General features: G+C 41.2%; 3 protein-coding genes and 1 long non-coding RNA gene across 5 annotated transcripts in view; 1 reads left to right on the top strand and 3 right to left on the bottom strand.

Moving 5' to 3' along the window:
• The window catches only part of TRIO (trio Rho guanine nucleotide exchange factor), a 270,904-nt gene extending 266,677 nt beyond the window's left edge, over window positions 1–4,227 (top strand). The window contains exon 53 of one of the 2 annotated variants that reach the window (XR_014474954.1): window positions 3,495–4,227. Coding sequence is in view for 1 of the 2 variants with exons in the window: in XM_083188252.1 (XP_083044378.1) it covers window positions 3,495–3,499 (5 nt within the window). In the remaining variant the exon portion in view is untranslated. The remainder of the gene's footprint in view (window positions 1–3,494) is intronic. The other variant, XM_083188252.1, reaches the window with a different exon arrangement.
• A 25,271-nt stretch (window positions 4,228–29,498) lies between these two features.
• PDIA4 (protein disulfide isomerase family A member 4) lies at window positions 29,499–71,066 on the bottom strand. The gene is made up of 10 exons (XM_083188248.1): window positions 70,860–71,066; window positions 57,314–57,434; window positions 50,481–50,686; window positions 41,079–41,217; window positions 39,702–39,907; window positions 38,262–38,420; window positions 35,993–36,144; window positions 32,599–32,755; window positions 31,705–31,938; window positions 29,499–30,269 (listed from the first exon to the last, which is right to left on the bottom strand). Exons 1-10 carry the CDS (start codon window positions 70,948–70,950, stop codon window positions 29,857–29,859), a joined length of 1,878 nt encoding a protein of 625 aa, XP_083044374.1. The 5' UTR covers window positions 70,951–71,066; the 3' UTR covers window positions 29,499–29,856.
• Window positions 43,923–44,807, bottom strand: LOC146079594 (uncharacterized). Its single transcript, XR_014474629.1, has 3 exons — window positions 44,686–44,807; window positions 44,432–44,472; window positions 43,923–44,088 (listed from the first exon to the last, which is right to left on the bottom strand). It is a non-coding gene; the product is annotated as an uncharacterized LOC146079594 (long non-coding RNA).
• Window positions 63,215–68,622, bottom strand: LOC146080699 (uncharacterized). The gene is made up of 3 exons (XM_083188249.1): window positions 68,473–68,622; window positions 66,989–68,365; window positions 63,215–66,278 (listed from the first exon to the last, which is right to left on the bottom strand). Exons 2-3 carry the CDS (start codon window positions 67,478–67,480, stop codon window positions 65,628–65,630), a joined length of 1,143 nt encoding a protein of 380 aa, XP_083044375.1. The 5' UTR covers window positions 67,481–68,365; window positions 68,473–68,622; the 3' UTR covers window positions 63,215–65,627.
• Window positions 71,067–72,089: the final 1,023 nt, after the last annotated feature.

Here is a 72,089-nt window from a genome sequence, read left to right as displayed (position 1 = left end):
CTTTGCCATATGTTGTTTCCCTGACCCACTTTGTGTAGTGACCGGACCCCTTTTTGTGCCCCCGGCAGGGTTGGGATTGGGGTTCTAACTAGCAGTGAACCTAATCTGTGCCCAATGTCAGATTATCCTCTCTATTTTATGCACTTATGCCTTTGTATAGTGGGTTGACCACTTTTTGGGGCCCTGGGGCCCCCACTGGGCTGCTAGGGGTGTCCTACCCCACTGTATTTTTTTCAATACAGTGGGGTTGGACACCCCTAGCAGCCCAGTAAATCATGTGTGTACCAGGTTTGGTGTAAATTGCTCCAGGCATTCCAGACTTAAGTTTAAATATACCATTTAATTGTGTGTAAATACCCCCCCCGGAAAACCCGCCACCACAGTTCATATCCGTGAGCCTGATGCACTGGCAGCCACCTGCATAACTGGTGGTGCCAGGGGGAGATGCTTCCTCCCTCTGGGACTGCCAGACCGAGCTGTGATAAGCAGAGTGTTGCCTTCTATAGTCTGAAGCTGATGCAGTCCATAGCGGTCACTTCACTGGCCACACATGTGGTGGCTAGTCTATTTGACAGGGAGATAGAGGGTGATGGGGGGAAAGGAAAAGGTAGGCAGTGGGTGTTTACTTGATGAGTTTTAACCTGTCCCACCCTCCATAGACACATTAGGATGATGGTCAGCAATATGGAGTAGTGACCCCATGCTGAGATGGGGGGGACTCACAGTTTGAGAACCACTGCTCTAACTTATTTAAGGGTAGGGATGCGCATCAATACTCATTCATTCTAAAGATCCATTTTCATGGACAATATACTGTATGGTGATTGTTGATCCTGGAGATGTGATGTATCAGCAGGATCAATTCTAAATTTATAATGCTAATGGATATCTTTCTCGCCTGCTCCCTAGCGTCTCTTCATCCACTGCTCATGCCTGACATTTTTACATTTGTTTGACTGCGCAGTTATAACAAGCTCTGACTTTCCAGCTGCATGCACACAAAAATAATCCTGCAGAAGATTGATATTATTAGTATTAAATGGCAATTCTATATAGGTACTCCGTGTGGCCATCCCTATTTAGAGGTCAATTTATAAACTAGTAATAACTGCTGTCGATGACGTTTTAGCCGGATAAAGGGGTTATCACTGCTTCTTTCTATGTCTATGTATTTGGAGACTAAACAAATCTTCATGAGTAAACTCTGTACATTTTCATGACTCAAAATTGCACCATATCGCATTTTTCAGCCGCTAATTTGCATCTCATTAGGGGCGAGATGTACTAAGCCTTGAAAAGTGATAAAATGGAGACTAACCAATCAGCTCCTATCTGTCATTTTCCAAACCCACCCTGTAACATGGCAGTAAGGAGCTGATTGACTGGCACATTATCACTCTCCATTTTATCACTTTTCAAGCTTAGTACATCTGGCCCTGAAGCATTGATTTTTTTTTTTAATTTGCAATTTGAAAAAGTGCGACTGCAGAACCTTACTAAAAATGGCATCCTATTAATTGACACCCTTGGCGTTTAGATAAGTGTGTAAATAGTACTGCATTTCCACCTTACACAGCAATTAAAAATTGTATACTCTGGGCCTGAATCTACACAAAGATTTTAAGTGCTGTAAATCAAGGACACAATGGGTGAGATTTAATAGGATGAGAGATTCAGAAAGTGAGAGATTTGGTAAGAAATCTCCAGATTTTTTACAGCGGCAATCATTTACACTTTAAAATCAAACCGGTTTCGCAGTGTAAATGATTGCTACTTTAAAAAAACTGGAGATTTCTTACCAAATCTCTCACTTTCTGAATCCATCATCCTATTACATTTCCTCCATAATATCATTACCACAGAGTAGTAGCCAGTGCCTGATTAACCAATATGCTGATTAGGCTGCAGTCTAGGGCACAGGACTGGGAAGGTGCTTTGTAGATGACATCCAAAGAATAAAATGAAGCCCTTATTCAGTCCATGCTTCTTAGCTATCAACCACCCTAATGCACTGTGCGGAGTAAATTTCTTAAAGTGACTGCCAGATGGCTGTGCCAATGCAACTTACTGATGGAACTATTACTGTGCATTGTGCTATAGTGTTAGCCAGGCAGCCTAAAGTCAGTCTTCTTCCCATGCCACAAGCATTAGATCTATACATTTGTATAACCTTCATTACATGCAATGGGCAGTGTGAGTTGTGAGTACCTGAGCGCCCATACACATGTGTTTAGCAGCATTACAAGGGGAGCTACAGAGCATGTGTATTAGCTGGAACCTTTAATCAGGTCCTGGTAGTATTAGTTCCCCTCTCTCCTTCCTTGGTATATGTAGCATTCACCCAATTACTGGTGTAACTTAACTAAAGCTTCTGAAATGAATAGAGATGATGTTGCCAATAGCAACCTGATATAATTTTCTAGGAAGCAATAGAGACTGAATCTTATTGGTTGCTATTTAAATTTTTAGAAGCTTTAGTAAATTTACTTCAGTGTCTACATTGCTCACTGGCTGCACCATCCTATTTCCATATTATTGAATCTGTGGTCTCAGGAAACCATCCTATACTTCAAGTGTGTAGCACACTAAAACACTGTCATCATATATTACACTACTTTAAGCATCTGGCATTTTAATGAGGCTACTAGGCAAGAATCTGTGCTATATAATATCATTCTTGATGATTTTCTGCAGGGATATACAATCATATGTCTATTAAGCAAAAACTATTCCAGCCACTTATCATCAGCCCATCTGCCATTAGAAAATTTGATAAAAAAATGTATATTGCATTTGCCACATACAGTAAGCTAAATGTAAGCAATAGCCAAATAATGGGCTTAATTCAGAGTTGGTTTTGCAAAACTCCCGGCTGCATGGGGCTGCCCAGCAGAGGACAAGGCTGCCCCATAGGCCAGGTCATGCCCTGCGGTGCGTCTGCAAAATTTTGCAGCACAACGCTCAAGTGCGAGTGCATCACTACATAGGGAAGTGCTCACACACTACTGGCTGTCCCCTGGCTGCACAGCCTAGATGCAAAGTCAGCCACAGGCCGTATTTTGGGTCAAAGTGGTTTTGGTCCAGACACACCTGCTTTGTCCGGACCGCTCCCACAAAACGCTCACTCCTGCAACAGTCAGACAACCCATCACTGTCCCTCCTTGCAACGTTGCTACCCCAACTCACTACTTAAACTGTGGTCCTGTGCACGCATGTGTAGATTGCCAAAAATTTTGATCTGCGATTTTTGGCAATTTGCAGCCCATACTGAATCCGAGCCAATATTCTCTGGAATGTAAGTTTCTTCTATTATTCTATTCCTTTTCAAGTTTTTTGAAGAAAATACCTAATGGGCATGAAATATCAAATAATATCACATAAATATCAAATAAAATATTAAGAATAAAAGGTATAACAGTACTAGACTACACATTTATTTTGAAGTGTAGTATTAATACACTGTATGACTTGTTTTGTTGTTTTTCCTCTTGCAGCCTGAACTTATTCTTGTGGATTAGAGCACATCCAAGCCAACAGCAAAGCACTGATATTAATGATGCCCTTCAGCTCTTACTAGAATTTGCTACTCCAAAGACTATACTCTGAGACCCTGCCTCCCTCACTTCTGACACACGGAATACAGACATCTATGACCTGAAAAGTTGTGTCTTGCCTTTCCAGGAGGACAGCATGGAGGGGACGTGTCTGTTTATATGCAGATTGGACTTTATTTTTCCAGGCTTTATTTATTACTGCACAGTGATCAAACAAAGCGTCATTCTCTGTGCTTCCAGGACGAGTGGCTGCAGGCACAACATCATGGGTGTGTTGGTAGATCAGATCTACAAAGTCTAGGTCAATTTAATCAACACTGTAAACACCTGAAAGACACTCTAAAATTGGTAGCATTAAAAACTTTGTACAGAACTGTTCTTTGCCAAATATTTGATACCTTATTGGGGAGTTCTCATTCTTTTTCACCCTTGCGTTATGGAGATAAACTAAACATACTATTCAAGTTCTTTTTTAAAAGAAGTTTGGACAATATTCCATACATATACAAGATAAAGCTGACCGCTATGTGGCATTGTACAACCCACAGATTACCATTATTATTATTAATATTATAATATGTTGGAAATGTTATATACTGTATGAAAAAAAAATTCTCAGCTTTCACAGTATCATTGCAATTCTGTGTATTTTATTCTGTTTTATGTAAAAATTGATAATAAAGTGATAAAATTATTTAAAAAAAGGAGGAAGTTCTTAGTAAGTGGGGGTAGACACAATTGGCAGTATTCGATGCTCTTTTGTGAGCTGTGACGGCGAGCAGATCTGATTGCTCACCCTCACAGCTCGTGGTCCAGTCTTGTTCATGTATTGTGTTTTACATGTGCTTCCATATACAGTTGTGCTCATAAATTTACTTACCCTAGCAGAATTTGTGATTTTCTGGCTAATTGTCAGAGAATATGAATGATAACTCATAAGATTTTCTTTCACTCATGGTTAGTGGTTGGGTGAAGCCATTTATTGTCAAACAACTGTGTTCACTCTTTTTAAATCATAATGACAACAGAAACTACCCAAATGACCCTGATCAAAAGTTTACATACCCCAGTTCTTAATACCGTCTATTCCCCCCTTTAACATCAATGACAGCTAGCTTGAAGTCTTTTGTGGTAGTTGTGGATGAGGTTCTTTATTTTCTCAGATGGTAAAGCTGCCCATTCTTCTTGGCAAAAAGCCTCCAGTTCCTGTAAATTCTTGGGCTGTCTTGCATCAACTGCAAGTTTGAGATCTCCCCTGAGTGGCTCAATGATATTGAGGTCAGGAGACTGAGATGGACACTCCAGAACCTTCACTTTATTCTGCTGTAGCCAATGACAGGTCGATTTGGCCTTGTGTTTTGGATAATTGACATGTTGGAACATCCAAGTACATCCCATGCACAGATTCCAGGCTGATGAGTGCAGCTTTTCCTCCTGTATATTCTGATAATATGCTGCATTCATCTTGCCTGGGTTTTTTGCATTTTTTCTTTTAATCTCTGGATGGCTACATGGAAAGAATAGGACAATCTACACTGGATGGATGGTGAGTAAGTATTCTTTTTCACAGCTATCCTTTTGGATTATACAAGGACAAGTGGACTGAAACTATGTAACTATGTGATCAAAATGGATGTGTGAAGGGGCTAATAAAGTTATACTTTATTTGTGTGTGTGTGTGTGTGTGTGTGTGTGTGTGTGTGTGTGTGTGATTGATTTTTGCATTGGTTCTGTAATAAGACTAGAAGTCCCAGTTGGCTCATTAATGCCCTGCATGCTGGGATGTGTGGTTCTTCAAGTCCCAGCATGCAGGGGAGGCTTGATGGGCCTTGTAGTTCTACTACAGAAACCAATATCTATTTTTTACAATTTTTTTTTACATCACCCCACCGTCCACTGCCAGGGACAGCCCCAGGCTTCAGCATGGGACAGGGGTTCCATGGAGGGTATGACCCCTTTAAACGGGGGTCCCCACTCCCAAAGGGATCTGGCACCGGCTGAAAAGCCAGGGTGTCATGTTTTGACTGGGGGTACTAATATAAATAATTTCCCCTGGCTGTGGCATGGCACTGCTGGCTGTTGAAGCCTGGTGCTGGTTTCCAAAATACGAGGGACCCCTACTACTTTTGTCCCCTGAGATTTGGGAACCAGGACCGGTGCCAAGACCCTGGTGCTGGTTATAGAAATACAGGGGGACCCCATTTGATCCCCCCCCTGTATTTCTGCAACCAGGACCGGCTCATAGACCCCAGGGCTGGTTATACTTGGGAGGGTGGTCCCCATACAATTTTTTTTAAATTATGTATTTCATTTTCTTATTTTTACACAGAGAAGCACCGCACTGGGATCTGACTGTTCCGTGCAAGGCTTCAAGTTTCTGCCGGCAAACCTGGCAGCCAAATATGAATGGCATCAGAAAATACAAATCCAAAGGATATGGCAGCTTGGTAAATTTGGTGAAGTCTCCAGTCATATTTTGGCACATCCTCTTTATACACGCTATCAGCCGTATTCAACCTTTTTAGTAAATTTCGCCCGTGGAGCCTAAGGAAGTTGCTGGTAAGATATTAATGTCAGTGTATATGAATATATTTTTAAACAACACATAATGAATGCATATTTTCTTAGGGACATCATCTGTGGTGACACCTCAATGGAGGATCTCTACTGTGTCAGCATTGCCCCATGAACAGTTGCTGATGTCACCACCACATCCAGCATCGCATTCTCTACCAGTGGAATGTATGAGTGAACCCTTAAAACAAAAAAACTAAAATTCTGATTACAATTACACAATACTTTTAATGATAATGTGGGAATTTTAGGCACAACAATAAACAAGGGGATATTTAATTTGTGTTGGTTTCCATTGGTGCAAATGCCAACAATTACCTTAAAAATTATTAAAATTCCATTTCAAAATCACATAGTAAGTAGCTTTGTGTAGGCAATCAGTTAATAGCTATTTCCTTCTTAAAGTTGAAAAAAATATAATGTACAATATCATTTTTAAACATTAATAATTTAGTATTTGTAACAATATTTATCCCTAACCAAAATTATCATTAAATAATGACTAACTTAACATTGTGTCACCGCCATTTTTAATCAGTGTTTTTGGATCAATTCAATACATAACTAAAATTAGATGAAGCAAAACACGCAAAATTAAAACTTACCATGACCCATGTGTTAGCAAGTGAGCAAAAAACGTATAGTCCAAGGCTACTATTATGAGTGTATACTGTTAAAGGTATACTTTAATTAGTATGTTAAAATGTTAAAACAAAGAGGTAAGGCTTTATTAGGAAACTGTTTCACAGTTCAGCACATCACATTATGAAGTTAGAAATAGTGGTTTATTTTGTAGATAACCTTTAACCCCTTCCCGACAATTGACGTACATTTACGTCATGGTCGGGAAGTACTTCCCGACACATGGCGTAAATGTACGTCATGGCATTTAACTGTCACCGCGTCTATAGACGCGGTGACAGTTTCAACATGTCTGCTGTCTCTGACAGCAGACATGTCCGTGCATGCCCAGGGGGGGCTGCGATGCCGCCCCCCCATCGGCGATCGCTGTGATTGGCTGTTCAGTGTGAACAGCCAATTACAGCGTTTTCTGTGTCACCGGCGAATAACGTTCGCCGGTGACACGCGATCGGAGGTGATTGGTGCTGTAAAGTACAGCACCAATCACCGCGGGGTGTAAGGGTGACACTGGTGTCACCCCACCTCACCCCGCCCGCCCCCAAAGGCCGTGATTGGTCCGTCGGACCGACGGACCAATCACAGCCATGGAGGGGGGTTTAAACTAACGGTGACTGCACTGCAGACGCCATTCCGGTCTGGAATTGCGTGCAGTGCGGTCACCGTGCCTAGCTGCCGCGATATACTGACCAGAACCTTGCAAAATACTTACCTGATCCTTGCAAATATCTTGCCTGCTTCATCACTGCTTGTAGTGTGCTGGATGCTTCCTGGATCCTGTTACTTGTGACTTCCTGTGTTGTGAACTTGTGCTGCTGCAGTGTAATAGCGTTAGTTAGATAGAGAGAGATAGAGAGAGATAGTGTCAGAGAGTGCTATATTTTGTGCTGCTGCAGTGTGATATAGTTATAGAGAGAGAGAGAGAGATAGAGAGAGAGAGAGAGAGAGATAGAGAGGCCTAGTGACAGAGAGTGCTATATTTTGTGCTGCTGCAGTGTGATAGTTATAGATAGAGAGATAGAGAGAGATAGAGAGAGAGAGATAGAGATAGTGACAGATTGTGCTATATATTTTTTATATAACTGACTGCTGCCCCCCTTTTGTGCTGATCAGTATAAATTAACTGATCAGCAACTTTTTGGGGGCGCAGGTTTTTTTTTTATATATATATACCTGTCACTGCTGCTGCTGCAGTGTCATAGAGTGTTAGATAGTGAGAGATAGAGAGATAGAGAGAGATAGTGACAGAGAGTGCTAAATTTTGTGTCTGCTGCCCCCGCCTTTTGTGCTGATCACTATATCTGAGGTGATCAGCAACTTTTTGGGGGTGCAGAGTTTTTTTTTTTTATATATATACCTGCCAGTTGCACTGTCAGTTGCACCAAAGGTTGTGCACCTGCTGCCCCTCACTGGTAATCAGTGTCGCATCACTGATCACCTTTTTTTTTTTTGTGTGTGCTGTGGGGTCTTTTTTAAATTTTTTTTTTTACACACACTGTGATTTTGTGGGTGTCCTGTGGCCGCTGTGCGCTGATCAGTGACGTACATCACTGATCATCTTTTTCGGCACAGGGTTGATCTATTTTTTTATTTTTTTTTGATCAAATTCCTGTTGCCTTTGAGCGCTGTTCAGTGACGGACGTTACTGACCAACATCTGTGCTCAATTTTTGGCGCAGGACCTTTTTTTTTTTTTTTAACCCCTTCAATTTTTTTTTTTTAACCCCTTCAATTTTTTTTTTTAACCCCTTCAATTTTTTTTTTTTTTTAACCCCTTCAATTTTTTTTTTTTGTATAAAGTATTTTTTTTTTTCTGCACTACATACACACTACACACTACATACCCCCTGGGTTGAAATAAAGTTTGTACCCCCCCCTACACTATACACGTGTTGAAACATTTCACTACCAGTAACACAAAAATAAAAATGGCATCCCAAATGTCATCCCAAATGTCATCCCAGTCATCCAGAAGAATGTATTCAGCGGAGGAGGCATATGCCATGCTTGCTTCTGACTCTGACACAGCCAGTGATGCAAGTGGGGAATTTGAAGGATTCGCCTTAAGCTCCTCTTCCTCTTCTGGTGATGAGGGACCCCCTCAAAGACGCTCCCGTAGAGCAGCTGAGACCCCCCCCCCAATAATTGATCTCGTATGGACCCCACCACCAGACAATTTTGAGCCCCAGGTTCCTGAGTTTTTGGCCATGCCAGGAATCCAATTTGATTCCACAGGTCTCAGAGAAATTGACTTTTTCAAATTATTTTTCTCTGATGATTTTATAAATTTAATGGTGGACCAAACTAATTTATATGCCCAGCAGTTTATTGCTCAAAACCCCACGTCATCATTTGCTAGGTGGACCCCTGTAGATGCAGTAGAGATGATGACGTTTTGGGGTCTGGTGTTTCATATGGGCATAGTAAAAAAGCCAGAAATTAGGCAATATTGGAGTACAGATGTTCTGTACAGCACCCCATTTTACCGTATGGCCATGCCCCGGGCTCGATTTGAGACGATCCTTAAATTTTTGCATTACAACGATAATGCACAGTGCCCACCCAGAGATGATCCCACCTTTGACCGGCTATTCAAAGTCAGGCCGGTCATTGATCATTTCAGTGCCAAATTTGAAGACATGTACATCCCAGATAAATTCATTTGCATAGACGAGTCCCTTATACATTTTAAAGGAAGGGTTAAATTCCGCCAGTACCTTCCCAGTAAGAGGGCAAGGTATGGCATAAAAATGTATAAGCTGTGTGAAAGCACCTCAGGGTACACTCACAGGTTTAGGGTATATGAAGGGAAGGATTCAAGAATTGAACCGCCAGAATGCCCCCCATCCCTCGTAGGTGTTAGTGGAAAAATTGTCTGGGATTTAGTGCACCCCTTCCTGGATAAAGGTTATCACCTCTATGTGGATAACTTTTACACCAGCATCCCCCTGTTTAAGGCCCTTGGTTCAAGAGGTACAGCAGCTTGCGGTACTGTGCGCAAGAACCAAAGAGGCCTCCCAAAAACGCACATTGCCCAAGTAATGAGAAGGGGTGAAAGCAGGGGAATATGCACCGAAAATATGTTGTTGGTCAAATATAAGGACAAGAGGGATGTCCTTATACTGACAACAATTCACGGAGACAGTACCACCTCCGTCCCTGTACGAGGTACCAGTACCCACACCTCAAAACCTAATTGTATCCTGGATTACAATAGGTACATGGGCGGAGTGGATCTTTCAGATCAGGTACTGAAGCCGTACAGTGCCCTGCGGAAAACAAAAATCTGGTACAAGAAGCTGGCCGTGTATATCATCCAGATGGCACTGTATAACGCTTACGTGCTATTCCGTTCTACCGGCCAGAGGGGGACATTTATGCACTTTCAAGAGGAAGTCATAAAGGGCCTAATATTTGGGAACCAGCAGGCAGAGGGCCCCAGTACTTCTAGTACTGGCCCCCGTATTGTACCAGGGCAGCATTTTCCTGATGAAATCCCCTCCACTGGAAAAAAGGGCAGGACACAAAAAAGGTGCAAAGTTTGCTATAAAAAGGGAATAAGAAAGCAAACTATTTTCCAGTGTGACACTTGCCCCGACAAACCCGGCCTATGTATAAAGGAGTGTTTTAAAATATACCACACATCTATGGATTATTAGGTTCATAATTTCACCGTGCTTCGGGGGTCTTGCTAATGCCACATAGCACCCACCATTCATTCCACCAGAATCTGAGCTGCAAAATCCAAAAATCACTCCTTCCCTTCTGAGTCCTGCCATGCACCCAACTGGTATTTTTTGGTCACATGTGAGGCATTGCCGTACTCGGGAGAAATTGGGGCACATATTTTGGGGTGCTTTTTCTCCTTCATACCTTCTGAAAATGAAAAATTTTGAGCCAGAACTGCATTTTTGTGTAAAACAATGTAATTTTTCATTTTCACTGCCCACTTGTATCAAAATTGGTGAAACCCCTGGGGGTTTGAAATGTACACTATACCCCTAGATGAATTCCCTGAGGGGTGTAGTTTGCAAAATGGGGTCACTTGTGGGGGGGTTCCACTGTATTGGTGCTTTGGGGGTCTTGCTAATGCGACATAGCACCCACCATCATTCCACCAGAATTTGTGCTGCAAAATCCAAATATCACTCCTTCCCTTCTGAGTCCTGCCACTTTTTGGTCACACATGAGGCATTGCCGTACTCGGGAGAAATTGGGGCACAGATTTTGGGGTGCTTTGTCTCCTTCATTCCTTCTGAAAATGAAAAATTTTGAGCCAGAACTGCATTTTTGTGTAAAAAAATGTAATTTTTCATTTTCACTGCCCAGTTGTATCAAAATTGGTGAAACCCCTGGGGGTTTGAAATGTACACTATACCCCTAGATGAATTCCCTGAGGGGTGTAGTTTGCAAAATGGGGTCACTTGTGGGGGGGTTCCACTGTATTGGTGCTTGGGGGGTCTTGCTAATGCGACATAGCACCCACCAAAATTCCACCAGAATCTGAGCTGCAAAATCCAAAAATCACTCCTTCCCTTCTGAGTCCTGCCATGCACCCAACTGGTATTTTTTGGTCACATGTGAGGCATTGCCGTACTCGGGAGAAATTGGGGCACATATTTTGGGGTGCTTTTTCTCCTTCATACCTTCTGAAAATGAAAAATTTTGAGCCAGAACTGCATTTTTGTGTAAAAAAATGTAATTTTTCATTTTCACTGCCCACTTGTATCAAAATTGGTGAAACCCCTGGGGGTTTGAAATGTACACTATACCCCTAGATGAATTCCCTGAGGGGTGTAGTTTGCAAAATGGGGTCACTTGTGGGGGGGTTCCACTGTATTGGTGCTTGGGGGGTCTTGCTAATGCGACATAGCACCCACCATTCATTCCACCAGAATCTGAGCTGCAAAATCCAAAAATCACTCCTTCCCTTCTGAGTCCTGCCATGCACCCAACTGGTATTTTTTGGTCACATGTGAGGCATTGCCGTACTCGGGAGAAATTGGGGCACAGATTTTGGGGTGCTTTTTCTCCTTCATACCTTCTGAAAATGAAAAATTTTGAGCCAGAACTGCATTTTTGTGTAAAAAAATGTAATTTTTCATTTTCACTGCCCACTTGTATCAAAATTGGTGAAACCCCTGGGGGTTTGAAATGTACACTATACCCCTAGATGAATTCCCTGAGGGGTGTAGTTTGCAAAATGGGGTCACTTGTGGGGGGGTTCCACTGTATTGGTGCTTGGGGGGTCTTGCTAATGCGACATAGCACCCACCAAAATTCCACCAGAATCTGAGCTGCAAAATCCAAAAATCACTCCTTCCCTTCTGAGTCCTGCCATGCACCCAAATAGTATTTTTTGGTCACATGTGAGGCATTGCCGTACTCGGGAGAAATTGGGGCACAGATTTTGGGGTGCTTTTTCTCCTTCATACCTTCTGAAAATGAAAAATTTTGAGCCAGAACTGCATTTTTGTGTAAAAAATGTAATTTTTCATTTTCACTGCCCAGTTGTATCAAAATTGGTGAAACCCCTGGGGGTTTGAAATGTACACTATACCCCTAGATGAATTCCCTGAGGGGTGTAGTTTGCAAAATGGGGTCACTTGTGGGGGGGTTCCACTGTATTGGTGCTTGGGGGGTCTTGCTAATGCGACATAGCACCCACCAAAATTCAACCAGAATCTGAGCTGCAAAATCCAAAAATCACTCCTTCCCTTCTGAGTCCTGCCATGCACCCAACTGGTATTTTTTGGTCACATGTGAGGCATTGCCGTACTCGGGAGAAATTGGGGCACATATTTTGGGGTGCTTTTTCTCCTTCATACCTTCTGAAAATGAAAAATTTTGAGCCAGAACTGCATTTTTGTGTAAAAAAATGTAATTTTTCATTTTCACTGCCCACTTGTATCAAAATTGGTGAAACCCCTGGGGGTTTGAAATGTACACTATACCCCTAGATGAATTCCCTGAGGGGTGTAGTTTGCAAAATGGGGTCACTTGTGGGGGGGTTCCACTGTATTGGTGCTTGGGGGGTCTTGCTAATGCGACATAGCACCCACCAAAATTCCACCAGAATCTTGTGGGGGGGTTCCTAACTTTTAGCATCTTATGGTGCCTAGAAACCTACATGGTGCCTAAAAAATAATCTCATAAAAAGGAGGCTCCAAAATCAAGTAGGTGCTCCTTCTATTATGAAGCCTGTGGTTTGGTCAACGTGCACACTAGGGCCACATATAGGATATTTATGAAAACAAAAGAATTGGGGGAATCAATTTTTAGTCACATTTCTCTAGTAAAATGTACTGTGTTCCTTAGAAAAATGTATTAAAATTGCAAATCTGCAAAAAAAATGAAATTTTGAAATTTCACCTGCACTTTGTTTTAATTCCTGTGAAACACCTAAAGGGTTAACAAACTTCCAAAATGCTGTTTTGAATACTGTGAGGGGTGCAGTTTTTGAAATGGTATCATTTATGAGGGTGTCTCACATACAAGTCCCTCAAAGTCACATCAGAACTGAACTGGTCCCTAAAAAAATCAGTGTTTGAAATTTTCTTGAAAATTTGAGAATTTGCTATTCATATTGTAAGCCTCCTAGTGTCCAAAAAAATTAAAAGGAAGTTGAAATAATGATGGAAACATAAAGTAGACATATGGTCTATGTTAGTTATTAACTATTTTGAGTGGTATGATTATTTGTCTCACAAGCAGAAAATTTAACATTTTGCAAATTGCTAAATTTTCCATTTTTTTACGACATTTTGGTATTTTTCACAAAAAAACACAGACTGTATCGACCCAAATTTACCACTAATTTGAAGTACAATGTGTCACGAAAAAACAATCTCAAAATCACTGGGATAAGTAAAAGCAAAAAAAAGTTATCCCCACTTAAGTGAGACATGTCAGATTTGAAAAAAAGGGCTCTGTCAGGAACGCAAAAACTGGCTCTGTCAGGAAGGGGTTAATAATTAGAAATCGATATTAAAATTATGACGTAAAAAAATAAAATAAATAATTTGCTCACATTATACTCTTCAGATAGGTGCTATTTTTGGCTTAAAAAAAATATTTTCATTTTTAAGTGGCATTATAACGTATATGTAAATTACGCATTTCAATTGTAACTGATGAACTAAAAAAAATTAGACTAAATGTATTTATTTTTTTCTCTTTATTATACTGATAGATTATTATTATTCCCAGTGGAGCAAAAACATCCAGGTGATGATCATGGTGATCTGGCAGAAGAAACCATCACTCTACATTTGATGGAGCTTTCTGATCCCATACCCCAACAAGCAAAGAAACACCACCCCACTACAGTAACATGCCCCTTTATCTGCATTTGAAAGTCAAATACACATTTTGATAGTACGCTTAACACAAAATAAAACTTTTAAGGAAACAATGTTGTTGTGCCATTTCTTTAATACTTGCTTTGCTTTTTTATGCTGTATATATTGTTAACATTTGAATTGGCCAACATCATGGGGGTAAATATAGTAAGATGGGAGTTCTATTTCACATCATATGTTGCTATGGTCAACCGATCAGATACTATCTATTATTTTCTGCAAAAATAATAACTAGGGGCCTTATTTTGGTTCATTCTTTCTGACAAAATCCTTCTTAGATGGACAAAACCATGTGCACTGCAGGGGGGGCAGATGTAACATGTGCAGAGAGAATTAGATTTGGGTGAGTAATTTTGTTTCTGTGCAGGGAAAATACTGACTGCTTTATTTTTACACTGCAATATAGATCTCACTTTGAAGTAAAACCTCACCCAAATCTAATTCTCTCTGCACAAGTAACACCTGCCCCACCTGCAGTGCACATGGTTTTGCCCATCTAAGAAGGATTTTGTCAGAAAGAATGAACCAAAATAAGGCCCTAGATTATGATTGGTTGACCATAGCAACTTCCCATATGAAATAGAACTCCCATCTTACTAAATTTACCCCCATGTTGGGTGAACTTTGTACAAACAAAGGAATCAGTTGAGTTATAATTAGAATTGTATTGAAGAAGAAATGTTGTGGGGGGCGTGGCCTGAGGTGAACAGGAGTAGACGTGTCTGCTGGCTCTCCCAACGAAAATCCTGAGATCTATCCTTTTAATGCAGCGCTACTTGCTTCAATTGGACTTAAAGGCTTGAGGAACCTCTCCTGTACCATCTGGGGCTACTTGGATGTCATTACCCTGTGTCCCTCTTAATTTGCGGTCCGACACTACCAGCGGCTGTTCCCTCCTTAGGACGCCCCGGACTGCACTGTCATTCACCCACGAGCTGGGCTTAGCGGGTGAGATCCACTGTTTACTTTTGGACAGAGCTGCGAGACTGGTTGATTAGCCTGCGGGCATTGTTTGCTGATACAGATCGGATCCTTCTGAGCGCTCCCTTGTCACTCGGCTTCGGCGGGGGCGAGGTGCAGCCGCAGCCATCTTGGAAACTCCTTGATCACCCGCTCTGTGCAAGGTGCGTGGCAAACTCGGTGCACGATGGATACCTCCTATATCCTCAGCTGTATTCAGGCATCGACCCAGAGGCTCCTTCTCAAATTGGAGATGATACACCTAGATACTCTTTCCCCCGCAGTTAACTCTGGTGTGGGAGATGGAGGGAACACAGACGGTACGCATGCCTGCTATACTGCAGAATACTCTGCGCATCCTGAAGACATGCTGAGGAAACTTCCCTCTGATGTATGTAGCTGTGTGATAGGGGGAAACAAGAAGGGCAACGCTATCTCTGATGGCGAAGACGGGGCTATAGCCCTAACTCCTGAACACCCACCAGCTACGCAGATAGAAACTCCTTCTGCTCTCTATACTCCTGCACATGGGAAGGATGAAAATAAAACAGCTCTCCTTGATTATTGTACCCCTGTCTCTCATACAAATGATACAGCTTTGTATGTGAATATACCTGTCCTCTTACACGTCATTGATATGCCCCAAGCTGGTGATGGGTCTATCCTGCTTACTTATAACAACCCTGTTACGCCTATAACACGTGCATGCGATGGAAACCGATTTCCTTCTGAAACTTTCTCTGGATTGATGGATTGCTGTCCCTTCATGTTGCAGTACTGTGGGATCGCCAGGATGCTCATAATATGGCTGTCATTGCCCCTGCTGGATACCCTGAAACCTCCAATATCTACACGCAGTGAATCTACTGATGAGTACTCTGGACTTAGTGGGGATGGGACTAGCACCATACTTATCCCATACCAGGACATTTGTGCTTGGCCTGACTAAATATGTGCTTCCCTTCCCTAATGAAGAGGCCATGTCCAAATGTGATCACTTCATATTATTAACCGTGTTACATGCTATCTAATCCTATTCTGCTTGTGTCTAATTTTGATGTTTATATTGAAGCTATATATCTTGCTAAGTTTTTTGACCATAATCGTATTATACGCGGCAGCTCAGCTGTATAAGCTCCTGGTGGGAGAGCCAGTGCAAGCTCCGTCATTAGTTTAGGGTCATTAGTTTTTTGTCCCTATATTTTTTGTGGGTGGGGGGGGACATAGATAGTTAGTAGGGGGGGAGCATTGGGTAGTAGTTAAGGGATCCAAGTATACCTGAGTTGGGGTTTAGGTCATACAGGGAGAGGGGTTAATTGGGGGGGGGGTTGCTCTAGGGGTTTTTATTTTAGTTCTTGGTTGACATGTCATTATTACTATCCTATGTTGATTGCAGTGGATACATAGATCTAGTTTACACTATGTGATAGAGGGGTTTGTCCATTTGGCTATCATAAGACCGCTATATGTATATTCCTGCGCTCCTTTTATGCCAGACAGCTACCCGAATGGCGCCTTCGGGTATTTTTGTAGGTAAAATCTATATGGGAATTATTCCCTATATCCTGTAATAGATATTTGTCTCCTTTTTTGTATGATTGCACTATACTAAGTGTGTACCTGATATATACCACCTGTATATTGCCGTGTCTATCTGTTTGTCTGTCTTGTGTGTGAAAAATCAATAAAAATTATTGAATTTAAAAAAAAGAAGAAATGTTGTTCTTAACAACTAATGTGCTGATTATTTTTGAAGATTAGGAGATGGGAGGTAAATATTAGGTAAAATATGCAGGGTTGATATGGGCAACCTGTACATCTTCAATAGAAGTTTCACCTTCTAAAACTTACATAATTGGTCATTTAGAATGTTACTTATGTTATTTTGAACACAATTTTACTTTACTTTACAATATATATATATATATATATATATATATATATATATATATATATATATATATATATATATACAGCCAGGGAGTTCAGCACTCACATCCAAAAGTGTTGAAGATAGGGGTGCACAACAAGGGTCATCCAAGCCAGATGGCCAAATAATAAATGCAGGTGCTTAATGAAAAGCGGAGGCACTCACCAAAATGCAGAGGAGTCAGTCACTTTTATTCAGTGGTCATATTATAAGTCGACGTTTCGACCCATATAGGGCCTTTGTCAAGACAGAGCAAAAAAGATCCATGGGTACACCAAGAGAGAAGCTTCTCTCTTGGTGTACCCATGGATCTTTTTTGCTCTGTCTTGACAAAGGCCCTATATGGGTCGAAACGTCGACTTATGATATGACCACTGAATAAAAGTGACTGACTCCTCTGCATTTTGGTGAGTGCCTCCGCTTTTCATTAAGCACCTGCATTTATATATATATATACAGTGGGGCAAAAAAGTATTTAGTCAGCCACCAATTGTGCAAGTTCTCCCACTTAAAAAGATGAGAGAGGCCTGTAATTTTCATCATAGGTATACCTCAACTATGAGAGACAAAATGAGGTAAAAAAATCCAGAAAATGACATTGTCTGATTTTTAAAGAATTTATTTGCAAATTATGGTGGAAAATAAGTATTTGGTCAATAACAAAAGTTCATCTCAGTACTTTGTTATATACCCTTTGTTGGCAATGACAGAGGTCAAACGTTTTCTGTAAGTCTTCACAAGGTTTTCACAAACTGTTGCTGGTATTTTGGCCCATTCCTCCATGCAGATCTCCTCTAGAGCAGTGATGTTTTGGGGCTGTCGCTGGGCAACACAGACTTTCAACTCCCTCCAAAGATTTTCTATGGGGTTGAGATCTGGAGACTGGCTCGGCCACTCCAGGACCTTGAAATGCTTCTTACGAAGCCACTCCTTTGTTACCCGGGCAGTGTGTTTGGGATCGTTGTCATGCTGAAAGACCCAGCCACGTTTCATCTTCAATGCCCTTGCTGATGGAAGGAGGTTTTCACTCAAAATCTGACGATACATGGCCCCATTCATTCTTTCCTTTACACGGAGCAGTCGTCCTGGTCCCTTTGCAGAAAAACAGCCCCAAAGCATGATGTTTCCACCCCCATGCTTTACAGTAGGTATGGTGTTCTTTGGATGCAACTCAGCATTCTTTCTCCTCCAAACACGACGAGTAGAGTTGTTACCAAAAAGTTCTATTTTGGTTTCATCTGACCATATGACATTCTCCCAATCCTCTTCTGGATCATCCAAATGCTCTCTAGCAAACTTCAGACGGGCCTGCACATGTACTGCCTTTAGCAGGGGGACACGTCTGGCACTGCAGGATTTGAGTCCCTGGCGGCGTAGTGTGTTACTGATGGTAGCCTTTGTTACTTTGGTCCCAGCTCTCAGCAGGTCATTCACTAGGTCCCCCCGTGTGGTTCTGGGATTTTTGATCACCGTTCTTGTGATCATTTTGACCCCACGGGGTGAGATCTTGCGGGGAGCCCCAGATCGAGGGAGACTATCAGTGGTCTTGTATGCCTTCCATTTCCTAATAATTGCTCCCACAGTTGATTTCTTCACACCAAGCTGCTTACCTATTGCAGATTCAGTCTTCCCAGCCTGGTGCAGGTCTACAATTTTGTTTCTGGTGTCCTTTGACAGCTCTTTGCTCTTGGCCATAGTGGAGTTTGGAGTGTGACTGTTTGAAGTGTTGGACAGGTGTCTTTTATATAGATAAAGAGTTCAAACAGGTGTCATTAATACAGGTAACGAGTGGAGGACAGAGGAGCCTCTTACAGAAGAAGTTACAGGTCTGTGAGAGCAAGAAATCTTGCTTGTTTGTTTTTGACCAAATACTTATTTTCCACCATAATTTGCAAATAAATTCTTTAAAAATCAGACAATGTCATTTTCTGGATTTTTTTTCCTCATTTTGTCTCTCATAGTTGAGGTATACCTATGATGAAAATTACAGGCCTCTCTCATCTTTTTAAGTGGGAGAACTTGCACAATTGGTGGCTGACTAAATACTTTTTTGCCCAACTGTATATATATGGGGGACGGCGGCCTGGCACTCTCCTTGCTGTGGTTCTGGGACCCCGGTGCCCTTGACGAAAGATGTGCAGGTTTGGGAACAAATCACGTCACTCCAAGGATTTTGCAAAAAGTATATATTGTAGGGAAAACACACACCAACGTTTCGGAGCTTCGCGCTCCTTTTTCAAAAAGGAGCGCGAAGCTCCGAAACGTTGGTGTGTGTTTTCCCTACAATATATACTTTTTGCAAAATCCTTGGAGTGCCGTGATTTGTTCCCAAACCTATATATATATATATATATATATATATATAGGGAGCAGACTCTTGTTACGCGCCACCTTATTATTTATTACTAACTCTTGGCTGCCGGACTTACAAGGACCCCTGTTGGATGGGGGAAAGGAGAATGTGGACAACAGTTGTAAGTTGGCACCCTTGTTGAACCTTCAGTGATTGGTTCTGTAATAGCCTTTAGTTAATTCCAAAGTAAATCATCAAAGTCCAAAATTTATAAACATTTATTAAAAAGTCTTATTCCACTTGGTATTGGTGGTTTTCCAGACCATAAAAAGACTTCAATAGTATATTTCAAATTAGTAAACAAACGTTACCAACGCGTTTCGTTCTATCAAGGACTTCATCAGGGGTTTGCTACAAACATAAGAATATAAACTTTAAAAATACATAATCACAGTTCATACATTTTTCATTTTGACAATAATAAAACAATCCAAGGACTTTACTATTATGATTGTATAATCATATAAAGGACAAGGGGGGAAGCAGCACTCCAGGCGTCTTGAATAAATGAGACTCTCAGGCCATCCTAACTGGACCAGTCCTCCCCCCCCCCCCCCCGAAACTCCCCCCCCCCACCCCCCCCCCCCCCCTGGAGCGGGCACCCGGCGCAGCATTATTGAATACAGGGAGAGCTGGATCACCCCCAAACAAATTATATACATCCATTTTTCACAATTTTATATAGATATAACATTTGTGCGTTTATAAATTGATTGAGGAGAAAAATATTTACAACCACTATTGATGTAAGTTTTAAGAAACATTATTTAACTGCCAATACCAATCATTATGGGGGTTATTTTGGTTCACTCTTTCTGACAGAATCTGTCTTCTTAGATGGACAAAACATGTGCACTGCAGGTGGGGCAGATGTTACTTGTGCAGAGAGAATTAGATTTGGGTGGGGTTTTACTTCAAAGTGAGATCTATATTGCAGTGTAAAACTAAAGCAGTCAGTATTTACCCTGCACAGAAACAAAATAACTCACCCGAATCTAATTCTCTCTGCACATTTTACATCTGCCCCCCTGTAGTGCACATGGTTTTGTCCATCTAAGAAGGATTTTGTCAGAAAGAGTGAACTAGAATAAGGCCCTATGTCTCAATATAATATCAATACAGTATATGTGTATTATTAGTTATATTTAAAAGTTTAGGTGATGCACTTACCACTGAAGTGCTGGTCTATGGCTTACTGCCTCACTGTACTCCTACTGTTGCTTGTTGGTTCTAATTTTTCCACTTACTCACTATCTTCTGCATCAACATCATGTGGCAGATGTTGGTCCACACAGATGTTGAGGAGAAAACAGCAGCGGAACACAATTTGAGACAACTTTGCAGGACTATACAGCAAAAGACCACCCGACTTATCAAGACAGCGAAAGTGAGATTTTAGTACACCAAAACATCTTTCAATCACACATCAAGTGGCCTTATGTGCAGGTTTCTAATTGTGTTCAGAATCGGAATTAGAAAATGACAGTGGAATCAGAAGCCAAGAATAACACTGATACCCAGCATCACCTTAAAAACATTGATGGAGTACTTTGCAATGCAGTAAGGTCCTATGATCCAGTTACTTATCCAGCAGCCAGCCCTCTGACATTTGGATGGCTTCAAATTTATCATAGAGGATTGACTGTCTGAGGATGTAGTGTAGGAATCATAGCATGAGCCAGGGTAACCTAGTAAACACTCTCATGATTTCAGATTTGCATCACAGACCACCTGTACATTGGTACTAGGTGCATGATGACGATTGAAGAAGAAACACTGGCTATCTCTAGTGATCTCGATATGATAGAATGCTGCCCTGACATCATTCCACCGTGATTCCTGGCTAGGGAAGGATAGTCAGCAGTGTGGCTATGAAGCATGGGTCTTCAACCTGTGGCCCTCCAGATGTTGTGAAAGTACATGTTCCAACCTGCATTGCCACATTTATTCCTATAAGAGCATGCCAAAACTGTCAGGGCATGCTGGGACATGTAGTTCCACAACATCTGGAGGGCCACAGGTTGAAGACCTGCACTATAAAGGCTCCAACATCTGCATCAGGCAGCGGGAGAATGTGGGCTCTGACTGAGATGCAGGTGCCTCTACCAGTGACATATTGAACGCTGTCTCAGGTTGTAGCTCCAGTCTTATGAGGTTCTTCAGATGGAGAATGTTGTCACGATCTGTATAACCTCATCATCTGGCATCGCATTGAAGTTACAACATGCATGAAATAAATGAGGCCTTCGCAGTATCTGCACAACCTTCTGATTATGCTCAGTTTCCTGACCCTGGCGTATTCTTCTGTGCTGCTGGCAGAGCCTCAGATATCTCACAGCACCAACTATTAACAAATCATCCATCATCCAACACAGAAGCAGGCATGGTGAAAAAGGCAGAGAAGTGCATGGTTGTACTAAATGGGCTTTTATAGACCACACACTTAAGTTTTGCAGTGATTATTTACTATTTTCACATGTGAATCTAGCTTCAAAAGATAACATATTTGATGTTCATAATAAAATACGAATTACCATGATTTACGGACATCATTTCTAGAAATTACGTTCGTAATTGAAAATACGAATCTACTGTATAGTAAATTTGCCGAAATAATTAAAGGTTATGGAAAAATGCGGCCGAGTTCTATTAAGGGTGTAACCATATGTAATGCCAAATTCGGATGAGATTCCCATTTGTACAAACTTGTATGAATTGACCTGTTTGTAAATTAGATGAACAGGGATTCCAGGTCGGAATTGCATCCAAATGGATATGAATGGGTGCATTGGTTCTTTTTGTTTCTTTAATTCACATGACTATGTCAAGGATTCTATGGTCATGATATCGGCAAGAGAAAAGGATACCTGCACAATCTCTAGAATTATTAAGGGACATATCATTTTCCTTGTTTTGTCACTTACTATACTAATTTTGTTAGTGCCACAGGTTTGGTCCAGTTTTCCTGTTTCTGTTTCAATCTGGTATCTATTAGGTGTGGTGACAACATTTAGGAAAACAGGCCTTACCCAGACGGCTTGCCTTATTCAAATACCACCAAAACCTTCATAGGGAAACAATGTAAAGTTTATTGAAAAAGCCGGTAATCAATGTAAATGCATTGGAAAAGATGAAAACCACTTTAAGTGTATTGAAAAAGTCCTAACCTTTCTGTGGATTTTACTATAATTTCTGTTTTGTTTTTCAATATCTTTTAGATGGTTTCTCGCTTTTTCAATGCATTTACCATGATTTCTGGCTTTTTCAATAAACTTTACTTTGGAAATTGCAGAATAATGAGTTTAAATTAAAAAAAAGAATCATAATTGCTTGAAAGATCAGGTGACTCAGTGGTAATTAGTAAGGATAGTTAGTCATTTTCGCTGTTATGTTGTCACTTAGGTTGAGTCTTATTCCTGATGTTTTTTTTTTTACTTGTCTTGTTGAAAGCATTTTCTTTAAATGCATTTTAAATGCATTTATTGGGTTTTTCATAAATATAATATAAAATACATGTGATCGTTGTGATTGGATACTATACATACAGCAGAAATGTAAGTTTTGTATGACTGAAATAATTGTACATAATAAAATCAACTGCTAAGTCAAGATAAATAGTAAAGTGCGTTTCTTGCAACCTTCAGATGGATTAAATGCGAATAGAGGCGACAGGTTGCGGAATAGACTAAACAATTATCAGTCACATTTAATCCCACTCACATATTACCAAAACTTATACTAAAACATGTATAAAGAAATGTAAAGATTAAAGACTTGGACAAAGGAATAGAAACATAGAATTTTACAGCAGATAAGAACCACTTGGCCCATCTAGTCTGCCCCTTTTTTAAACATGTTACCTCAAACCATATTTAATCATATTTCTTTGTAAGAATATCAGTATACTTATCCCAAGCATGTTTAAATTGCTCTACTGTATTTTCCTCTACCACCTCTGATGGGAGGCTATTCCACTTATCCACTACTCTTTCTGTGAAGTAATTTTTCCTCAAATTTCCGATGAATCTTCCTCCCTCTAGTTTCAGTGCATGTCCTTGTGTTCTGTTGCTCCTCTTCCTGTGAGCAATGTCTTCCACCTGTACCTTGTTGAAAACCCCTGATATATATGGCAGTCTCTATCATGTCCCCCCTTTCCCTTCTCTGCTCTAAAGTATACATATTAAGATATTTTAGTCTTCCCTGGTACATTTTGTGATGTAGGTCATGCACCATTTTAGTTGTCCTTCGTTGTACAGTCTCTAATGTATTTATATCCTTCTGGAGATATGGCCTCCAGAACTGAACACAGTACTCAAGATGAGGTTGTACCAATGACCTATACAGTGGCATTATTACTTCTTTCTTTCTACAGCTGATTCCTCTCCCTATGCAGCCAAGCATCTGACTTGCCTTCTTCATTGCTTTGTAACTTTGCCTGACTTTAAGTCACCTGAAATAGTGACTCCTAGATCCACCTCCTTAGTCATTTCCATTATAGTGCCATTTGTACTATATTTAGTCTTTAAATTTCTGAGATCCAAGTGCATGATTTTGCATTTTTTGGCATTAAACTGTAGTTGCCATGCTCTTGACCATTCCTCTTATCTACCTAGATCATCCATCATTTGTTTTACCCCTCCTGGTGTGTCTACCATGTTGCAGACCTTTTGTGTCATCTGTAGAAAGGCACATTTTACCCTCAATTCCATTTGCAATGTCACTAATAAAGATATTAAAAAGCACTGGTCCGAACGGTTGTAGTGTGTGCGGTGGGAAGAGGATATAGTTGAAGGAGATGCACCAAAAAAGACCCAGACGACAGCTTCACGCCACCCAGACTGAGGTAACACTTACATGCCCTGCCCTCCCTCACACTTCAGTGCACTACCTGGCAGGAATTAGCTGGGTGAAGCACCTTCGACAACCTCCGTTTATTATTTTCCTTTCTGATGCCTGTTCTACACAGTGGTGACTCGATTTGAGATAAAGGAGGCACATTTTACACTTCCCAACAGGGTAATTGCTGGGCTGGAGGTGCCTTTTGGGTCAGAATTATTATTTGGATTTCATCCCAACCTGGTTTCTGCAAACATGGAAGTTCCAACTTTGCTATCAGTGGATGCTCCCTCACTCAACACTCTGACTCAGACATTGTGTGACATTCTATTACCTTATTTAGATATGCATTTTGATCGCTTGGTGGCTCGACTGACTCCCAACTCAGTTACCACCGATCCCATTATGGATACTGCTGCCTGCCAGGAAAAAAAAGAGGAATCTAAGATTCAGGCCTACACAGGCAATATAGTGCCCATGTTTATCACTCCAAGGTGTGAGCCTATAAAGGATGCTAATAACGCTCAGTTTTTCATACTGGTACACAAGTATATGTATATAAGTATATGTTCACAATTTCTTTTATGAGATAGCTTACCTTGTTATGACCACCTTTGAATACTGTTGCACATGTATGTCAGTAATTTTTCATAATTTCTCATAAGGAAGCTTATAGCTGAAATGTTTGTCTTCCTTTAGACTCTTATCTGCGGACATGTTATGAAGCCCATTAGTTAGGACTCCCATTCTGCTAGAATTCCTCCTCAAACAATTCTTATTGAAATCTTTGTGCTATTTTGACCTGATATGAAAATGCGTTTATTTATTTTTTTTATCGCCCCCCCCCCCCCTTGTGCACAAACACACATACATACACACACACACACACACACACACCTACTAATACATAAAAGAGCTAAATTATTTTGAGATTATTTGGAATATAGCTCCCACATGGGAGCTATATTCTATATTTTGTGGCAACTCCAAAAACTGGAAAAAAACAGAGCATTCATGGAGCAACATTTCAAACACTTTCCAGTGTTGGAAGGAACCATGGGTGACATTTCATAGAGTCCAATTCTGTGTTTTCGGCGATAATTAGGAAACAAAATGGCGTTATCGCATTTTTTCCTCAAATCTTCCATTTAATTGGGTGCGCAGAGTCCCGTAAATTGCAATTTTTCCGAAAACTCGCATTTTGTCAATGTGCGGGAAAAATGTGCATTTTTATCGCATCCAGATGTTTTCGCATAGAAAAGTATGCAAAACGCATATTTAATGGAATGCGCAAACGGAAATCACACTTTTGAGGTGTCTTTAAATCGCACTTTTTTCAGACCAGGTTCTGATGTGCGAATTGGTCAGAGACAGAATAGTATGCAAAACGCATATTTAATGAAATGCGCAAATGAAAATCGCACTTTTGAGGTGTCTATAAATCACACTTTTTTCAGACCAGGTTCTGATGTGCGAATTGGTCAGAGACATGCACAGATCATTGTGATCTGTGCTTTTTTTTTGTTTAAAAATTTACAACAAAGTTAAATAAAAAAGTCCCCCCTCCTGAGCATAACCAGCCCCGGGCTCAAAGAGCCGGTCCTGGTTTCATAAAATCACAGGGCAAACCAAATAGGGGTCCCCTGGATTTTATAAAACCAGCACCAGGCTCAAGGGCCGGTCCTGGTTCCCAAAATACGGGGGACAAAATGAGTAGGGGTCCCCCGTATTTCAACAACCAGCACCGGGCCCAACCAGCCAACAGGGTAATGCCACAGCCGGGGGGGAGACTTTTTATACAAGTCGCGCCGGCCAAAGCATTTATCCCCCTGACCAGTCAGTATGGGCAGGGGTCCTGAGGGAGTGGTGACCCCCCCAAAGAAGGGGTCCCCCCTCCAGAACTTACCTGCCCATGCTGAAGCCCGGGGCTGTCCTCGTTGTGGGCATCGAGCTGATTCTGTGTAAAAAAAAATAGATGAAAGACGATTTTCTTATACCGTGGAACTATGAGTCCCAGCAAGCCTCCCCCGCATGCTGGGACTTGGAGAACCACAAGTCCCAGCATGCGGGACATTAAAGGGCCCGCTGGCACTTGTAGTTCCACAGTAAAAGAAATAGTTAAATAAACACACTGACACCCATTAAAAATAAAACTTTAATACAGCCAAAGCCCACGCATACTGATACTTACCTATATTGAGCCCGTAGGTAGGTCCCTGGGTCCGATGCTCCTGGGCTGAAGAGTCCAGGATCTGAAGAAATCCATAGGGGGACCTGTGGAAGAAAATCCTACTCACCAAGGTCCTCAGGCAAAGATCTGTCCTCTTGATCCGACGTAGTCCAGGTCTTCTTTAACAAAAAAAAATGCGTCTACTCTCGCTGCTACCTGTCTGATGAACTAGCCAGAGAGATGCTGATGCTGCATCTTCAGCGTCTCTGCTTTGAATGATTCTATTGGCCGCCTAGCCGAGTTTGGCGGCCAATAGAATCATTGGGAGGAGAGACGCTGAACTTTTTTGGAAGGAGGGCACAACATTTCTAGTTACACCACGCTTCCAGTTACATATATAAAAAGTTTCGCATATAAAAAAGTTCGATATAGAAAAAAATGCTAAAAAGATATATATAAAAAAATTCTTAACTTTTGGAGTGATAGGAGGTAGGTAGCGCACAAAGTTGAACACTATTACAGACTTGTTATGTGACAGCTGGAATGCATAAAGAAGTGGACTTCCGTTTTCGGTAAAAAGGACTATTCAGCTGCCGCAAATGACTTTTACCAATCTCTAAAGAGCTAGACGCTCCTATTGTACATTATGGATATGATATGTAATATGTTAAATTGCTGTGTTAATGTTAACATGTCAGGATCACATAGTTAAGGGATCATGAATAATATGATGGACCGGCCACTTCCAGCAGATGTCCTCCAGCCGGGGCTGACCAGAATCAGTCATCCAAGTAATTAGTAGTTACCATTTAAATAGGGCTCCATGGAGATGGTGTCCCACAGCTTCTGAGGAAGGATCTTTATGGTCTGAAAACACATTCAAGCTGAAAGGAACACCATCTAAATCAGGAATGTCCAACGTTGGCCCTCCAGATGTTGAGAAACTACACATTCCAGCATGCTTTGCCACAGTTTTGCTATTAGAGAATGCTAAAACTATTGCAAAGCATGTGTAGTTTCACAACATCTGGAGGGCCAACGTTGGACATGCCTGATCTAAATGGATCCTGAGGAACATTTGGGGAAAAACTTGTAATCATCTGGGAGCCATTGGAGGAGCCGATACCCAGGCTCAGCGACAGCAAGTATCACCCTGAGCAGTTATCCGTATCCAGTGTTTGCCAAACACTTTCTAAAAGGTGTTTTTTTTTATTTGCCTTCATGTGAGTGCACATCTGTGATAAGTGTATTGTTAAACATACAGTTTTGAACTATTAGAGAATTACTGGACATAATCTGGTTGGAGAGATTTATCCATGTAGGACTTTCGGTGTCCATATAAAGCTGTGTAACACTCAGATCCATGTGAATGCATTTATTGGCTATCAAATATTCATGGTTTTAAACCAGGGGTGGAAACCTCAGGCCCAATGCCGTATGCGTGGCCCGCCCACCCGCCTGGCGGCTTTGCCGGGAGATAAGAACAGGGGAATTCTTGCGAGAGATAAGTAGTTCTCACACTATTCCTCTTAAATCGACAGCAGCCGGAGACTGTCAGTCCTATTCAGCAGCAGCCACTGGAGAGTGGGATGGCTGCAGCAGGACAATTTGTAAGATAAATTTTTTCCCCATACAAACGGCCCTTGGCACAAAAAAAGGTTCCCCACCCCTGTTTTAAACCATTTGCGTTATGGTTTTCTCTGTTTATAATTTTAGGGAAAGCTTCTGGACTGATGAATATTACTATAAACAAATAATTTATATGTAAGAGATAAATACATTTTTTCATTATCTATTGTGGCATCCCTTGGTGTGACCAATTTCTGTGTATACATCTATTTAGATGTATTATAATGGCTGTATATGGGAACTACTGAACTATTTTCCCCCCACTATTACACTGATGCCTGCACAAAACTGCTGCTACTGAATACTAATCTATTGCTTCTCTTTTAACAGCTGGGATGCCAGCTCTACTAATTATTTGATTGTATATTTATTATTTTGACTTGTTCTTTCTTTATACGTATGGGTTTATACTTATGCTGAATCTATATATACGAACCTAATTAATAATTAATCTTGTGTCGTTATTGCTAAAGTGTTTCCTAGTCAGACTGATATACTGTAACAAATTTGCAATTGTTAACGCTGTGACGAATCCTCCAATTATTTAAAAAAATAGCTAATTTAGTGGATTTAAGATCCCCAACACCAATTCTCTGTAAATGCCATACAACAGCCTGTATTGAAAGCTGAAATACAATTTTAAATTATGTGTGCCATCATGTAGCAATACACAAAATGTACAAACCACATAGGGTACTACAGTGTTATCCTGTAGTGTTAGGACCACCAAGCAGAGACACAAAGAAGTGGCTAGTGGCCAAGGGCCAGATGCACCAAGCTTTAAAAGATGAAGAGTGATAAACAACCAACCAATCAGCTCCTGCCTGACATTTTTCAAACACAGTCTGTGACATGGCAGGTAGGAGCTGATTGGCTGGCTGTTTCTCACTCTCCATTGTATCACTTTCAAAACGTAGTGCACCTGGCCCTTAAACATATCTTTGCAAATCTATGTAATTAAGATTTCCACTATCATGCAGAATGTAAATCTTATTAAATGGACTGGACTGTTCGAATGTGCAGGAGGAATTTGGGTGGGTATTTTTTCTGGTCTAGATTTGCAAGGACCTGTAATGAACTAATAAATGTATTTAAACAACTTGCCAACTTTGTGCATCACGAAGATGAGAATACTACAATTTGGTCAAGCAAGACTTTCCATACATTCTAAATGAATACGTTTTTCTAGAATACAGAGGTTCAAAATAATAGAAAAAGTAGCAATGTCATTTTTGTTGCCTAAATATTTAATTATTGTGTTGTGTGTAAATTATAATATATGAAAATAACTTTTTATTTTTCATGTCTGGAGTTTATTGTAATCATCCATGAGGAGGGGGGTGGGGTGGGAATGGTTTGGAAAAGCCTGCTAAGTTATTTTCCATCCAAAATATATTGTTTTTTCAATGTAGACAATTATTCACTATTTGAGAGAGAATAGAGGATTAGGCCTTTAACAAACCAGCACAATAATCAGGTGGCAAACATTAACATCAGTGTCATTTGTTTTATTTCAGTTACTTTTCTGCAAAATATCAAACATTACCAAATAGTTCTTAAAAAAAAAAAAAATCTGTTGCTTGTCAGTTTAATAAAAATATAAAATAAAAATTACTGCGATTTATGATCAGCCCAAAGCAAAATAAAAAAAATAAAAATATAATACATGGAAATTTTAGTTTTACAGTGCTAGACCAAATATAACGGTATGTTTAATACTAAACTTTATTTCAAGTGTTGGCAAAATACTCATAGCCAGGTAATTTGGGACATTTACAGCAATTACATAAAGTATTGATACAATTCATGGAAAACAAAATACTAAATTAAATATTAATCACACACAAAACTTCAAAGTTCTTCTTTTCTCTTTGACTTTGTAACATGTTCCTCAATAAATTTTGAAAATCCCTCTAAATCTCGGTCACTACCATCAAATTTAATTGGGTTGTGTTTATTGTTCTTTGGTGCAAAATATATTGTAGGAAATCCCTCTACTTTGTATTTGTCATTGGGTATGTCATTGGCAGTAGCGTCCATTTTGGCTATAACAATATTTTGCACTGATTTGTACTTTTTACCCAAGTCATTGTAAACTGGTTCAAGTGATTTGCAGTGGCCACACCATGGGGCATAAAATTCTATGAGAACATCTGATTTTGCATCCATTACAATGTCTTCAAATGTTTTCCCAACCACTATCTTCACAGGGCCTTTATTGTTCTTGGGTACAGGTTGGGATTTTAACACTGGCTTGAGTTTTCCTGAGCAAAAAAAAAAAAATTATATTACATAAGTTATTAGAATGCCAAATGATTAAAGCAATGAATGCTAAAAAGAAAAATAAATCTACTAATAGAACACGAGAAAATGCAATGTTCACATTTTGACTTTAATCTTACAAGAGGTTATCCTACGGGTGCCGGATGGGTTCCCGACAGTCGGGATCCCGACAGTCATTTACCTGACGTCGGCATCCCGACTGTCAAAACGCCGGCAGCCGGGTGACCGACAGCCACCCGCTATTTTCCCTCGTGGGGGTCCACGAGCCCCATAGAGGGAGAATAGAATAGGTGGCTCGCGTAGCGAGCCACCGTGCCCGCAGCGTGGCAAGCGCAGCGAGCCCGCAAGGGGCTTTTTTGCACTCGCCATGCTGTCTGACTCCGGGCAGTCGGGATCCCAACGTCGGGATAATGACTGTCGGGATCCCGACTGTCGGAGTCCCATACCACACCCTATCCTACAGGATAAAGAATTTAGAGAGTGGTATTTTCTTAGAAAGTGTCTTGAATGGTTCCACAGTACTAATTTCTATAAAACAAACACAGTGCTTTATATACAGAACAAAGCTAGTGTAAAAAATATTTCTATGTATTTCCCCTGCTTCAGAACAGGGATACGATAATGAGTGTCCCAATGGATCCATATGAATTTGATTCTGGTTGCAATCTTACACCTAACAGTTTTCTCTCCTTCAAACATTCATGACAATGTATGCCTTTCCTGGTGGCAATGGCTCCAAATGCAAGTAAAAAATAATTTCATATTAATCTACTGTATGTAGGGCTTTTAACATTTACTGGTCAATTTAACTTTTTTTGTTTAGCATACTCTGCAGAAACATACTCCTAATGTGCTAGACTTTTTTGTGCAGATCCATCACAAAATTCAAAGTGATATGAGAAAAAAAAATTGAAACCAAAAATCTGAAAATTGGTACGTGAATATTGTGTGAGCTTATTTTGAACAAGTCTGAGAGAGTGCCGCAAACCCCCCCCCCCCTAGCTATCTACACATTTACCTATGCGCTGCATCCGGCAATTTCTACTTATTGGAAGCAAGGAGTGCCCGTCCCCGGACATACATACATATAATAGGCTGGCACTCCTGAGGCTTTTCATATGAGCATTACGTGCTGTTTTATAATAACACCAACACTGGAATAGTGTTGGTGATATTATTTAACAGCACGTAATGCTCATATGAAAAGCCTCAGGAGTGCCAGCCAGCCTATACCTCATATTCTCCCTCAGCAGAGGGTTGCGAGGCACCCAGGTAGCAGTTACTTACAGCGAGTGCCAGGGCTACAGCATCTATCTATCTAGTAAATCTCTGTGTGTATTTTGTACATTACTTCTGAATCGTATGACATTTAAGTTTCTAACTGTTGTGGAAATGTTGGATAAATGTATAACTTACCTTTTTTAAAAGCCAACACAAAATCTCTAAGTGAATCTGAATCAAACTCTTCGGGCTCTTTAGCATATTTTTTACCATTGACATCTAGAATGGCAACATTCACTTCCTCTCCACTGTCACTTAATCCAAGCTCTTTCAACTCGGATACATAGTCATCCTCATTGGAAATCGCAAAGGTGTACTCTGGAAAATCTTTTGCCACTTCCAAGACTTTGCTCCGCCAATACTGGGTTCCTGAAACGAAATATGTAGAGAGCTGTTTTTTTCAAAGCAGTAATATATACATATTAAGTTTTACACTGAGTAGTAAGCTATGAATAAATCTCTCCTGTGTTACCAAAAAACAAGATCTGAATGGAACGGTATATAAAACATATAACTTCAAGTTCCTCTGTGTGCCACCTGGTATTCTAACATTCTTCTCGCCACATACACATTGGGCCTTATTCAGATCTGAGCTCAGTACATTTGTTTGGAAAATGGGCAAAACCATGTGCACTGCAGGTGGGGCAGATGGGTGTGGTGTGGTGAAACTGAAATCTAAATTGCAGTGTAAAAATAATGCAGCCAGTATTTACCCTGCACAGAAACAAAATAACTCACACAAATCTAACTCTTTGCACATGTTACATTTGCCCCACCTGCAGTGCACATGGTTTTGCCTATTTTCCAAACAAATGTACTGAGCTCAGATCTGAATAAGGTCCATTATCCAGAATGTCTTGTGTTATGATACAGGTCTGAAGATTTTACAAACATTAGCAGCAATATTTATATAAAGTACTACATTTCAGCATGTCTTCGGTATCTGCTTTTAGGTCTTTCACTCCAAATAAGGTTTAAAAAAAAAAAGTTGTTTACCTTTGCCTAAATTTGGTTATATTGTTGACTTACCGGCACGATTGTCAAAGCTAAAATCTACTGTGTAATATACAACAACAAGGGGACGTTTTGTGTATCTTTTAGCTTCATTAGAGGTTAATCTATGGCCAACCAAAGGTACAGCATGCTTAGTAACATGTTCCTTAATATCTTCCTCAGATGTGGAATCCTGCAAAAGAAGTTTACGGGAAAAAAAATAATTAAATAGCAAACATGAAAATTATAATAACTCTAAAATCACATAAATCTAACTTCACTACATTCTGAAGTGATCTCTAAATTGTCAATCCAATGCAAAGAACCACTCCCAATGCAGTTTTTTCGACAGGACAAAAAGATAGTGATTGGTACAGTGCATCACAGTACTAGCCAATAAAATACAATGGCTAAGATGGCAGTTAAAAATCTGTCTGTATAACGAAAGTTCTGGTTTGAACAAGTTTTTTTTATTTTAAACCCCTTCAGGTCCAACTTCTAGTCAGGCTCAACAGCCCTAGTGCTAGTAGCAGATCAAAAGGTGAGCCACTTTAAAATTAAAACCATTAAAATCGTTCAACATTCAATGTAGACCATTTTTTTTATAAAAAGATAAAAATCAATTCCAATTTAAACCAGAATGTTCGAATTACAAAAATTTTTAAAAAAAAAAATAAATTGACTGAAAAGAGTTCAACCACAAAAAGACACTTAAGAACATACAATAGTTAATTTAAAAAAAAAAAAAAAAATTGACTGAAAAGAGTTCAACCACAAAAAGACACTTAAGAACATACAATAGTTACTTGTTGATGCATTTTTATTTATGTATTTACTAGTTTGTGGTGTTGTTCAACCTAATCTGAAATACAATGGGACCCTCAAAAGAATATTTGAAAGTACATACTGTAGGCCTTAGAGTGGAACAACTGGGAGTGGGCTCGGTCACAAGAGTCCAACGGCTACTCTATTCTAAGTGAATATAGGGCCACGTGATTTATGTACCCAAAAGACAAAGTAAAGGTAAGCATACTCAAACTTTCAGAGCATCCCATACTACAGTTAGTGAAACTGCTGCAGGCTACAAAGTAATTAGTAATGGGAAATGCTCAGGGAATGTCGTGAAATTTTAAAAAACAGAAAATTGTATGATCAACATGTTGAAGATAAAACAGACCACTGATCATTAATTTATGACCAGTCTGGTAAAGCAACTTATAAGGGTCTCATGAATTATGTAATGGCTTCTTAGAAAGTAGTAAAGCATATATGCACCTTCCACATCTACTGGCTTAGAGCCATGGTCTGCCCACTGGTAAACAGAATTAGACTCCTTTCCCAACTGAAACATAAAAAGGAGGTTTCAATGAGACAGACCGAAAACAAGAGGCCATGTTCATTTGCCTACCTGGGTGCTCCACACTCACTGCATATCATGTAGAAACTAGAGAGGCTTAAGACTTCAGACAAGTGGCTCAAAGACTGATCCCTGAGGTACTGAGGCACTTCAAAACCAAGGTAGAAACAGTGACATGATCCAGCTAGGTATAAACTTTTTCAAATGTCAGCAGATTAGATTTACTAATAGATACAATTCATGCCTTTTTTTTTTGCAGCAGACTTCCAATCTGTATCTGCTTAAAAAAGGAATTTAACTTTGGGGAATGGAGAGCTCTCAGCCTTATCGAGTAATGGAAATAAGAGAAAACGACCAGCATGGGGCTACAACTATTTTCCAGTGTGGGGGTCTGCTCAGGGCCTGAATTCCTCAAAAAAGGTGGAACCCCAAAAACTGAAATGGAACTATCCTTCTAAACAAGCAAAAAGCCCAGGGATATGCCCTGCTGGCAGTGAGTGGAGAATTCACATTATTTTATACATTAATAATGTTCTCATGGCAGTATACAGGTCCCAGCAGGCCAGCCCCAGCATGATGGCACTTGGAGAATCACAAGTACTAACATGCCCATATATCAAGGACACACTGGTACCTGTGAGCCAGCCTGTTAAAAAATAAACAAAAATAAACAATTATTCCAAAATGTGGTGTTTTGTTTTTATTTAATTGTTTTGCTGCACCTTCACCTGGATGGTGCAGGCCATGCAAAAGAGCTTAGAAAATGCCAGGGGAAACTCTGGTCTTTGTCCTGGCTTCCATCTTCAAAAGCTTCGCTGTGCTCTTCCACTGGGCTGACTGACACGGCCTCATGCTGGCACATTGGTTTGGGGCACCATTCACAGCTTACCATAGCCATATTGACTGTTAAAAGTAGTGACACAGCAATGTTTGAAAAGGGAATTCTGCAGGTAAAGGCTCTGGTCCTGCCACCATGCCCTCTGCTGGTTCTGAAGACCAACTCTGGTTTCAGTAGCATCCACACAGCAATATCTGTGGAGGGTTGGATCTCCCGGTTTTCAATCATGTTTACTTAACAGGAGGGTACACACTTATCCAGTCCTTGGGAGATGTGACCTTGGACAAGTGCACAGCCAAAGAAACTAGGAGGTCACTGATGTCTATGAAGATGCCAGCACTGTATTGTGCCTAAACACCTTTTTAAATACATTACTCTTATATGTCATGCCAATACGCTTTAAAGTGTAAGGCCCCAGAAAAGCTGTGAGAACCAACACCTAAGTCAGTAAAGGTTAACCCTTTGAGTGCCAACATCTGTGAGACACGCAAATATCTGCTAAAAATTGCAACATCCATGAGAGATGCACAAAAAAATGTGTCAACATCTCTAAGTGATGTGCAGAATATCCGCTAAAAATGCCAGCGTCGCTAACATTTGTTATATAAACTCAAGTAAACGTTGTGTAAAAAGAGATTATATTTCCTATAGAACGGCAAACATTACAGGTCATTATGATGAATAAAAAAAGGTTTGCTTGGCAATGTTCACACCAATTTTGACAAATTGACTTGGCACTCAAAGAGTTAACAATTGTTCAACATTTTATGTTGTCCACACTCTTGATAATGTGCATTATTGTATCTTGTGTGACTGCAAATGTATCTCCTCCTTAAGTACAGTTGTAGCAATATTTAATTATATTGAATTCAATACAGTCCTAAAAGATGGATTACCGTTTTATCTTCAGTGCTTACACTTGATTATTGAAAACATAATGGGAACTTGAAAAAAGCTGTGGTTCTAATAATGAATCTGATTGAAAAACATTGTGACATATTACTGCAGGTGGACAAATAAGGATTAGCAGTATTATAAATCCCAGACAAACAGTATGACCAATCATCCATTCATCTGGGATGTAAATACATTTGGTCCTGTACAGTTTTAGAAACTGGTTCCTCATACTGTATAGGTGAAAACATAAAACAAGTAAAGTAGTCCCAGCATGTCTCCAGGTTACTGAGAACAGAACAAATAAACCACCATGAATTGTAAAACACAAAATCACTTACTTTGATTGCAAAAATGAATTTCTTTGGCTCATATTTTGATTGAAATCGATCAGGATGCATTACAGCCAGCTGCCCAGTAGGCACTTTCAGGAAGTTGGCTATCTCTGTGCTGAAGGTGTGGTGAAAGTTAAAGTCTTCCCGTAAAGAATTTGCTGAAATATATTGAAATGCAGATTAAAACATAGCAAATAAATAGGATTAAATTAAATGCGCTTTTCAGTGTCAATTACAAATACACTGTTTAGCCATAGTAGTAGAAGTCGATTCAGCCTAGAAATGGGCTCATTCATATATATACGCACATACACCCACCATGTTGTATGCTAAAAGGGTTACAGCAATAAAAAAAATGTAGATGTTCATTGGTTTACCAGTTATGGATGCATATAGAGCAGGTCACTAATGAACTGCTTCGTAACATGTTGTTAATTGAAATCTTAAGCTGAACATATTAATTAAACCCTCAAATGGATACGTACAATAAGCAGGGCGACCAGCAATAGCAACATAAGCTTGAATTTGATGGTTTTACAGTATATTTATTGTTTTTAAGCCATAAGGCATTTTTTCACATTAATCCAAAACACTAAAATTAAAGTTCAATTTGTTCACAAAATTGCTACGATTGTAGAGGTCCTACCAGGTAGTGGAGTTAGACAGCACAAAGAGTTTATCATATGCAAACCCTAAGCAATGCAAATGCAGGAGGGGGTGCATACCACCCTGCCTGCATTTGCAATCACATCTAACTGCAATTTGATCTCAGTACAAGAGCAATATTGAGACCATTGGTCGTGGTGTCCCTTTGCGACTGCAGCCTGAGTACGTCTAACCTTACTCATCCCAGCTTTCAAGGGCAAGGAAACTGTGCCTCATGACGCAGTCAATGGCCGGCAACTACAGAAAAATGTCAACCTCAATAGCCCTAAAAACTAGTTGTGGTCCTCTTCCAGAGATATTTTCAATCAAGAACAAAAATCATCTTTTTTTTTTTTCTACTTGCATGTGAGGCAGGAGAAAAAACAAAAACTGATAAGGTGTTTGGGCACTTACATTAATAGAAAAGTTTTTATAAAATAGAAAACTTTTCTAGATATCTTAAAACAGGGATGGGGAACTTTGGTCATCCAGCTGTTGTTGAACAACATATCCCAGCATGCTCTACAACAGTTTTAGCATGGACAAATATCAAAACTGTAGCACGGCATGCTGGGATGTGTAGTTCAACAGCTGGAGGGCTGAAGGTTCCCCATCTCGGTCTTAAAATAAAGTATCAAGCATCATATTATGCCAGTTAATAAAAGTAGGGACTTTATACTTAAACGAACTGTCTTTTTTTTTTTTTACTCTTGAAAGCACCACTAACATGTCACCCTAAGTATAAGGTCTGAAGGACCTATGTTGGTCACCTCAATGTAACAGATCCGGTTTGAAGAGCTTCTCGTCAGACAGGATCAGCAAGAAATGCAAGTCTATTTGTATGTGATATAAAACATTTGGTGTACTTTAAAAACGTTGCTGTTTTCCATCAATGTAAAAAATATGCTAAGCCCTACTAAGGAGTTGGCAGTTTTTGTAACTGCAGATACTGCTGATTAGAAATTCAACTTTAACATATTTACCTTATTTTAATGCACATTTATAAACATGTGAATTCGTTGTACAGCCTCTAAAAAGGGTTATCAACATTACTTTTATCCACGGGAACAAAATATAAATTTGATAGTTGCAGCATGCTTATGGAGTGGTCCAACAAAGGAAATGTAGCCGACCGGTGATGGTTAATTTTGAATTTCCAACACTTTAATATGACTGTATTTATTTCAAGCAAGCAAATGCAGTAGGTTGCCAATTTTCAATGGGAACATAATGTGATCTGTTTTCTATTCTCAAAAAAAAACCCACACATATTGGGAAGCATCTTTTACAGCAAGTACAAATGAAGCAAGAAGCAAATTGCAGTAGTTTATACCAATGCATTCCATAATCCATGTTTGCAATTTTAGATTCCATCAGGTATTATTGTACAAATGCTAAAGGGCATAAGAAGTGTGCCCTGGTATGTTTTTGTAGGAAGAGTAGGACTAATTAGACAATTTTACATGTTCATATAATACTTCACATGTCATTAAAAAGTTGACCTATGTGCACTGAGAATGTGCTAAAAGAAGAAAAGAGAGAAATTAAGTTAGACAACTGTACACAATAATGGTGATCGGTTGCAATCCATAAACTAGAAGTGCACTTTTACATCAGAAATAAAGGTTACCTGCATCTTGATAAAGCTGAATTTCTTTTTCCTGGTTGTCACTGAAAACGCCAATGACTACAATATCATTACCATCTTTCAAGAACTCCTGGACTTGTTTCACTGTCTGGACTTGCTTAGATGGCGGACCAGCCTGTGCAATCATGTAGTCAATTATTCCTTAATAAAAGACAAATACAAAAAAAATATTAAAAACCAACCTACTGTATAGCTGTTTATAAAGCATATTGTGTCCATGGTGACTTGATTAGTGGCTTTAACGCGGTAATATTAAATATTACCACTTGCATTAGAAGGTTGGGGATATGAAGACACCTTAACTTGGTGGGAAAAAAATATTTCTTTAAAATGATCTTGATGCCATTGAAATTAAATGGGTAGAATGTCAACATTGTTGTCTAGCGCTGCTCTCTAAAGAGTGACACAGTATCAACAATTTTGCACTCATTTTCAAATAATGATGCATCTCATTGTTCAAAGTTAAACTAAGATTCCAGAAGAAGAAAAAATACACACCACCCAATTTTAATAGCAGTATGAGATAGCTCTGCTAAATACTGACCACAGGGAACAAATACAATTGGAAAGCTGAACATTACAATTTTAGTGATTACTGTACAAACATTCCTCACTTAAAAACCTGTTTATCGACTGCTAAGACTTACGACCCGGCCTTCTTTTATCAACTGCACTGAGACTGCTCAGACTTATGACCCCGCCCTTGCGTCCCGCCTACCCATTTGTACTTACGACCCACCCAGACTGTTTAGTGATCCGTGCTGCGCACGTTTTGCAGTGTCTCCGAGACATGTAATAATAATGAGAGAAAAGGGAGTAGAGGAGTATGACTTTTCTTTATTTAGTAGTGTACAGTATTTGAATTATGTATTTTTATACACATTCGTGTCGTAGGAACTAAACATGGTCGTTAAGTGAGGAATGGTGATCCTTGGGCGCTGTAATCCCCTCTATTAGGCAATCAGATGAGTCAGATAGACTATGTACTGGACTCCTCAGTCTTTGCTGACACTGAGGAGTCCAGTACATAGTCTATCTGTGACTCATCTGATTGTCTAATAGAGGGGATTACAGCGCCCAAGGATCACCATTTGTTTTGCATATTCGTAAAGGATTCTAGGAGTCTCAGGGTGATCTAGGGCGGCAGTATTCCAGGCGCTGTCATTTTCTTATTTCTTTTGATTGTTAAGTGAGGAATGCCTGTACTTTTAATTTATATTTTTCTAAAGGACCCAAGAGATTGGAGATAATTGCAATAAGGTAGTGTAAGAATCCAATACAGTTTTTATTCAGGCAAGTTTTGGTGGAGATTAAGTCATGTATCATTGTGAAAGTAGGGAAGAAACCCTGTCACATCCTGACCTGCTTAGATTTCACATTGATGGATATAATGGCAAAACTGGAAAAAGCAAACTGCTTTACCATATTTCTGTCGCGGCCCATTGTAATCATAGGCTTTGCCCTTCCGAAAAATCTTCAGCGTTGGATAGCCAGTAACATCATATCTTTTTGCAAGTTCAGCTTCAGCAGTAGCATCCACTTTCGCCAATGGTATTGCTGGTGTGCGCTTGCTTAGTTCCTGTGCAGCCTTTTCATATTCTGGGGCAAGCTTTTTACAGTGTCCACACCTAGTAATGTTAAAAATAAATGTTTGTCAAGAAATGTTTTAATGCATGACATTTGTTGCTTATTTTAAATTTGTTGGAGAAAGTGAACGTCAAAGGAAAATAATTCTAGAAGTGCACTTTGTAATTGTGTAAACTAAGACCGTTCGTGAAACATACACTAGATTAAACACCAGAAATATACCATAGGATAGTTTCACCATTGAATGATCACTATTATAGTAACTTAAGCTCCGTACACACAAAGCAATATATTGCTCAGTGTCACATTTTCATCAGCGACCAGAGATGGTCGCTGATGAAAAAGAGACACTACAGGGGGAAGATGCAGGGAAACATCTTTGTTTACCTCTAAAATCAAATGAGTAATTATACAGTGGCACAATATTTGTGACTTGCACGCAATATGCACCTACACCTATGCACCCCATGAATTGAAGCAACTTTTGTCAATAACAAATCAAGATGATAGGTGCATATTTGTTTAACTATTCTAAATGAGACCCATAAGGACTGATTCAGAGGTGTAATCAAAAAAGATTTACGTTTATAGGCATGCAGGTCCATATACACACACACACACACACACACACCTGTGTATGTTTTTATACTGAGCATGTGCAGTACAAGAGAAGCTACACAGACTGATAAAGCACTTGCTCTGCATTACGGCAGGCATGTCCAAACTATGGCCCTCCAGCTGTTGTGAAACTACAGATCCCAGCATGCCTTGCCATAGTTCTGACATACTCTATTAGCAAAACTGTGGCAAGGCATGATGGGACTTGTATTTTGACAACAGCTGGAGGGCCATAGTTTGGACATGCATGCCTTAAGGTCTAGTATGTTTGTAGCTTAGAACACTGGTGAGAGGTCTGGATCAACGTTCCGTATGGTGGGCAGCAGTGGTATCTGGATGTGGTATATACACTTGCATTTCTCTCATCATCCACAACTCGCGGAGGAGAAATAACTAACCACCTAGTGTATAAAATTCAGTGTTGATCTAAATGATCTCCGGTATGTAGGTTTTTGTATGCGTGACTTTTCTTAATGTGTTCACAAAATGGATACCAAGCTTTCACTTCATAGCATGTCTGTGGATTAAACATTTTGAGATTGGATTGGTTTTGCCTTCTGATTTAGATTTCTTTAAGTGGTTATCAGCACTTACCACGGTGCATAAAATTCAACTAGTATGATATCTGCATTGTCTACCACATTGTTAAAGTTGTCTTCAGTTAATGTCATTGTTGCTTCAGGTGGAATTGTCCAGTCTGGATGAGATACTTCTTTCACTTTTGCCACAATTTCTATAAAATAAAGGTTTGAACCAATTGACTAAAAAAATTAAAAAAACTTTGCTCTACCTAAACAGCATTTTTTAGGGCATTTAAAATGCCTTGTAGCACCAGGGATTGGTAGCACAAAGCATCACTCATTCCACAGGCTGGTGGTGATTTCACCTCTGCCTAGTTACATTAACTAGTCTGCAGCTACAACCATTTAAATACAGTAAAATAAATAGATAATCCAGTGTCAGTCACACTTAAGTGCAGAGTACACCAGCACTCCAATTTAACATTTACACTAAATATTAGTCTCAACCCCATAAACTTTAACTCAAATGCAAACAAATCACATTGGGTATGTAAACATATATACTGTAAGCGGTCATTGCATTTAAAAAGAGAAAACCAACTGCATGTTACAAACCAATTGTTTGTTACATAGTTACATAGTAGGTAAGGCTGAAAAAAGACTTGCGTCCATCTAGTTCAACCTGGTATAGATATCCATTGCTGATTTGGTAGGTTCTGGTATTTTACAGACAAATTATATTTCTTATTTGTACCCATGGATGTTTTTCTCCAGTAAATGTTTGTCCAACTTTGCCTTGAATGCATTTAATGAGCCAGCCATTACCACCTCTCTGGGAAGAGAGTTCCAGAGTTTGACTGTTCTGACCGTAAAGAAATTCTTTCTACTAGGCGAATGAAAACTTTTTTCTTCTAATCTATACTCATGCCCTCGCGTCCTAGATTCCTTTCTAGTAGAAAAGAGGGTGCGTGACAGTTCCTTATATTGGCCCTTGATATACTTGTACATGTTGAGCATGTCCCCCCTTAAACGTCTCTTTTCTAATGTAAATAGTCCCAAATTGCTTAATCTCTCCCCGTAGCTTAAATTCTCCATTCCCCTAATAAGCTTTGTTGCTCGCCTTTGGACTTTTTCTAATTCTATGATGTCCTTTTTATAGTGTGGGGCCCAGAACTGTACTCCGTACTCTAGGTGAGGTCTCACCAATGCTTTATATAGTGGCATAATTACCCTTGAGTCCCTAGTTTCCATTCCCCTCTTAATACATGCCAGAATTTTGTTGGCCTTTTTTGTAGCTACATTACAATGGGCACTACATCCTAGTTTGCTGTCTATTTGGACTCCTAGATCCTTTTCAAGTATGGAATTACCCAGTTCCTCTCCGCTAAGGTTGTAACTTGCACACTGGTTGTGTCTCCCAAGGTGCATAACCTTAAATTTATCTACATTGAACCTCATCTTCCATTTTTTTGCCCACTCATCTAGAATTGCAAGATCATTTTGAAGCATGGTGACATCTTCTGATGATTTGATGACTTTGCTAAGTTTTGTATCGTCCGCAAAGATGGATACATTGCTGAGTAACCCTATCCCAATATCGTTAATAAAAATGTTAAACAAAATGGGCCCCAAAACCGAACTCTGGGGCACTCCACTTAGTACCGGTATCATATCTGATATGGCACCATTCACAACCACTCTTTGTTCTCTATTACATAGCCAATTCCCTACCCATCTGCAGATATTTTCACCCAATCCTAGGTTCTCCATTTTATTAATCAATCTCTTGTGTCGGACAGTATCAAATGCTTTAGCGAAATCTAGGAAAATCACATCTATAGCATTTCCATTATCGAGGTTTTTGCTAACCTCTTCATAGAACCCTAGTAGATTAGTTTGGCATGAACGATTTTTCACGAACCCATGTTGGTTAGTACTGAGTAGACGGTGATGATCTAAATATTCCTGGATACCATCCCTTAAAAATCCTTCAAATAGTTTACCCACAATGGATGTTAAACTAACGGGTCTGTAATTAGCGGGATCTTCCTTTTTTCCTGTTTTGATTATTGGCACTACCTCTGCTATTCTCCAATCTTTTGGTACTATACCTGACGATAGTGACTTACTAAAGATATAATGTAGGGGGGTAGCTAGTTCATCCCTTAATTCCATTAATACCCTCGGATGAATCCCATCTGGCCCTGGTGATTTATTTGTTTTGAGTTTGCTTAGCCTCAGTATTATTTCCTTCGGCGTGAAATCCACAATGAGATCTGGCTTATTTGTCCCGTTTGTGGTAAATGTTCGTTCCACAGTCTGCTCTCTCTTAGTAAATACTGATGAGAAGAACTCATTTAACAGTTTTGCTTTTCCCTTGTCCTCAGTAACACTTTTTCCACTAGTATCAGTTAGTGGGCCTATGTTTTCCTTAATTAAACGTTTACTATTTATGTATTTAAAAAACTTCTTTGGGTTGGTTTTGCTTTCAGTGGCTATGCACTCTTCATATAATATTTTAGCTGCTTTGATTACCCCTTTACAAGTTTTGTTTGATTCTTTGTATTTTGCGAATGCCTCCTCATTCAAGTTATTTTTATAGAATTTAAAGGCTCTGGTTTTATTGTTTGACCCTATGGGGTGTATTCACTGTTGGTCGTTAGGTCCATTCTGTCTAAAACAGCATATTTTACGCCTGAAAAAAAAGTCTAGATGAATTGTAGTATTCACTATCATTTTTTCAAGTGAACTAGACAATTTCTTCTGTCGGGACTAGTCTACAAAACATAAAATATTATTTAATTTATGTAGTTTTTTTAATTAATCAATGTCATTTATTGTCATTTTGCTTATAAATACATTATGTATGTTTATTATTGTCTATATGAATATATTTAGATTTTTTTCATTTTTTTTTTACTCTACCCATGTAGCATTGTGTTTTACTGCAGTGTTGTACCCATGTGATGTTTTTACCCAGGATTCTGTTATCCCTCACTCCCATTTTGAGACTGTCAACCTTTTACGTAACCACCATGCCGACCTAACCACCTGTCATCCTAATGACCCTGTCGACCCTCCACCTGTCAACCTAACCCCCATGGTCGACCTTCCAACATGTCGACCTAATCCACATGTCAACCTAATCCACCTGTCAACCTAATGACCCCGTCAACCTTCCACCTATCGACCTAACCACCATGCCGACCTAATGACCATGTCGGCCTTCCACGCGTCGACCGTCCACCTGTCAACCTAACCCCCATGGTCGACCTAACCATGTCGACCTTCCACCATGTCAACCTAATCCACATGTCAACCTAACCCCCATGGTCAACCTAATGACCCCGTCAACCTTCCACCTATCGACCTAACCACCATGCCGACCTAATGACTATGTCGGCCTTCCACACGTCGACCGTCCACCATGTCGACCTAATGACCCTGTCGACCCTCCACCTGTCAACCTAACCCCCATGGTCGACCTAACCATGTCAACCTTCCACCATGTCGACCTAACCCCCATGGTCAACCTAATGACCCCGTCAACCTTCCACCTATCGACCTAACCACCATGCCGACCTAATGACCATTTTGGCCTTCCACGCGTCGACCGTCCACCATGTCGACCTAATGACCCTGTCGACCCTCCACCTGTCAACCTAACCCCCATGGTTGACCTAACCATGTCAACCTAATCCACATGTCAACCTAATCCACATGTCAACCTAATCCACATGTCAACCTAATCCACATGTCAACCTAATCCACATGTCAACCTAATCCACATGTCAACCTAATCAGGTGCAGGTGGTCAGCAGGGGGGGGGTGTGTGTGTGAAGGAGGCCAGCAGGGGGGGTGAAGGAGGCCATCAGGGTGGGGGGGGGGGGGGATGAAGGTGGCCAGCAAACGGGGGGGGGGGGGGGGGGGTGTGTGTGTGTGTGTGTGTGTGTGAAAGAGGCAAGCGGGGGGGGGGGTAGGCAGAGTACACAGATACAAGGGGAGGGAGCATACAGGCGGGCACTCCAGGAGGCATCCATGCCGAGATCGCGGCTGTGCTATCACAACCCCATATCACCTCCGTCCCCATCCACCCACCATGCAATGCCCGCTCTGCATCTATTAATCCCCCACCTGCCCTGCAGCTTCTAATCCCCCGTGAGGTGTCTGCCCGCTGACGCTGACCGGCTGCGCACAGCATGCGGGCACTTCAGGTGGCTGAGATCGCGGCTGTGCTGTCCTCCTGCTGTCCGCCCACAGCGTCTAGCAATCCCCCGTGAGCTGTCCTCCTGCTGTCCGCCCGCTGCCCGGCGGTGGCAGCCGGGCAGACAGCGGCCGGACAGCTCACGGGGGATTGTAGACGCTGTGGGCGGACAGCAGGAGGACAGCACAGCCGCGATCTCAGCCACCTGAAGTGCCCGCATGCTGTGCGCAGCCGGTCAGCGGGCAGACACCTCACGGGGGATTAGAAGCTGCAGGGCAGGTGGGGGATTACTAGATGCAGAGCGGGCATTGCATGGTGGGTGGATGGGGACGGAGCCGGAGGTGGTATGGGGTTGTGATAGCACAGCCGCGATCTCGGCATGGATGCCTCCTTAAGTGCCTGCCCGCTGAGCGGCAGCCAGTCAGTGGGCAGACACCTTGCAGCGGGGGATTAGTAGATGCAGGGCGGGTGGGGGATTACTAGATTCAGAGAGGCAGTGCATGGTGGCTGGACGGGAACGGAGGCGGTTATACCCGGAGACCCAGCAGGGAGGGATGGAGGGATGGGTGTCAATTGAACTCCCCTGCGTGTGCATGAAAAGAAGCAGGGGAGTTAGAAGAAAATAAAAGTTTACATTCACATAGCACCTCTCCAAAAAAGCAAATGGAGTGTGTGTGTGTGTGTGTGTGTGTGTGTGTGTGTGTGTGTGTGTGTGACTGTCCAGGCCTGCAGGCGAATTGGACATGCCCCCTTTCGCCTCATTGGTTTTTAACGCCAGGAGGTGTTCTGAACTGATTTCACCCTGAATACACTAAATGGTGAAAGGGTGAAATACAATTCGCCTGTCTAGCTGATGTAAAAGCTAGAACAGGCGGAACTACATCAGCTAACGACGGACCCTGAATATGCCCCTATAACTACTTCAAATTATTATATATTAATCGGTTTACGAACATTATAAAACATATAAATCTACATTCATGGTTACTCATTGCTCCTAAAATACTCCTTCCATAGAGTGGTAGAATAGAAGTAGACTATGCAGTATAGTTTATTGAATTAGTGCTACGCATGCTGCCATTTTTGGGTAATTATGCTCATAACTATTTACACACTAAATAGATGGATCTCTATGAATAGCCTATTGTTTGACTTGAAATATACTATTTATTCATCAAATCTTTTTTCATAAAAAGTCAACCTAGCCAGTGCAACTCCGTAACCATTGGCGGAGTGAGCCATGGCCCAACTATTTCAATGCCACGTTATCTAGTGACGAAAAGAAGCACAGTCTGATTCAATTACATCACAGAGGGGAAAAAAAAAAGACAGAATGTATTTAAAAAGCTACACTCGTTATAGTGTATATAGTACACAAAACAGAACCACAGGTTCTATTTATATGATAGACTTCCTGTAAGAGGGGAAAGATTAACAAATGTACCACCAGGCTTGATTCAGAAATGGATTTAATGATACACAATGACTGTGCTAACATATGCAATAGTCGCAGGAAGCAAATTCAGTTAAAAGACATCCACTCTTGGCTTCTGTGATCAGACCATGTAGCATTGGATATAGCTTGAGACCATCACACATATGGATTAATTATCGCCACAAACGGCTCCAGACTCTGGTGATGCAAGCTATGCCGCAGAACAAGATCTGCATGTGCAGCAAATTATCTCAAGCCATCGGAAATGTGCTTTGAAATCAAGGCATTGCATGACTGTCTCAACAAAAGGACAAAAGGTTCAAAATGATATTGTAAAAGCCTACTTGCTACAAATGTTATGAAACAGTTGGATTCAATGAAAGCTATCCAATCAGGATACATAACTGGATAATTTTTTTTCCTGAAGAGCCCACTAAGTGAAATGCATTGATGATGAGAAACTAAGGACACCCATCTGCTGGAAGACCCATCTTCTTATTTGCGTTTATACTTGACATTTTTTTTTTTTCAATCTAAGAGCCAGACAAACTAAAAATAGGGGCAGGCGTGGAAAAAATTTACAACGCAATGCCTATTCCACATGTCACACATCTGTTACATGTTATTCCACATGCCGTAATGCAAATTACACATTAAGCCACACTGTAATGCCCATTACACAACATGCCACACACCATGCAGTATACCATAGCACCCACTAAATAGGGGTCATAAACAAAACTTCTAATTTTGCGCAAAGAGGGCCATGTAACCTTACCAGGGAGGTATTTAGCTCAGGCTGCCACACTAGATTGTGCCCATACAAAGCAACAATTGAATTGTTCTGGGTAAGAACAGGCGCCAGCATTTTTGTTTGCTGCCCCTCGTGCTGACACGCAAAAGTGTTCGGATGCCCCAACATTTCTTGCATTTCGCCCAGAAAGTTAGATGGGTTCAGTTATGGAACGCCGCTAAACCTAGTCTGTTTGGATGCAATCAGCTAAATCATAAAACATTTTAATTGTGAAAAAAACGCAGCATACTTGTTCCATACATGTGTCTGACAGGCTGGGCAGGGGTCGGGGACCACGCTGTTGCTGGCCTGACAGGAAGGGGATGGGTAGTCACTGGTCGGGCTGCCAATGACCAGATTCTGTTTCCTCCCTCCCTCCCTGCAAAAAAATCTGGTCGCCAGGAAGCAGAATCTGGTCGCCGTGGCGACCGGTATTTGTTAAGCCCTGCTGTAAGGGCTACTACCCTTTAAAAGGTACACTAAGGGGTATAATTACTAAAGACCTATTTTCATTGGTTACAATAATGTTAGATCACTTCAAAACAATCTCTATCTATGTCAGACTTCTAGGGCTAAACCACACATTTATATACTGGTAAGGTACCATGTAGTGTGCTTCAAACTATGGTATATATGTGGTGAGGGTATAAAAAGCGTTCCTATCCAAGATTGCTTCCACCAAATATATCATCAACTACATTCATTTTTAGACAAAATCTGATTAGTTGCTATGGGCTAACAGCACCCCTTTCTATTTTTAGAAGCATCCCCATATACACTGATCAGAAAGAGCACTGTATGATAAACTGTAATTTTGGGAAATATCATCTGATCCATTTGACACACTGTAACTGGAAAGGAAGTTACACATTATGAGCATATTCCCTTCCAACATAAAAGCAGGAGCTACATATATATGTTGTGTGGAATGTCATCGTCTCGATTTATCACATGTAAACCCGGGGAGCAGGGGGGGGCTGCAGAACAGGGCTGCTGGTGGGGGCACTGCTAAGGCAGCGTGCAGGGGACGCTGCGGGGGACAGTGACAGAGCCGGGCAGGGGGAGGCGGGAGCGGTCAGTGCTAGAAAAAAAAAGCCCATACAATGAATGGGCAGCCTGTGATTGGCTGAGCGCTCTCTCAGCCAATTGCTGATTGGCTGAGAGAGCGCTCAGCCAATCACAGGCTGCCCATTCATTGTATGGGCTTTTTTTTCCAGCGCTGACAGCTTTTCCTGCCCGGCTCTGTTACTGCCAACTCTGTGTCCCCCGCAGCGCCCCCCTGTCTTACTAGCAGCACCCACCCCGCATTGACAGCCCCCGGCTCCCTACGGAGGTAGTGCAGGCGGGGACCGCAGGCGTTGCAGAGCAGAGACTGTCGGTGCGGCGGGAGAATAGAAAGAAAACTTATTCAAAAAACTTATTCAAAAGACTGGGCAGCCGCTCATTGGCTGAGAGCTCAGCCAATCAGCGGCCGCCCGGTCTTTTGAATAGGATTTCTTCCTATTCTCCTGCCGCGCCGACGGTCTCTGCTCTGCGACGCCTGCGGTCCCCGCCTGCACTACCTCCGCAGGGAGCCGGGAGCTGTCAATGTGGGGGGTGGGGGGGGTCCAATCCGATGCGCGCGGGACCGCGCATCAGATCAGATGTCAGATCAGATGTCGAAATCGGCCGAAAATCGCATAGTGTATGGGGGCCTTTAGAGGATTTCAGATTTATTAAGCTTGGAGAAGAGATAAACTGGAGATAAAGCGGAGAAAAAGGTAAAAGGAGATAAAGCACAGCCAATCAGCTGTGTTTGAAAAAGACAGTTGGTAGTTGATTGGCTGGTGCTTTATCTCCTTTTACCTTTTTCTCTGCTTTATGTCCAGTCTATCTCTTCTCCAAGCTTAATAAATCTGCCCCTTAATTTTTTTTTACTGATATATCATTATGGATATTTATATTAACATAGTTTATATCCAAAAAGAACATACAGTATGTTAAATTGGATTTTTTTTCCCCACAGATGCGCAGGAAAATCTGGCTGAAATATATTTATTACACTTTTTTCACCTAACACACTAATTTTTTTGGGTGTGCGTGTTTTTGGGAATTTGGGCTAGACCCTTACGGGTCGCCCTCTCCCCAAGTACTGAAGCTCTCGCCTTCTATGAAGAGATAAAGAGAATCTGCTAAGAATCCCGGGGAGAAAGGCGCAACCCCCAGAACCCTTGAAAGGCACTGGTCCTTTTGGCTTCAGGGGTTGGAAAGTCAAAAGGTTTCCTCTAAGTTTACCACTTATTTGGTGCTTCTGGCTATGAGGGAAAAGGGAGAAATGGGGCCCATCCCTTTTTAGAATATAAAGACCCAAGCCTCCAGCAGAGTCTCTGGATCTCAGGCTTCAAGAAAATGATAATAAAAAATTAAAAAAAATGATGAGATGATATTTTTTTAGACTTCATTTATAGCCAATTCTGTTACGAACATATATAAAGAGACGTTTGAACTTAATATTGTCTCAATTTGTATTTTAATGGAACATTAAACATTAGGCTAGGGAACCACAAGTAAGGTACCTCTCTTTCTACCACCTAGTCTCACATTACTGGTTTTGTTACCAACTGGAAAGAGTTGAAATATGCTGTAATATAAATATAAGTGTTAATAATAATGGTCAACATAACTCTAAAATTAACTAGGGAGACCATTGGAAGATAAAAAAAAAAAGCACAATAAACGAATGTTAGAGTAATCTGTATGCATTGTGCATTGCTATTTTTATACGCACAATGAAACCGCACCTCCAGTTATATTCCCAGTGTATGTGACCCTGGCACATAAGGGAGCCACAGTTGAGGACTATGAATATCTTGCAAAAAGTAAAACTTATTATTTCAAAGCACATTTTGCAAGTCTTCTTACGTCCAACTCTGAATAAGGCCAAGGTATGTAACTAAAAGGTATGGAAATGTTGGCAAGTCTATTAAAAATAAAAAAACTAAATAAAAAAACAAATTCCCTGAGTGCATTGGGAATTAATGAAATAAAGGAATTTGTGGCTTACCAGTCTCTGTTCGTGCACCATCATAGTCAATGGGTTGGCCTTTCTTTAGAATTTTAATTGTAGGATAGCCACCAATGTCATATTTGCCAGCAACCGTTGTTGCTTCTGTGGCATCTATTTTAGCAACTGGCACTGGTGGATCATTATTTTTTAAAGTCTCTGCAATTTTTTCATATTCTGGAGCAAACTGCTTACAGTGTCCACACCTGGAAAAAAAAATGTATAAGACCGAATTTATTTATTTTCATTTAAACCTTTTTTTTAAAATGTAAATAAAAACTAAAATGCAGATGTCCCTGGGCATGTAGCTTTTACTAAGTACACAATAAGAATACACTTTATATTCATGTAATAAACAGGAGAATGTTTTGGGGTCAACTGAAGTTGTTCTAGTTGTTTTTAATTAAATACAGTAAATCAGTACAAATTTAAATACACAGCTGATTAAATAATAATCTACATATATGTTTAGCTGCCAATTAAGCACAAGGGGGGAAATGTATTGCAGTGCACATAAAGTGCTGCTACAACACTTTTTGCTGATGTGCTGCATCTCACTGCCTGGTCAGCTTACTGGGCATGGAATCTGGGCTACTATCGTGAAATCTCCCATGCAGCCTAGAGCTGGCAGCCGCCGCAGCCAAAGACATAGATGCCTCTGCTGTGGTGATTGGGTAACCTCAGCTGCACAGAAATTGACCATTCACACATTGGGTGGCACATGCTTATGGCATCTTACAGATATGTTACATGTTAAACATTTCAAGTAAATCCTTCACACAATGTGGGGATTACAAAGCAAACTAAAACACAGAAAACAGAGAAGACTAAGGATTTTATGATGACATAACTCATAAAAAATGAAATGCCAAGTGTGATATGTCCACAATCAAAAAAAGAACAAATGTTTGAGCGCTGATTGACTATTTAGCACTGCAGCAGCTCCCAGTGAAGGGGGGTTACCAAACCCCTTCTAAATAGGTCAGATAGAAAAAAGAAGAATAAGGGCTGCGCTTTGCAAAATAGTATAAATTTATTAAAACATATAAATAAAATCAAACTTTTTTACACTATAATCAAAGATGCTGGGTGGCCACTTGGACATACAAGACAGACACACATATAACAATTAGAGCTCTTGCTTTTTTCTCTTTCAACTTTGTTAGTATGGATGTTATCTTAGTCTATCTTGTTAGTCCATTAGTATGATGTTAAAAAGTTTCAATACTTTGTTAGAGATTAAAATGTCCCCCACTCATGTGCACATGTATTAGTGGTTAAAAACTCACATTGGTGATAATTAGGTTGCTGACACGTGGGGATCCAGCTCTGATGCCCGGGAGTTGTGACGACCAATATTTCAGCAGTTCACTGCGGTCCTCAATGCGATGTCAGTCTCCCCTCAGGCTTGTCTCAGTTAGCCACCAGATGTCCCTGTCGCCCTCTACGCGTTTCTCCGCCTCTAAAAGTCAGCGGCTTCCTCAGGAGGTGTATGCAGCTTACCTCATAAGTCTCCCCTTTTATTTGAACTTCTTCCGGTCAGCGCACGCGCGCTGTTTCATGATTCAAGCCTCTTTCTGGCTTGTGCGTGCGTGTTGTTGTGCGTGTCACGTCACGTTTTACACTCGCTCTCGCGAGATCCGGGGGAGATTGTCTTATGCACTGTGTTACCACGTATGTTCTATCGCGGCTTTTCACATGATTTTTATGCCAGCTGGTTTCCTGCGTGTCATTTTGTATAGTTTGCGTTCCATACAATAGGAAGTCCTGCAGTTAATACCAGTGGCCCCGATCTCCATATCGATATGCTGCAGACCATCATTAGCCATGCCTTTGTTATATGGACAGTTATATCTTTTATTGAGCATATTTAAGAGCATAACAAATAACGATAACAGGACAACATATAAACATATAGTAAAACGTTTAGTATTAATCTAAACCTCATTTTATTGTTTTGAGCAAGGTATGTGAATTCATTTAAAGAAAAATTTCATAATATTCTATAAAAAAATATATAATTAATACATATAATACAATATAATATGTTCTAAAGTATCTCTCTTCCTCTCTTTTTTTCTCCATGTTTTTCATAAGAAGTTATATACATATAATTCTACACAGCCTATCTAATAATAGTTTATATATACATATATAGAGGATCCAATTAGAATCTCCATTCCCTCTTTGTACTATTACATCCACTTTTTATAGTTCGCAATTAATATTGGGAAATATTCCCATATACACATAATATTGCATAAATTTATATTCAGCGTGTGTCAAAGGCATCAATTGCTTTTATTTATTTTAGGATAGATTTTCTAACACAAATATCAATACATAACATAATTATAACTTGTACCAAATTATTTTACCATAAGATGCCCCCGAATCCCTCCCACTCCTCCCCCCCCCTTTTGCATATTCACCACCCTCCTCTCCCTCTCCCTTGTCTAACCTAAATGAGATGACAGCAGGTGAAATTATAACTAGTGTACCTTCTTTTCTCCCCCCCAATTTTCCAATTCAAAATATACACATATATTTTATAATTTATAAATTCTAAAAGATATCAAGGACTACATACAGGCATTTTAAATCCGGTTTAATTCAATTGTGTCGTTGAGGCCTTTCGGCACCAGGGTGCACAGGCGGAATATCCAGTAGGCTTCTCTACTACACAGTCTGTTGAATCTATCTCCACCCCTTTCAGTATTTTTTATATGTTCTATAGCTTTAATTTCTACGTTATTCAGTGTGGTACCTTGACAGCCTAATATATGACTGGATAGAGGGTGGTTTTTCACACCTCCCAGGATATTCCGCCTGTGCTCCAAGTATCTCACATTAAGGCAACGTATGGTGCGGCCAACATACTGTAGGCCGCAGCCACACTGAATTACATAGATTACATATGGGGTTTTACAATTCATAAACTCTTTGATCTTAAAAACCTCCCCAGTACTGTGAGATCTGAACTCTAAAGATTTTTTAGACGTTCCCTTACAGGTGATGCATTTCTCATTGCCACATTTGTGGAATCCCCATGGTTTTTCTGGAATCCAACTTTTGATGTTCCCTGATTCCGTCCTTACCTTTGTGTCCTCTAAAAAATGACTCTTTACTAGTTTATTTTTTATATTATCTCCTTTTCTAAAGATAACTCTACCATTTGGGTCTACAATGTCTCTTAAGAAGTCGTCCTGTGTTAATAGAGCTGTATTCTTTTTAATTATATTCCGAATCTCGTACGAGCATTCGTTATATTGTGTGACGAACTGTGATGACCTGTCCTTTTTTCCTTGGTTTTTCTTATCTTGTTTTGCCTTGCTCATATCCAATAAGCTCTCTCTCTCTATTTTTTCCACTTGTTGTACTGCTTTTTGGATGATGATTTCAGGGTATTCCTGTTCTTTAAAGGAGGATAATAATATTTTAGATTGTTGTTGATAAGTCTCTTTTGATGAGCAGTTACGTTTAACCCTTACCAGTTGCCCTTTGGGAACATTGTCCCTCCAGATTTTGTCATGGGCACTCTTGTAGTTCAAATATCTACTTTGGTCCACTGGTTTGATATACGTCTCTGTTTCCAGATGATCTTCCTTGATGGTGAGCGCTATATCGAGAAAATTAATATTTGTGAAACTAAAAGTGCTAGTGAATTTTAATCCAAAATTATTAACGTTAAGACTATCCGTGAATGTGTGTAAACTAATAAGATCCCCACTCCAAATTATAAATAAGTCATCAATAAATCTGCAATAGAGGACCAGGTTCCCCCCGAACTCGCTCCCCCACACATGTTGGTCCTCAAAGGCCCCCATGTAGAGGTTCGCAAAGCTCGGGGCGAACCTGGTCCCCATTGCAGTCCCCCGTGTCTGTAAATAATACCGTGAATTAAACAAAAAGTAATTGTGACTAAGAATAAATTTAATAGATTGTGAAATAAGGCCACGTAGGGAATCTGAGAGACTATCATCTTTTTCCAGATAAGTTTTCATAATTGTTACCCCTAGATCTTGGGGTATATTAGAATATAATGCTTCTACATCACAGGTTAACAAGATGTAATCTTTGCTCCATTTTACTTGATTGATTAAATTCAAAAAATGTTTAGTGTCTTGGATATAAGATTTAAGTTTCCCCACGTGGCCTTGCAAATAATAATCAACAAAAAAGGAAAGATTATTAGTGAGTGAACCCACCCCCGATACAATTGGACGACCTGGTGGTTTGTGAAGTGTCTTGTGTATTTTCGGGAGAAAGTAAAAAGTGGGAATTATTGGGTGTGAACTATATAAAAAATTAAAAGTGTCTCTCGATATAGCGCCCCCTTCCAGTGCCATTTCTAACATACTTTTTAGTTCTTTTTGGTACTGGGCGGTGGGATTGTGGCCAAGGACACTGTAGAAATTGATGTTATTAAGCTGTCTATACGCTTCTTCTATGTAGTCAACAGTGTCCATGATCACAATCCCACCGCCCTTGTCAGCCGGTTTTATTGTCAGATTTTTGTTTTTATAGAGACAGCTTAAGGCCATTCTTTCGCCCCTATGCATATTATCATTCCAAATTTTGCCGTTATTTCTTTCACTTCGTTCGCACATTAATCTGAATTCCTCCATAGTGGACTTATAAAAGCACTCTACAAAGGGCCCTTTGTATTGTAGAGGATAGAACTCCGATTTATTTTTAAATGGTTTTCCTCTCTCCATATCGAATACCTTTATAAACTCATTGTCCCTTATAATTGGATTCGACTCCTCCTCTAGGGATTCCAGTATGTCAATCATCATGGCATCATTGTCATCCAATAGAATTGGATCGCCTACAACTTTTTTATTTTTAAGCGCTTTAATTGCAAAGAATCTTTTGCGACTCAAGGTTCGCACGTACCTATTAAGGTCCACAAATAGTTTGAAGAGATTTGGTTTGGATTTAGGAGCAAAGTTAAGCCCTTTTTCTAACAATTTAATTTCACTTTGTGTTAGAGTTTTCGAGGATAGGTTGTAAATACCTTTCCCCGAGGTTTTTACCTCACACACCGATTTTTTGTGTGCCTGAAATCTTCTTCCTCCTCTATTTCCCCTCTTTCTCGACCTCTTGGTCTTTTTAACGGGGTCATTCTGGGGGGTTTTGGACCCATGGCTCCTTCTAAAAAATGATGGTTAGGTCTTGGTGATTGTTCCCACTCATCCTCTGTTTCTGAAGGGTTCCTACCCACTTTTTTATGGCTATTATATGAGGATGCATGGTTCCTCAAGACATCAAATCTATTTTTATGATTAAAATTCCTGTTTGATATGTGTCAGATGGAATCATAAAAAGGCATGTCAGACATGAACACCTTAATATCACACAACCACATCTAGGACAAGGGGTCTTAAACTATTTGGTTCTCGGACCCCCTGTGACAATAAAATAATAGGACTCCGGCAAGTTCTGCAGCTACTCAGTGGCGTAAGTTCGTTCTAGATGCCCGGAGGCAAGATATATATTGGTGCCACACACACACACACACACACACACACACACACCCCCTTATATAAAATACATATTTCTGTTAAGAAATATAGATAGATAACATATATGAACGCAGCCACAGAAGCAACATTGTTGGCTTTTAAATAACTGATTTATACTTGCATGGGAAGGAGAGGTGCCCCCTTGGGAGCAGGAGCCCGGCGGCAGATGACTCCATTGCCTCCCAGAGTTCTGCCTCTGCAGCTACTGTAGAACAGCCACCCATATTTATGAAAATGTTAGGTTTATAGCCCCTGTGAAGCCTTTGAGGATAAATGGGATGGCACAGGGGGTGGAAGTGGATACTTAACTAAGACTCCACATTCCAGTCTTAAGGTGGCCAGCCATACACTACTGCGATGTATTATAAACAGTGTATCTGACCCCTCCCCTGGACCTTCCAGGGCAACAGGATCGCATGCAACCCCTTCCCTGCTGCTGGTAGGGTCGCTGAGTCGGAGGTTGGATGGGCAGCAGGTCCGACCTCTGCACACGTGACCGCTCATTGGACCAGAGGGGGGCGTTAAACACATCTGATCCTGGCGGATTGATTGTCCCGATCAGGTGAAATCAGCCCAAATCAGACTAGTGTATGGGCACCTTAAGTTCTCCTCTGTTCCCCCATTCACAGGTACAAACCAAAGGATCTGTGCTCAGTAATTACCCCCTTTCCTCGCATGCTACCCTGCTGCTGTTTCTTTACCCTCCCCTAAATAAGCCATCACAATATACCCCCAATACCCTGGCTAAACACAACCATTCTACCAAGACCAGAGTCCTGCTCGTTCACAGATGTCTCCTGAGTTTGGCCGCAGTTCACTGCTAGTGCTGGTTGCTCATTTGTCAGCTTCTACTGCTGTTGTTACTGAGAGGGACAGGAGAGGCTGAGCTCTGAGATGGGGCAGTGAGGAATCATCAAATCTATCAGCCAGTGATACAAGGAGACTGATGTATTGGACAGTTCAACTTTCTTCAGGCTCTTCGGATCACTAGCAGAAAGATCCATGTGGAGTTATCAGCCTGACCTCATGCAACCCGAAGTTGAAATGGTCATGGCTTATTTTGAGATTACAACCCAAAGTTTGAGCACCATTGCTGAAATCAGTTGTTACAGCTTAAGTTAAACTGTGCATGTTAATTAAAAAGGATAATGAAGCAAAACTGTCCATTAAGAATCACACACTGTCAGGGCTATGTAACAATAGCAATTCACTTATGCGTAAAAGTAAAATGTTCAATTACCCTACTGGATAGGTAGGAAAGCAAACACAAAACATAAAAAAAAAATGATCAAAAGATTATCTTACCAAGGAGCATAAAATTCCAGAAGCACAGTATCTTTATCTGCAACAAAACTGTCAAAGTTTGCATCAGTTAGCACCAACACTCCATTTTCTTCCTTAACTTCGTTATCATCCAGAACGGTTTCTGAGAAGACAGATACATACACTTTATTCTCAATTACGGTTTAGTATAGTGAAAAAGTCTTCAGGGTTAAAGCATAGACAGTAGGAGAAGTTTACAGAATTTATAATTCCATAATAGGCGGCATTTCAGGAGTTCTACACACCATTCATATACAAATTCTCATGGATATTAATCAGGCAAACAGAGATAATGGGCCAGATGTCTGATTTTCTACTACAAATTCTTGAGAACACAATGCCTACATTCGTGGCTGATACAGAATTGTTCACAGGATATGTTATGGCAGGCTGTGTGGAGTTGCACAGGAGCGTATATGTAAAATTTTAGATAGGGGGAATTCAATTAGCAGTTGTTCTGAGTTTCACTGCTTACCAATCAAAAAAAATGGCAAAAAAAATGAGGGGCTTGGCTTTATGAGGAAGAGGTGTGGTCACATAACAGTAGCAATAACACTGCTTTGCCCATTACACATTATGTCATACACCAAAATTCCTATTACAACACACACCAGAATGCCCTTTACACATTATGCCACACATTATGATAATGCTCCCAATACTCATGCTTATACACATAATGCCAAACAGAAGTGCCCCTTACACAATGCCCAGAGCAGTGCCCATGGTGTAATTCAGTCCTGTCCTACCCAGATCCCGGCAGATGGTATCCTGCTACCTGTCTGTTGTTACTGGTAACACACATCATGCCTGCAGTAGAAGCAACCCTTATACACCTTATGCCCATGGTAGTTGCACCCCATACACATCATGCACACAGTAGTACCGCCTTTTATAATCATAATGTATTTCTGGATACAAATACACCTATTTTTTTTACAAATTTCCTTTAGTAAATTTCCCCCATTATGTCCATAGTAGTAGCACCTTATGCAGTCGTATCAATATTATGCCCGAAGTTGTATCGCTGCATATACACATTATGCCCGCAGTCATAGCACTGCTTATACACATCATATCTGCAGTCAAAGCGCCACATATACACATTAGGTCTGTAGTTGTAGCACTGATTTCACAGGTCATTGCCACAGTGCCGTTTATACAAAAATGCCGACAGTTGTTGTGTCACGTATAAACATTATGTGCGCAATCATGTAACCGCTAACACATATTATGCCCACAGCCGTAGCACCTCATATACATTATCCAGACAAAAATAGTGCACCTCATACACAATGTCAACAGCTGCCTAAAATAATACATACACATAATGCCCATCATGTCCTGACTTCCATTTAGCTAGCTTTGACGTCTGTGTAGTACTGCCCCCTTTAAGGCCCTGATGGCCTGTGCTATCACAGATGCTGGGAGGGAGCTTCAGACAGTGTGACAGACACAGCAGCCATCAGAGGGGATGCAGAACAGGGAGTGTGTCTCTGCAGCCTGGTGCCTCTCTTCACTGCATCCTGTGCTGAGCGGATAGCTATGCGCTGCATAGCTGCATCAGCAAAGGACACTGGGACAGTTGTCAGCGTTGCAGAAAACTGCAGTATTTGGTGCCATCAAAGATGGTTTAAGAAATGGAAAAGCACATGAGGGAAGAGGGTAATTCTCTCAAGAGTTTACATTCTAAAGGGGAGGGGCAGTCAAATAGGAGTGACACAGAGTTAAGGTGAGATTTGGCTGGGTTTGTTGAAGACAACCCATTTGAAATTTTGTAAAGTAAGGGAGAGAGGTAGAAAATAACAGGTGGGGAGCAGCATGTGTAAAGTCTTGGAGGTAGAAGTGGGAGAAAGTAATCAGTGGGTAGGGGAGGTGATGTGCAGGAGTGTAAAGGGAGATTATGTCAGATGTAAATGGGAGAGGAGTGGTTGAGAGCTTTGTAAGTGGACACCATGGACATTACTGCCTCACAACAATGAGGTCAAGGGTATGGATTCCCACCATGGCTCTAACAGAGTTTTTTATATTCTCCCTGTGCTTGTGTGGGTTTACTCCGGTTTCCTCCCACAATCCAACTATACAGTCATAGGTTAATTGGATCCCAACAAATATTAACCCTAGAATGAGTGTGTGGGGTGAACATGTGGTAGGGAATACAGATTGCAACAGGGACTGATGTGAGTTTTCAAATATTCACTGTAAAGCGCGGCAGAATATGCGTGCGCCATATAAATACTGTGAGAAGTTTCAATTGGATTCTGAAAGGGAGTTAAGGGCTTGTAGATAAGGGGAGGTGCATCTGGTGAGAAAGATGAGCCGGGCTGCAGCATTGAGGATAGTTTGGAGTGAAGAGAGACATTTGTCAGGGATTCTACATAGGAGGAGATTACAGTTGTCCAGTCCGGAGAGGACCAGAGTGGACAAGGGTCTTGGTAGAATCCTGGGTGAGAAAGGGTCTGATGCTGGAAATACTTTTTATAAAATAAAAAATGGCAGGATTACTCTAAGACAGCACACTTGGGTGCTAGAGGAAATAGTAGAGCCATCAATACATATTGAGATTGTGGGAGATTGTGTGGGATGTTAAGAATATTATCAGCTTGGTCTTAAGTTTAAGTAAGTGCTTGGACATCCAATATGAGATACCTAAAGAGGATGTATAGACAGAAAAGGAGAGGACAAGAAAAGAACCTTCGGGTGCACCTACTGTTAGTGGAAGTTGGATGGAGGTGGAGGAGACAGAAGGAATGGTCAGAGAGGTAGGACAGCATCATGCAGACCAAGGGAGTCAAGGATATGCAGAAGGCAAGTCTGGTCCACAGTGTCAAAAGCACCATAAAAGGTAAAAAAAATAAGCAAAGAGTAGTGGCCATTAGATTTTGCCGCATGGAGTTTGCTGTAGACTTTTGTGAGGGAAGTTTCAGTGAAGAGGAGAGAAGCCAGACTGGTTGAAGGCAGAGGGGACAGTGTCTGATGAGAGGGAGAGATTGAAGGGGTGGGAACAGACAGAGATAGAGAGGGAGGAAAGGGGGGAAGGAATGGATGAGGGACATTGCTACCTCTCCAGATTCATGGGAGAAGGACGTCCATACTGGTAAGAGGAAGGTGGAGTGATTGTAAGCGAGGAGTGGGAGGGTTGCAATGTAATGTCCTGACGTATGGAGTCAATTTTGTATGAGAAATAAGTGCCAAAGTCAAAAATGAGGAGGGGAAAGGAAGCAGTGCACAGTGGCAAAAAAGTGGGGCCGCACATCGCTATAGCCTTCTGTGAACAGTAGTATAAGTGAGTAGTATTTTAGGTGTCTGCGGTATATGGTGCAAGCTGGGCAGGTACTTGTTTCCTAGCATGGTGCCCATCGCATCGCATACCATATGGCATACAATGGTATGCGATGTGATGTTACGCGATGGCAGATGATGTTATACAATTTTAAATTGTATACCATCGCATTGTATGCCATTGTATGGCATATACAATGGTATACGATTTAAAATTGTATAAGCACCCTAATGGGTGTTTCCAATGTTAAATGTGCCCCCTGCGCTCGCCACGCTTCGGGTTGGCGTTGATAGTGGGGGTGCTTTTAACATTGTAAACACCCACTTGGGTGCTTATACAATTAAAAAACTTATAGGGGCTTTTACAATTTAAAATCGCATCACATGCCATATGCTCGCATGCAATGCGATGCGATGAGATGTCATACAACTTAACATCGTGGGCGCCGTGCTAGGAAACAAGTACCGCTGGGCATTTTAGTGTCAAGTGGAAAAATCGGTACTTATGTAGTATCTGGGCGCCCGATTTAGAAATCGGGTCGGATCGCATCGCATCGCATGCGACCAAATCGGATGCGATGCGATTGATTCCTATGGAAAAATCGGGTCTATGTTAAAATGGAATGAGTCCATTTTAACATGGAATTCAATGGGAAAAGGGGTCCTTTTCATACCCCTACTATCCAAGTGGGCATGGAGTTGGATATAAACCTGTGGCGAGGGGACAGAATACCGCTTCGGGCTCGGTGGCTCGCTACAGGTTTATATCCAACTCCATGCCCACTTGGATAGTAGGGGTATGAAAAGGACCCCTTTTTCCCCATTGAATTCCATGTTAAAATGGACTCAGTTCATTTTAACATTGAATCCTATGGAAAATATCACATCGCATCGCATCTGATTGTATGCCTTAACTTAAGGCATACAATCAAAAACTCGGGCGCCCAGATACTACATAAGTACCGAAAAATCAAATGAATTGCTGTTAAAATTAAAATGTATAATTGTAAGCATTTATGTTAACCATTTATGTGCTACAGAAAAAAAAAATATATATATATATATTTTTTTTTTCCTGTCGATTAGAATGTATACAATAATAAACAACTAATATTAGTATTCTAGAAACACAAACATAAATCTTGAAGTGTATAAGGTTGCCCAGACTGAATAATAAGGCACAGAGGGAAGATTTATCAAAACTTGGAGACGAAAGATAAACTGTACTAAACATCTTCTAAAGCCCCACACACACACTATACGATAAGTTGCACCACAATATCGGTATTGGCGGTGCCTTGAAAAAGAACGACCCATGGGTACACACTAAATAATATCGAACATGCAGTCACTGATATTGTCAAATTGGACTGCATCAATAACAATCCACTGGAGCATGCATTGTTATTGATATGGGGCCAAATGTAAAAGCATCCGTGATCGGCGGCTGTGCGGCCAGCCGGCCGGCTGACTGTTTATAAAGGGCAATCACTTACGAGTCAAAACCTTGTCTTGAAAAATGATTTCCTCTGTAAATAGACATCCGAGTCCGGCAGGCACCCCGCACAGCTGATGAACTCGGAGGCTATTACAGTTGGCCCATAAGGGGTACACACTGAACAGTATGCCTGATGATAATGGTATTGTTATAGTGTATATCGCTCTTGCAAATCAGAGTGCATGCAACTTAACTGCCATTTTACAGTTTGCACCTTATTTCTCTCTTTGCTAAAGCTCCCCCAGAATGTTTTAGGATGAATCTAAAGGTGCATACACACTAGGCATTTTTGTAATGAATGTATGCTAATAATCGCAGCGGCTGTAAATATCTCAGTGCATACACACTGAGCGATTTTCACCCATCCAAGTGTTTTTAATATTGGAGGGGGGGGGGGGGGGGGGGGAGCTATGGAAAGCCATCCACCCTGCCACTTCTCTGCTGATAATACCAGGAGATGAGCGGCGGCAACTGGCGATGATGCAGGAGCGTCAGCACTGACCGACAGGCCATATGAACTGGGCTGAAAGCAGCTCATATGGCTCAAAATCACCCCGGAATGTATGTATGTATGGGCCTTAAAGCTAGGCATACACTATGTGATTATCTGGCAGATCTGACAGATTTTGCTGGTTGGAATGAAAATCTGGCAATGGACCAGAGCAAATGAAAATAAACCATTTGCTCCCTAAAGCTGGGTACACACCTACAGATTTATTTGTTCAATCTCTGCTAATGTATTGGATCAATTTGCTCACAAATACGGTGTAACAAACAATAGTGATCCAGATAAATGAAAGGTTAATAATAATAATAATAATAACAGCGTCTTATATAGCGCATACATATTCCACAGCGCTTTACAGAGAATATTTTGAACATTCGCATCAGTCACATTCTTCCCCAGTGGAGCTTACCCTACCACATGTACACCCACAGACATTCTAGGGTTAATTTTGTTGGGAGCCAATTAACCTACCAGTATATTTTTGGAATGTGGGAGGAAACCCACACAAGTACGGTGAGAACATACAAACTCTGCACAGTTAGGGCCATGGTGGGAATCAGACCCATGACCTTAAGCTGGGTACACATATGTACAATTTCATTTTTCTTGCGACCGTTCGATCGACCGTATACACGTTCGGCCGTCCGAAACATACGACCGATCTGCGCGTACACATATGTACAATTTTACTGGCGACGTCCGATGTACTCCCGTCCAAACAATCGCAAGAAAAAGATTGTACCACCGTACACACTCTCCCGTTCTGGCTATTCGAACGATAAAAATGTACACAACATTATCATAATGGGCTGGATTAAAAGAGCATAGCAAAACGAGGCGTGATCACGGAACAAAGAATCGTTCGTGTAGTACAGTGAATAGAGCCGTGACTATTCATATCCATTGCTAGCTGTACTGGATATACGTACGTACGTTCGTCTATCGGTGCATTTGGGCCTTTTTAATCATGAGCTTGAGGAGAAGGAAGGCTCGTGCGTGCATTTTGGCTGCTATGGCCATCAGATTGCGGGCTATTAAAAAAAGAAAAAGGACCAAGAATCGGAGCTGCTGGACCAGAGACTGGCTTCTGAGGAGAGACACCTTCTCCCACATGCCATTGCTACAGGAGATACGGGAGAACAATCCTGATGATTTCAGGAATTATCTCCGTATGGATGACGCTACCTTCATGGAGCTGCTGACACTGGTTACCCCTTTAATAGAGAGAGAGGACACCTATTTCAGGAGGCCTATTTCTGCAGAGCAGAGACTGGTGGCAACGCTGCGTTATCTGGCAACAGGCAGGACCCTTGCCGACCTGAGATTCACAACCGCAATATCATCTCAAGCGCTGGGGTTGATAATACCAGACACCTGTGATGCCATCGTCCAAGTTCTACAGGAGAAATACATGAAGGTAAATATAGAAATTACATACATGTCCCCCATATGTATAGCTGTGCACATACCTGTACCCTATATGTATATCATTACAATGCCTGTTAATGTAATCTTTACACCAGTGGGTGGGGGGTCATTTTGATAAGGCGGGTAATAGCTTTGAGGCTGCAATGGGGGAGGGCTGATGTGTCTAAAATCAACCCAACAGATTAATAATACGCATATACTTTTATATTGCAGTTTCCATCGACCAAGGAGGAGTGGCAAAATATTGCACGTGATTTCCGTGATCTTTGGAATTTCCCTAATTGTGGTGGAGCTATCGATGGCAAACACGTCAGAATCATGCCCCCTGCAAAGAGTGGCTCTTTTTATTATAACTATAAGGGGTTCTTCAGCATTGTTCTAATGGCCATCGCTAATGCTCGATACGAGTTTGTATTTGTGGACATTGGGAAAAATGGTAGAGTTTCAGATGGAGGAGCCCTGGAGTATACCTTTTTCCACGACCAACTGAAAAAAAATCTACTGAATCTGCCAGAGCGGACTGAAAATGAGCACGGTTTGAACTTTGTTTTTGTGGCGGATGAGGCCTTTGCATTGCACCCTAATGTCCTTAAACCCTACCCACAAAGGGCACTGAACAGGGAACGGCGCATTTTTAACTATCGCCTGTCACGTGCCAGGCGAGTGGTTGAAAATGCGTTTGGGATTCTGAGTAATAAATTCAGAATTTTTCACAGTGCCATCAATCTGCGCCTAGATAAGATTGACAAAGTGGTGCAGGCCTGCTGTGTGCTGCACAACTACATGCGCAGAAAAGCGGTGCACACACAACAACTGGGGGCTACAGTGGACGACAGCCAAGTTGTTGACGAGCCTATTGGTCTGACAGCTTTGGCAAATAATTTAAACACCAGAAATGCATCAACGCAAGCAAAGTTGTCAAGAGACGAGTACTTGGATTATTTCAATGGTGTTGGGGCTGTGGAGTGGCAGAATGACATGATTGCTTAAAAATGTACGTTTTTGTCATTGTAAATATATTGTTTTTTGGTGTGTACTAATCAATATTTTGCCAATAAAATTTGTATACTCACAGTTCCGCACAAGTTGTCCTCTGCGTCTTATTGCAGCAAGGAGGGGGAGGTGGAGGCCGAATCACGGCAAGTGAGTGGTAGTACTCAGGTGCCAGGCATTCCTGGAGGGCACAATGCCACGGCACCTGGAGTGCAGACTGTACCCAGTACTGGTGTTTATGTACTAGCAAGTAGTTGCTCCACCACACCTATTTCTATGCCAATTTCTCCTGGTACTTTTGTACAGTCTCCAGGAGCAATACATGAAGGTAAATATTGAAACAACATGCATGTACCCCATATGTATATCTGTGCCCTATAGTCACCCTGCATGGTAAATGATATTTTCACACGGACACCAACTAGATTACAGAATTTTTAATTTTTGTATAAATTATTAACTTATAAACTTATAAAAAATATAACATAAATAACAAGGAAATAAATAATAAAGAAATACTTAAACATAAAAATATTTAAACTATATTATTAAAACAAAAATGCAATTAAATCAACTATATAAAATATTTACATCTGGTGGTAAACTTGGCCCACCCCATAATCCCCTGTATCCATCGGTGGTTGGGAGGGAGATGGAGTTTGGAAGGGGCCACCAGGTGGACCTGGTGGGAGCGTATTAGCCGCCGTTGCCGGTTGGTGCTGCCTTTGCCCAGTTGGTGGCTGTAAATGGTGATACTGGGGATATTGCACCGGGTGAAATACAGCTTGTTGGGGTATAGGAGCTGGGCTGATGGGTTGAAATTCAACCCTAGGCAGAGGGGTCTCATCGGTGAGACGTGTGTGCCGGGTCAGAGTCCCCACACGGGCCCGGTACAGCGTCTCATAAAATATGCGCTCTACCTCCACCCTTGTAGCCGGGTCCAACTTTCGCAAATTGTCCGCTAATACGCTCCCCACCCGGTCCGCATCATCCTCATCCATGCTCATCAATCTGTTGGCAGACTCCAGGATCTTGGTGGTTGCCACGTCCGCAGCATCTGGAGTCTGCCTCGGCCTTTTGCGCCCTCTTCTTGATGGTGCTTCTGCTGCACTTTGAGCGCTTGATGGAGGTTCACCGCTGGTCGTGGCGGTTGGTGTGGGGGTGGAGCAGAGGGTCGGTGAAGGCAGCTGTGATGCCACCTCCAGCGATGCCGAAGACTCCTCCTCAAATAGCGATGGCTGTAACAAAACAAGATGATGTATCACTATAGATTTTTAAGACTTCCATATATTTTTATATCTACGCAGAAGAACGCAGCCCACACACCACCATGTTGCTGCCATGGATGAAAGTGAGCTAGTTGAAGAGGCGTTATGATTGGCATCTCTGGAAACTAATTATTTAGATACCAGACATAACAAATACTAATTTAAACACCAGAAATGCATCTATGCGTGCTAAATTAACCAGGTATGAATACATGCAGTATTTTATTGGTGTTGGCGCTGTGGATTGGCAGAATGATATTATTTCGTTAATTTTACACCACAAAAAAATATTACAATAATCCGCGCCAGAAAGACTACAACAGTGTAGATACCAGGGATTACCAATGGCAACCAAAACTTCCAAATACAAAAAATGTGGGAAATGCACTTGCGATGTCTGAATATTGATCACTGTCTTCCCAGGCGGATAAGAGTATAGCTCCACCACTGAGAAGAACCAGAATTAGGGCCACAGAGAAGGTCAAATTGACGATGTAGAACCAAAAGGGTGGGGTATCGCCCCCTGCAACTGACCTCTCTGTTGTGCCCAACAGAGAGGTCAGTTGCAGGGGGCGATACCCCCCCCTTTTAATTTTACATGTTCACAATTTTTATACTGTACTTGCTGTTATATTTATCTTGTGTGCAAAAAATTTTTCAAAAAAAATCCGTCTACTTACTGTGCCGCAAATGGTGTCATCTGAAACCTCTTGGGTGCACGCGGAGGTGGAGGGTGCAGGCTGGTTCCTTGAAGTGTTGCCGACCGAATCCCTGGGCAGCTCCTGGTCCACCGTGAAGGCCAGCAGGTCATAGTACCACAGCCTGGGCACATACACTTGGTCTGCCCCTGCCCCAGACCGCTTTGAGGACTCAACCTTATTTAATTCCTTTTTAAATACGGTCCTCATATTAGCAATGCGAGTCCGGACCCACTCCACATTTGCTATGGGGTAGTATGTCTGGCTCACCCTCACCAGCTCCTCCAGAGCAGATAGCCTCTTCTGCCTATTCGAATGGTCTCTGGATTTGGTGTTCCATAAACAATTCTGATCCCTGTAGGCCTCAATGAAATCCTTCATAAATTCGACATTTTTTTCTGCCATGGTTGAATTTCTGTGCCAAAAAATAAAATAAAAAGGCATATTATTTTCTTGATACAAAAAGCACACCATAAACCATTTAATGTACAGGTGTTCAGTCTGTGGGCCACTAGATATACTGTAGCTATAGTACAGGAGTTGAAAGTCTGTGGAACATAGGATACACGGTCACTACAAGCCCCAGCATACCCCTGGCCCACAGATTGAAGTCCCTGTCATAGAAAACTACACATTTTGTTTTAATACTCACCGAAATAAATGTCGATACAGTCCGGAAAATTCGCTGCGCTGCTCCGATCAATCCAACAACAACGACGGAATATTCTTTCGTGCAGAACGTGGCTTGAAACACAGTGATTGGATGAGCACAGGAATCTCCGCCCCACTCACGTGCTTCGCGTCACACAGACACGGGACATCGAGGAGCCATGTCGGAGGGTCTGGCGCCACCGCATATGGGGGAGGCCAGTACAGAACCTTTGATTTCCAAATCAGTGATAACCACAGATAAAGAAATCGCTGACAGACAGGACAACAAGGAGAAAAAAGTGACGCGCGCATCCGCCATGTCATCTGCAGAGGTGGAACTGATGGTCAAAATGCTGGATAGAAGGGACTACGATTGTTCGAGAAAAACATACCCCAAGACAAATTACAGAAAAGAAATTATTATGCAGCGTGTATGCAAGGAGATAAAGGAGAAGTTTGGGAAAAGAAGGTCCAAATACCAGCTCCAAAAACGGTGGTCGGACCTGAAGCACAAGGAGCAGGCCAAGCTGAAGAAAATTCGTGGAATTATTAAAAGAAGTGAGTCCAATGCCCTAGGTGGCTTTATTAATATACTGTCATGATCCATTACATTTTGAGTGTTTTGCTGACATGTTGCTTGTTTTTATTTACTCAGAGGAAATCCAATCCAGGAGAAGGCATGAGGAAGGCAGAGACAGGGCCTCCAACCTAAAAATAAAGAAGGAGAGTACAACAGGTAAGGTTTTGTACCAGCACACCAACAGAACAACACATGTTTTATACACACAACAAGGGGTAGTAATATGTCACTTTACCTTGTCACTATAGATGATATCCAGGCTGCGCAGCCGATGGAAGGGACCACAGAGGGCCACCAAGTGATTGCGATCACCAGCAGTGTAGATGGTGAGTGTATACTGCAAATCATCTTTATGGGATAGTGACGTATCATTTGTGGAAAGGTAAACATTTCTTTATCTGTACTTATAATAGATATCATCGAGATTTCAGATGTCAGTGCAGAGGGGGAGAAGAACACACCATCACCTGACACGTCCAGCGACGAAAGCACAATGCAAGAAAACATGACACAAGTCCATAAATGTCTACAAGAACTAAGCGGGAAAGTCCATACCGTAGCCCAAAAAATTACGAAAATCCAAAAAGGCGTAGCAGTAGTACACTCTTTATATGAAAAAATTTATAACGGTTTGCATTATAAAGTCAAAAAATAGTTTGTGTACTTTATTTTACTTGGTTCTCCTTCTTGTTTATTTGGAGGCCAGCAGCATGCACCTTAAAATGGTGCATGTCATGGCAAGCAGTCCCACGGCAGCAATGCATCACATGTGAGCAGGCCGGGATGTTCCCATGTGATGCGTTGCTGCCGTGGGACCGCTTGCCACTACATACACCACCATGTTCAAATGTGTTTTCATGTTTTTTGGGTGGGTGGGCTTTCCTGCTAAACCTTCACACGTGGCACTTATGTCATGGCAAGCAGTCCCACGGCAGCAATGCATCACATGTGAGCAGGCCGGGATGTTCCCATGTGATGCGTTGCTGCCGTGGGACCGCTTGCCACTACATACACCACCATGTTCAAATGTGTTTTCATGTTTTTTTGGGTGGGTGGGCTTTCCTGCTAAACCTTCACACGTGGCACTTATGTCATGGCAAGCAGTCCCACGGCAGCAATGCATCACATGTGAGCAGGCCGGGATGTTCCCATGTGATGCGTTGCTGCCGTGGGACCGCTTGCCACTACATACACCACCATGTTCAAATGTGTTTTCATGTTTTTTGGGTGGGTGGGCTTTCCTGCTAAACCTTCACACGTGGCACTTATGTCATGGCAAGCAGTCCCACGGCAGCAATGCATCACATGTGAGCAGGCCGGGATGTTCCCATGTGATGCGTTGCTGCCGTGGGACCGCTTCCCACTACATACACCACCATGTTCAAATGTGGTTTTATGTTTTTTGGGTGGGTGGGTGTCCGTTCCTGCTACACCTTCACGCAAGCACCTGTATGTGATACTCTGTTCAGGTCCGACCACCCAAATAAACAATGTGTTCACAGTAATTTTTGTCAGTATTTCTTAATAAATGTTAAGTGTTTATGCAGAACAATGAACATCACATATCTATCTATCTATCTATCTATCTATCTATCTATCTCTATCTATCTATCTTCTATAACTTCTAGAATGCACACACAACGATTATTTATTTCAAAACGAATGCACACACAACGAATATTCTTTAACAGCATGGGGCGGAAAGTACGGGGGAGAAGACTTCCTGTTGTTTACTTGCTGCGCTGATGGAGGGATGACGCAGCTAGTCAACACCCACATGGGCGTGCTGCGTTTGGGAGGAATGATCGCAGGAACGGGCTGCATATCGATCGAACGTGCGTACACATGTCACTTTTCTTTCGATATGGAGCCGTCCTGTCGGAAGAATATTAAGCAGCAAAGAACCTGCGACCGACCGACCGTGGACGGCCAAAAGCGTTTTTGGCCGTTTATCGATCGCAACGAAGGGATCGGGACAGCGTACACATATATACAATCGAACGGCCGTTCGTCCGCAGATCGGAAGAACGGCCCGACGATTGTACATATGTGTACCCAGCTTTAGTGCTGTGAGTAATGCTAACCATTACACCATCCATACTGCCTCAAACTAATCCAAACAATTGTTTTTATCCATTTTACAGTGTTTGGGAGCAAATGATCAATTGTCATTTTTTTCCCATAAGTTTTACACTGGAAAATGGACATAACTAGTCATTAAGACAAATTGTGCAAATATTTAACCAGTTTGTCAAAATAATCTAGAGAGTATCATTTAACAACTGTAGTGTGTGATGTCCTATAGCCCGTCCTAGTCTAGTGTACAATCAGAATGCAGAAAAGTGCATGTTAAGTGAAAACTTAACTCCGTTTAATGACCAGCATGGTTTCGGAATTCTGAAATGCAATATTATGATCAAGACTGAATTATTAAAGTTCACGTCAATAGAGATTATTAATCTGATACAAATAGAAAAGACATCAGCTCGATTAGAATACCCAGGGCAGCGCTGGCAGGATGATCTTACACTCGCTGCACTAGTACCCGGGCAGAGCTGGCAGGATGATCTTACACTCGCTGCACTAGTACCCGGGCAGAGCTGGCAGGATGACACCGCTTACCTTCTCCATCCTGGTCACAAGCCACCAGAAGAAGATGTGTGAGCCCGAGAAGGAGCAGCACGCTCCGTGCAGTCACTGCGCCCATGCCCATTCAAAAATGTAAATTGCGGAGATTATGTTGGCAGCACTGTCCTCGTCCCCAGATATAACCGAGAACACGCCCCCATCACCAACTCTTCCTGTGCGACCTGCTGGAAAGCAAACCATGATGGAGTTCGTGGACGAATCACTGCCTACCGCCCCTCTCTCCGCCCCCATGCCTCTGTAGCCACTGGCTGCTGCTATACACACACACACACACACACACACACACACACACACGACAGCACAGGGTAGGGCAGGGGCGGACGGGTGTGTCTAATGCATACAGTTACAGTACATATGAAGGGAACATAGTGGCTACTGTACACACAGACTACAATGCAGCAGCAGCTTTGCATAACCATGCACAAGAGTGAGCTGCTTCCCCGTCATTGGCTGCCCAGATGCCGCCAATTGCGCTTCGCCACTTGCACACAAGAAGCAGACTGCGCCCCAATGACTAGTCACTAGCCGATTGGTGCAAAGTTTGTGGGGGGAGGAGAAAGGCAGTGATGATCTGTCACAGAGCAGCCAGGATTCAGGAAATCCCGCACACGGATTTATTCAGGAATACAGTGTGATAGTGAAACCTTTGATTTTGAACTTTAGTATTAGAAAACCTAAATACTGCATAGGCGACTGCCAGTATTGTGCAAATGATTATGGTGTTGACAGGGCTTCACAAATATATGATAAAGGTCATTATTTTTCCACCCAAATATGTAAAAACGAGGCTAATTCTGTCAACGTATTCCGTTCTTATTCATGCTTTATCTTCTTATCTGCTTCTAGTGACCAGTACATACTATAAATACGGTATTTGGAAACGCCGATATCATTAGCAATGTCAGCAGTACTATGAAAACAAACGATCTGGGGGGTAAACAGTAAACAATATCGTTCAGTGACATCACCGGGACTCCCGCTAAACATGATGATGATCAGATTTTGCTGCATGTTCAGACGATTGAAAACCATCTGCGGAAGCGGGCATCTTTAACAATATAGTGGATACACACAAAATGCACAACAATGATAACTTTATAGTGCATATAGTTTATGAAAATCGTATAGTGTGTTCCCAGCTTTGCTAGTGCACTAACTTCTTATTACCTTCTCGTGCTTCAGCTTCTTATTCACTTGTACAGG

Source organism: Crinia signifera, chromosome 5 (genome assembly GCF_055691185.1).
Source record: "Crinia signifera chromosome 5, ASM5569118v1, whole genome shotgun sequence".
Lineage (NCBI taxonomy): Eukaryota > Metazoa > Chordata > Amphibia > Anura > Myobatrachidae > Crinia > Crinia signifera.
This window is presented reverse-complemented; position numbering and strand designations above follow the sequence as displayed.

Bases quoted from the DNA above. Each gene is read 5' to 3' on its own strand.
- PDIA4 (XM_083188248.1), bottom strand. From the start codon at position 70,950: ATGGGCATGGGCGCAGTGACTGCACGGAGCGTGCTGCTCCTTCTCGGG. The intron at 38,421-39,701 runs GTAAAGCAGTTT...TCTTTTATTAAG, and splicing joins TGGGCCGCGACAGAAATATG to GAATAATTGACTACATGATT. The intron at 32,756-35,992 runs GTAAGTGATTTT...CTTCTTTTGCAG, and splicing joins AATTCATTTTTGCAATCAAA to GATTCCACATCTGAGGAAGA.
- LOC146080699 (XM_083188249.1), bottom strand. From the start codon at position 67,480: ATGGTGTGCTTTTTGTATCAAGAAAATAATATGCCTTTTTATTTTATT. The intron at 66,279-66,988 runs GTAAGTAGACGG...GTTTTGTTACAG, and splicing joins ATGACACCATTTGCGGCACA to CCATCGCTATTTGAGGAGGA.